Source organism: Euphorbia lathyris, chromosome 5 (assembly GCF_963576675.1).
Source record: "Euphorbia lathyris chromosome 5, ddEupLath1.1, whole genome shotgun sequence".
Lineage (NCBI taxonomy): Eukaryota > Viridiplantae > Streptophyta > Magnoliopsida > Malpighiales > Euphorbiaceae > Euphorbia > Euphorbia lathyris.
In genome coordinates, this window is record NC_088914.1 from 9,541,592 (window position 1) to 9,613,680 (window position 72,089).

Genomic DNA, 72,089 nt, shown 5'->3' on the forward strand with positions numbered 1-72,089 from the left:
GTAAAGTCGCCCGGTGTCACTGGCGGCAGTCGTTTTAGGGCTCCCCGCGAAGAACCCTCTGACATACTCCCCCTCGCCAAAAAAAACAACTAAACAAAAGAACTAAAGACAGGAGAAATAAGAGGTACGACTGACCTCGCAAAAGTTACGACAAGTGTCGTAGAGAATCTTCAGCAGAGCACCATCAATTAATAGACCCGGTGCCCAGCAAGCACGAGCAAACGACAGAACACCGACGAAAAGATCGACAGAAACAGCGGCTCCAAAGGGAAAACGAGACGGTTAAATCGCAAAAGGAGAAGAGAATTTGGCGAAATAAGACAGAAATAGAGCCTCCCCCTGCATTTTATATCAAACCAAAAGTGGAGGCGCCGGCAACGCACGACATTCAATGTCTTTTTTACGGCGCGTGCATGAGCATTTAATGAAGGGGCAATCAATTGCGCGCTAAAACCCACAAGCGCATGCAGCAATTTGAAGGGTCTCTATGAGGAAATCAGGCACCTTTCATACAGCTGTCAACCACTCGTTAAGAAGAGAATGATCCACTGAAATTCTAGTCTCCTCGCATGCAATACTCGGCTAACCTGGCCGGGGGGACTACTTGATTCGGAATATCACTTAGGCCCAAGAAGCCCAACGGTGCCCGACCAGCGAAAGGGCCAGGGTAACAGAAGGCCCACAGGCCCAAGACAATTCACTATAAATATACCAATGAAGGAAGGAAAGGGGATCGGGTAACTATTTTTCCTACCTCACTCTCATTTGATTGGAATACATTCTCGAACTACTAACTGTCTTGATCGTCGGAGTTTCCGCAGGGACCGTTCCCCGCGTAGAGACGACCCCCGAAGAAGCTAGACCTTCCCGACGAAGATCCAGATCACTGTTCCACATTCCCTGATTAAATCCTATATTGTTTGGGAGCACGCTCTTTCGAAGGAACAAAAATGATTTCAGGAGCTCTTCGGTGTTTTCCTATAAGTTTAGGACTTTTAGCATGAGGGACCCGAATTCTTTACAGACGGCAGACTTGTGATTAGGGATGGCAATGGGTAGTTTCAATCCCAAACTCTTACCCGTTTATTTTTTAACTACTCGTACTCGTCCCATTACCCTAACGGGTATACTTTTTGCATCTCATACCCGTCCCATTTAATTCGCGGGTACCCGTAGTTATCCTTACCCGTTAAGAATCAATAAATAAAACAAAAAATATTACAAATTTAACAAAGTATAAATTTAATAAATCATCCATCTAAAAATTGAACAAATTGAATCTTAATCAATAAGAATAAAATAGTTTAATCATATTACTCAATTTTTTAAGAACAAAACGATTGAGTTCAAATGTCACATTTTACACCTAAAAAACAATAATATTTTTTAATATATAAAAAAGTTATGGTGGGTACCGGGTACCCTGGGGATATTCCCATACCCGTCCCATCGAATACCCGTCCCATTACCCTAACGGGTAATAGTTTTGATCTCATACCCGTCTCATACATTTTTTATACATGGTACAAGTAGTCCCATTAGGGACGGGTAGTGCTGGGTACCAGCGGGTATAGTACTCGTTGCCATCCCTACTTGTGATATGTGAGCTTCTTTGCTTAACTGCTCCAACTTCATCCATTCTTCCGTTTCGGAAACCATCAGAATCTGAATAGCTTGAGCCTTCACTAACTGAAGGAGAGCGAATGAATTAATGCACATCAATTTCGTTTGTCTAGGGAGGAGGCTACTTAGAGAACATGGTTTGTTTTTCTATGGTGTTTTCAGGAGGATCTTAGACTGAATGTTCAACTTCCGGTGAAGAAGGTAACGAAATCACAAGTTGTTTTCGAGCATTTGATCTTCTTCAGTTAGGAGGGGAATGTCAGCAAATTCATTTAGATTGATGTTGGTTATTTTACTGGGATGACTTAATTAATAACTGGTCTCACTCTATCATACTGTTTTGATCATATGGTCATTAAGGTTCATGCGAATGTTACTCTATCTACGTAATAGATGATCTCGGTTTTTCAATAACTCGGATCTTAACAGTTATAACAACAGCTGTTGTTGAATTATCAATGTCAGTTAATTATGGCAGGTTGTACATATAGGGGCATCATTTTTAATTAGACTTTGTCTTTAGAATCATGGTTAAAAGAAGCATTTTAATCATCTAGGTTAATTATAGCTATGGCTCATGATTTTGCACTTATTTTTATTATAGTTTTGAATTTCAGAATCCAACATCATAAAGAGTACCTATTATTGGATTGTTTATATTGATCAACGTTAAAAAAAATTATTATATTAAAAAATTGCAAATTTCACGTGCAAAAATGTTGACTTTTGAAGTTCAAGGCTATAATAAAAAGTATGAAGTTCAGCTATGAGTATAATTAGGGCTGTAATTGAGCTGAGCGAACCGAGCTTTGGTCTGCTCAAACTCAGCTCGTTATAATGTTAAGGAGCTCGAGCCGAGTTTTGAGCTCAAATTTGTGTTTGAGCTTGGCTCGTTAGAAGCCCGTTTGTTCATGAGCCAGTTCGATTATCTTGTTTCACGAGCTTAGCTCGCGAGCTGCTCATTTATTTTATTCACGAACTTTACTCGTGAGCCGCTCATTAAACATGTTCATGAACAAGTTTGTTTAGCAAATGAAATAATACAATTTTACATGTATAAACATTAAATATTTCCTTTTAATCATTAAATAAAAAATAGTATGAGTAGAGGGAGATGAAAATGAAAAGAGGAATAGGAGGAGAAGTGAACCGTAAATCCTTTATTCATGAGTTTATTCACGAGCTTTTATCGAGTTTGATAACGAGCCTCTAAATCGTGATCGTGAATGACTAATTTATAAATTAGTCGAGTCGAGCCGACCACCGAACCGCTCATGAGCCGCTGGGTTACTGTCCTGAGTATAATTGACCCGAATTATATTGGAGACTTGTTATGCGGTTAGACGATGTCGTATTAGCGAAATAGAATTACTTGAAGCCGCCTAAATTCGACTCTCTCAAAAGTTTGAGAAGCAATTCTGAAGTCTTCCTCTGGTGATTGTTTCTTTAAGATGGCGAATCTTCCAATTGTCCAATTCGAAGAGAAAATCATAGAAACAGTTAATCAGAATCCGGTTGTGGTGATAATTGGAGAAACTGGTTCAGGAAAGAGTACGCAACTCTCTCAGATGCTCTACCGACGGGGCTACACTAAATCTGGAAACATTGGCGTCACTCAGCCCCGCCGTGTCGCTGCAGTTTCTGTTGCTAGGTATTCCAAAAAGAATTGACGTTTTTGTATTTATTACCAGTTCTTGTTATGTTTGCTGCTAAATGTAATGAGTTCTCTTGTCGAAAAATGTTAGTACTTAGTACATCACAGCTTTGATTTGATAGCTTTTTCACTTTAGGGTTTTACTTTTCTGTCGCTGATAAAGATTAAAGGAAACAGAGCTACAATAGAACTCTAGAGTGTAGATTGTAGATACCATCTTTACTATTGCTTCATTAATTAAAGCATAAGTGGAGAGAATAATGTTGAAAAATGCTAAGCAAAAGTTTCCAAATTGGTCATTTATTCCAACTCCCTCTTAAATCTAGGCTTCTTGAAGTTGTCATGAAATATGGTGGTGGTGTTGTTTTTGCATTTATTTTATTGTTTATTATGTATTCCTTAATTGCGCATGTATTAACTTCATTGCAATTCTTGAAGAATTGTATTGAATTTGAATCCTTGCCTTCTTTGGTAATGTTTGTAGACGAGTTGCCCAAGAGCTTGACGTTCGGCTTGGCGAGGAAGTGGGTTATGCCATCCGTTTTGAAGATAGAACTTCAGAACGAACACGGATCAAGTACAGCAATCGAAATGCTAACAATAAGTACTAATGCTAATTATGTCTAAAAGTCCATAGGCTTATAGTGTTTTCGTTGTCCAGATACCTCACTGATGGGGTCCTTCTTCGCGAAAGTCTATCAAACCCAGAGCTTAGTGAATATTCAGTAATTATATTGGATGAAGCCCACGAAAGGAGTCTGAACACGTAAGTTCTATGCTCTTCCATATCTAGCTCTATATAATTTAGCTTAAGAGTTTCGGAAACTTTCGATAAGTTTTCTTTGTGTGGATTGAGTTCTATGTATCCATCATTTCTGGAGATCTCTTTCTCAGGGACATTTTGCTTGGACTGATGAGACGATTGGTTAAATTGCGGGCTTCCAATTTGAAGATTCTCATCACATCAGCAACTCTAGATGGTGAAAAAGTTTCAGAATTCTTTTCAGGCTGCCCCATATTGAATGTCCCTGGAAAGTTATATCCAGTGGAAATATTATACAGCAAGGAGCCTCATAAATGCTACATTGAGTCTTCTTTAAAAGCAGCTTTAGGTATGATAGAGCTTTATTCCTCTGTGCGTGTTTCAGTATATAGATGACGTATACACTGCCTGACTGCCATATTTGAGATCCATAGGACACAGAAATTAGGGCGCGGATGTGCATTTTGAATGTAAATAGAAGAGTTAATGAGCATCAGTCTATGAAAAGTCACTTGTATTTTTTTAACAAAGCTGTGATGGGACACTGAAAACATGTCAATGCTGCTGCTCATCTGGTTATCAGTTTAAGGCCAAACAATCCCAATATCTCATGAATATAAAAATATGATAATTAATTTGTTGTTGTTGTTGGAAAATTCTACATAGAATAGCAGTGCCAGTGATGTCCTAAAGAAGTAATCACCTAAAGTCCACTTTCTTAATTCTTTTTTTTTTTTAATCGTTGAAGGAAAAAGTTACAATATTTTGAGATTTGAAGCATACTATTCAAAGTAATGACAGCATATAATTTGTTGTCTTAGAATTGGTTAAGAGGCTATAAGATTTTCCTTTGATAGATGCCCCATGTACAAACAAAAAAGAGAAAAGCTGAAAAATGATAAAATATAAGTTTAAGTCCTTTAGCTTTTGTGTTGTCTAGTCCATTAACTAAAGCAAAATGGTTTAGATATGTTCATATTGTTACTAAATTTTAGGAACTTTTGGTACACTCGAAGTTTATCAGTAATGGTTATTGGATATGATTTATTTGTTTATATTTTCCTTCTAGGATATGGATATTATCTCTATCATGTAGTGAACAACAGAACATATTGTATGTTTCTTCATTTTCTTGTGTATATATGTTATCACTCCCTTTCTTGCAATTATGCACCAGTTGAAGAAGGGAGAAAGATGTGTCCTTTCTTCATAGATACATTGATTGCTCGACTAATCAACTTGTTCTGGGTTTGTGTCTTCAACTTTTCGTACAGATATACATATTCACCAACCTGAAGGTGATGTTTTGATATTCATGACAGGACAGGTGAGGTTGTATGTATATACTTTACCTTGTCGCTACTGTTAGGTGCATCTTTTATTAGATAATTTAATTTGCTGTGTGTCTCATTTGATTCTGCAGGATGATATAGAGAAGTTGGTGTCAAAGCTGGAGGATAGAGTACAAAACCTAGAGGAAGGGTCCTGCTTGGACGCAATTATCCTTCCACTCCATGGTTCCTTGCCACCAGAAATGCAGGCATGTTTTTGTTTTTTTCTATGTGACAGTGTTATCTGACCTTATTTATTTAACTTTGTGCTTGCTGTTACGGCGTCCAAAAGGGACACCTTTCATTTTATGTTGATCTTTAAACAAGTCTTTCCTGAATTACTCATGCACTTGTTTGTTTTAACCTTTCCTGGTAATAGTTTACTGAATTGACATATCATAAGTATTTGTTTGGCATAAATGGGGCAGAGTTCTAACAATCGAAAGTGTACTCTAATTTGGAGGAACAGTTTTGATCAATTTGGTATATTTAACCTTGGACATGCCAATGTACAAATCAAATGCTTTCAATTAGATGGATGTTAGTCATTAATTTGGTAACTTTATGCTAAACCATATTTCCCTCAAAATAATTATCTATTAGAGATGTCTTTGGATATATTTAGCCTGATTGACCATGATAGAATTTTGCCGAACCATTTCTTCTCTGGTGGTTTTTCCTACTTGACAATTGCAGCTGTAGACTTGCTCTTAAAATACATGCTTTTCCAGCCATTTCTTTTCTCTATCAGGCTCATGTTTTGTCATTCTCATTTATATGCTGAGTTTGTATCTTGAGGGCTTCAACTTTTATTCGATATTTCTCAGTGACTACTTCAATGTTTCTAATGATACTACAGGTGCGTGTGTTTACTCCTCCACCTCCAAATTGTAGGCGATTTATTGTTGCAACAAACATTGCTGAAACTTCTTTGACTGTTGATGGTGTTGTGTAAGGAGACTTGATATTTGTATAAAAGATGACTCCTTTCTATTGTCCTTTATATGTAAAATTTGTTTATATTTTGCATAATACAGTGCCCATGTCCAGATCTTTTGCTCTTTTCATCTCAAAAAAGGGGGAAAAACTCTTTTTCTTTTAACCGCTGATTCTTGCCTTCTTTATTTGATTTAAATTTTTATATTGGTTGCAAATATTTGTGAATGACAGGTATGTTATTGATTCTGGTTATGTAAAGCAACGACAATATAACCCAGTAACTGGCTTGTATTCACTTGATGTTGTTCAAATTAGCAAGTAAGTAGTAATATATCCTACCAGATTATATTGTCACAACTTGTCGTACAAAAAGTTCTCAGTTTTTATTATTATTTTTTATTTTATTTTGGCAAGAAAGTCGTTTTCTTAGTTTATGTAATGGTTGACTACAGAGTGCAAGCCAAACAGCGTGCAGGACGAGCAGGAAGAACAAGGCCTGGAAAGTGCTATCGATTATACCCTTCCATGATTTATGAAGATGATTTCCTTGATGTAACTGTTCCTGAGATACAACGATCTTCACTTGCTGGAACTGTCCTATACTTGAAATCCTTGGATCTTCCAGACATTGACATTCTCAAGTTTAATTTTCTTGATCCCCCTTCATGTGAGCTCTTTTCTCTGTTTCTTTAGTGTTCATGTGCAGAATCTAATACTCTTGATTTCATTTATGCACTTGCACAATCATAAGTGCTCAATCAACCTAAAGAGAGCATGAATGAATTGATATCCTTTATTTTATTGCCACATCATATTGATGACTTGTCTAAAAGGGTAAGTGTTGGCTAATTATAATGGCTCCGTTGCAGATGAATCACTAGAAGATGCTCTAAAGCAACTATATCTCATTGATGCTATTGATGAAAATGGATCAGTCACTAGTGTTGGGCGTACAATGGCAGGTAATGAACTTTAGTTAGTTTGGCTAATTGATAATGTTAATTCTATATATGTCGAACATGTTAAGTTTGTCCTGCATGCTTTAGATAATTTCTCTTTACTACAAAAATTAGCCATAATGTACATAATTTGTATACTTTTATTTATTTATTCTATATATTTATTAACATTCTTTTCGACATCTTTATAACTATAAGAATAAAGTTTTCTGAATGAAAATTATATCTTAATAAGACATTAATAGTCTCGTGGGGATCCTTTTTTTGTACTAGTGCTGGGTTATTCATAAAAAAAAAAATTTACCCATTTTCAAATACTTGATAATGATATGTCCTCCAAATCAACCAAAAACTCAAAATTCCAACAATTAATGTTTTTGGACTTGTTTGTTTAAATCATCCCTCATATTTTTTTTTATTGGAGTTCAGTTTGGGGCGACACTTGGAGCTCTTCTAGCATATTGTTTTTCCGACTTGGCAAGTTATGGTGTACATAGAAGATTATCGAAGTATGAAAAGAAATTTCAAGTTCCCTCTCCTATATTTCATGCTAAAGCATCCAAATCTCTTGTTCAAAACTCAACTATACAAAAATTACAAGCAAGGCTCAATGTTCATTTACTCTTTATTGTTAGACATAGTTTGTGAATTCAAATGTGCCAACACTCTAGGTTTCATCCATGTCGAACCTAGATTCTGAAGCACAAAACTGCATATTCAATCACATTTTCAAGCCATGTTACCATTCATGATGTACTATAGACTAATTGTGGGTGTGATTTTTCTTGAGCTCCTAATCGAAAATGATGTTATTGACTTGCATCTGCACGTTTCTTCTTTTGGATAAAGATTTGCATCTGCATATTAATTTATAGTGAGGGTTTAAAATGTCCTTGTTGGTAATTATTAGTTTTTGTATGGTAGCAGTTCACATAATCAGGCAAAAATAGTACTACTTATTGTGTTTACTCTTGATTTTCTGTGATTATATGCAGAACTACCATTAGAGCCCTCACTTTCACGAACTCTAATGGAGGCAAATGAGAATGGTAGCTTGTCCAAGGCATTGACTGTGGCTGCTATGTTATCAGCAGAGACCACGTTGCTTCCTGGTCGGAGGTTAGTTCAAATGAAAATAATGATCAGTATTCCTTTATTTTGCGCTGTTAATTTTCTAGAAAGCGTGGCATGAAATGCAGTGTCTCATCTATGCACAAGCTGTGAAAGCTAAACCAATACAATAAATTAATCCAATTTTCAAGAAAGACAACACATGTTCACGCTTTTGTAGTTTCTTCATGTTTTTTCCGACCGGCCATTTGATTTTGTTTTAGTTAATTACAAACTTCATCACCCGCTTGAATATTTTCAGCATCCATTTTTTTCCCTTGTTCCGTCTTCAAAACTTTAAGCATTCTGGTTAGTACGCAGATTTCTTTTTTATATACATAAAGGATTTATACACATAGATGTGAATCCGTATCATGCATCCTTGGCATGGCATTAATTTGTAATTCTCTCTAATTGAAGCTTGCTTTCTCAAATTCCTAGGAAAATTTAAGAAATGAAGACCTTCCTCTTAACTTCCTTAGTTAACTAATCCCCTCAATATCATTTTTCTAACCTCTTAACCTTCATTCTACATGAATTATTAATGTGATAAATGTGCCTTCGCCTTATTGTGCCACAGCAGGAGTACTGACAAGAAGCGAAAACACGCCTCCCTTGAGCTTGACCTTCCTGATGGTTCCGGTTTGGGTGATCACATCCAGTTACTACAGATATATGAGCTCTGGGACCAAAATGACTATAATATTGAATGGTGCAAAGATTATGGTTTGCAGGTAACCTTTCAGTCCTGTCTTTTACGTTCAATTGTTAGTTTCGTTCCTGTTGAGACATGTGCTTAATTGAGTGTGTTGACTAGTGAGGTGTTTGTTAAATTTAACTTCTTTAGATCCGAGGAATGAAATTTGTCAAAGATGTCCGAAAGCAGCTGTGTCAAATAATGCAAAAAGTAGCTAAGGGTAAGTCTTTTACAGCTGTTTCTCATGTTTGGTGGTTTTTGGTTTTATTCATTAGACAATAACTACAATGCCCTAATCCCGACTAGTTATGTTGACCATGTAGATTCTGCGTTTCAAATCAGCTGGGTTGTATTGGGTACTGTTAGGATTTGTTTTCCTTGGATAATATTTAAAAATATATTTAATTTAGTAGTTTTTCTCCTATATTTAGTATATTCTGTCTTTTCAGTTGTTTCGATATTGTTCCTTACTGGTAGGGTTTCAAAGGGACGGGAATTCTTCATCCACGTCAGGGACGGAGAATCCCTGAAAATTTTCCTCACTCAGCGGGGATGGATAACTTTTATCCCTGAAATTGGGATGGGGATGGGAATGCCTGCCCTCGGGGATCCCCGAAATTATAAATGAAAAATAAAATCCCCGTGGGGATTTCCGCAAGGCAGGGAGGTAAAGAGATTTTTTCTGATTCATATACGGGGACAGCAGGGACAAGGATTCCCCGCAATATTTGGGGAAGGGGACGGGGAACCATTCCTCGTCCCCGCCCTGTTTACAACCCTATTTACAGGTACACTTTGTCATCATTTGCCTATATCATTTCTCTAATTAATCGTTTATATTCGGAAGCAGGATCACTTGATGTACAAGCAGGCGGAAGATCTAGAGGGGGAGAATACAATTATAGGAATTTGAGGAAAGCCTTGTGTGCAGGCTATGCAAATAAACTTGCAGAGAAGATGGTTCATCACAATGGCTATAGAATCATAGGTTTCAAGGATCAAGTTGTTAAGGTATTATTGGAAGTAATCTATGATCTTCTGATGTAATTTATGATAATTTCAAATCAACATTTTCTTGACCTATTGAAGTAGTCATAGAGATAAATTGTTAATTGTATTAGGTGCATCCATCTTCTGCTCTAAAATCCGATGATGACGGAATGTTCCCGAACTTTGTTGTGTATCATGAGCTCATTGCTACATCGCGTCCATTTATGTGCAATGTCTGTGCTGTAGAGAGTTCATGGGTTGCTCCTGTCTTGGATAAGCTTAAGAAACTTGATATCAACAAACTGAGGTAAATCACTCTTTGCTAAAGTACTTTAGCACGGACCAGTAAAACAGTACGCAGCTGATTGCTCTTTGCTCTGTGCAGTGGGGGTCTTCGTCAAAATGCCGGAGATGGAACTGACGGAAAGGTTCCAGACTTGCAACAGAAGGATAATGTCGCGAGCACTGGGGTTCCAGATGACCGTGAAAGTAGAATTCAGGCAGCCAGAGAACGTTTTCTTGCACGTAAAGGAAATAAGTAACAGATCATCTGAAGGATGAGTCAAATGCTGGATTCAATCCTCCTTGTATGAGGCTTTGCCAAGTCAGGATTGTTGGAAGGTTTCAGGTCAGTAAATCTCTCTCAAATGTACTTTAATATTTTCTCTCGGTAAAAGCTAAAATTTGGTCCTCATACTTGATGAAGTTTATAATTTTGGCCTGTGTACTTCTAATTTGGCACATTTGACTTTTATACTTCCATTGTTCTTAAAATTTGATCATCGACAGTATCAGCAGTAATGCACGGTTAAAGAGGGGTGCTTAAACTATGTCCTCTAATTGTGTAATGGTGCTTATCTGCTCTGCTAATCAAAGTACAGGCTGTGTGCCAAAATTTTGTGAGAAATCAAAGTACAGGGTGTCAAATGTGCCAAAATTGAAATAGAGGAGCAAAATAGATGGGTAAATTACACCCTTTTGGTCCCTTAACTTTGGCCTTACTTTCTTTATGGCCCTAAACTTCAAAACCGGACATAAAGGTCCATGAACTTAACATGAAAGCTCCTTATGAAAGTAAACAATCTCAAAATGATTGTTGATGAACCAAAATGGAAAAGTCTAGGAATTTAAAGTTGTCTAGAATCGCGTTTTCCATGAACTATATTTCCAATTTCCAAAATCACCAATTTCGGAGCTTTTTCTCTCTCCTAACCTAACAACACCCAAAAGACCTACCAAAAATTCAAAAATTAAAGTTGCTTAGAATGCCATTTTCACCAGCGCTACAATGGAGGGTTACTTGCTATTGTGATATTTTAGCAAAGGAAAATTTCAGGGATTTTTATGGCGGGTTTGAAGTTCATGAGCCATAAGAAGAGTAAACCAAAGTTCAGGGACCATGGATGTAATTTATCTATAAAAAAAGACAAATTGCACTAAATCTAGGAGCCAGATGTGCCAAAATTGAAGCACATCGACTAAAACGACAATTTCGACTTTTCCCTATTCTCTCCCATTCATACCCATTTATGATTTCTCACATCCATTTATGATTTCTCAGAAAATTGAGGGTTTTGCAGGCATATGATACCCAAGTGTATTGGCATTTTACACTGCTTACTTTGAACATGCCTTCCGGAAGCCTGTAAATGTGCCTGTGATTAGTTATTTTTGGACACGAATATGAAGAAATATTTAAGTTCAACGGTGAGGAGTCGAAAAGGAGCCCTTGTTTGTATTTGGTAACTGATTTTCTCGTGAAAAATAACCCGATGATTAGGGTTATCAAGTTTTGATACAACAATACGATTTACAGAGATAATCTACCATACAATCGTCATTTTTGTATCATATGTAATCATGTGGAATATATAGATCACATAGTATGATTATGACATAGTAACGTGTTTTGACACTACTTTTCGGATCATAGGATAGAGTTGGTTGAGGTTTGTTGTAAAGGTGCGTATTCCAATGTTAATGGATATGGAAATTTGTTGAGAATCACACCTTCAACTTCAATGATGCAAAAAGTTGAGGCAAAAGAAGCTTCCCTCTCCCTATCTACAAGTTCAACCCTGATATTTTCTTGGAAAAAGGAAAGTTCCATAGGATGAAAATGGAGATTGTAGTGATTTTTAGGAAGTTTGAGATTGTGAGGTTTTGATAGAAACAGGTGTGATAATTAATTGTCGAATGTTAGAATTTCAGGTATGACGAGCTCAAGAGCATATTAATGATTAATTTTGAATCCATCCATCCGATTTACTTTATTTAAAAAATAAAAAGCAAATTCTGTCTGTAAGTTCAATTTTTTTATTAGTTATTTCCAACCTTCACACTGAAAACAAGGCAAAATATATTTCTTTTCTGAATTACATAGTTGTTAATACTATAGGATATAAAATTCATTAAATTTTATTCCCTTTATTCCATAATAAATATTTTTTAAGCTTAAGACATTTTTTAATAGGATTTAAGTTTAAGACATGAGAATTAAGAGATGCAATTAATTTTAATTAAGGGTAAATTACAAAACTAGGCCAAATGGGAAGCCCATTTACATATTTAACTCATTTACTCAACCTACTACATATTTAGACTGTTTTTATGTGACTTTCTCATAATACCCTCAATATTTACGCGCGTCTGTCTTTCTCCCTTCTGACTTCGCAGAGGTTAGCATATATGCGAAGTCTGCGAAGCTAATATGCGAAGTCTGTGAAGCTAATCTGCGAAGCAAATGTTTGGTTTAGTTGATGAATTTAGTTTGCATATGCGAAGTCTGCGAAGCTAATGTTTGGTTTAGTTGATGATTTTAGTTAGCATATGCGAAGCTTGCGAAGCGAATGTCTGGTTTAGTTGAACAAAAAATGGCAAACAACAACGGATTCTAACATTAAAATCATAACATTATCAAAATTTACAACAAGATTGTGGAGAATATCGGAGATGAAAGCCAAAGAAAATGAAGAATATCGATCGGCGAACGGAGAAACTGAGAAAACCGATGGGAGATGAAAAACAGAGAACCAATAGAATCAGAAAATTGAGAGAACAACCACAACTTGAAGAGGAAGACCAGAAAACAAACAGTAAATCGCAATAGTAGAAAGAGAGCTATAATACCAGAAAAAAATTCAAGAACAGTCGGACCAGGAACCACTGAAGCAGATGAAGAATATATGGCAGTGATATAAAAGAAACGATCGCTGTCTTAGTCGAGAATGGAGAGAGAGGTGAGGAAAACGTGTTGAAGATCTTACAGGTTAGATCCCTGTGGAAGGAGGAGGATGAGCCATTTTGGGTGAAGCCACAAAAATCGTGAATTTGGAAGAGAAAGGGGAAGGAGAAGATGAAAGATTGGGGTATTATGGGAAAGTCACATAAAACAGTCTAGATATGTAGTAGGTTGAGTAAATGGGTTAAATATGTAAATGAGTCTTACATTTGACCTAGTTTTGTAATTTTCCCTTTAATTAAAAGATTTAGATCCAGTCTGGCAAATAGCTGTTAGTGTAAAATGACAAATAAGAACATTTATATTTTATGGCTATATTTTATTTGGGGTGAAAAGATAGTAACTAGGGGTAAAAATATCATTTAAAAGAGATTGAGCAATAAGCTAATTGAAAAAGTTTCTAAAACCAGGTTTTTTAAAATTAGATTTTTGGTTCTAATAAGCTCTTTCAAACATTTCTTCACCAAACATCATTATTAGAGTAAAAGGATTCAAAGCTCTAATTTTATCCCAAAAAGTTCTTTACTAAACATGATCTTAATTATTTTTATATTAATTGCATCCACTAATTAATTTCTTTATCTATTCTTAAAGTCAAAATGTAATTTAAATATGAATATATTGAGTGAAAGTCGACTAATGTGCCTGAATTGAATTAAAACGTTGTGTATTATGGAATGAAAACAATTCCCTGTGGAATGGAAGGAGTACATTATTTTAACACAACAATTTAAGTCAATAAAATTAATATTTTTTTTAACGAAATGATGATATGACAAGTGAGATTATATTATTGATTTTGTTATATAACCATAAATTATTTTGTTATTTTTAATAAATTGTTGTTGATTTGGACTTTAATTTTATATTAGTCTATGTATTTTAATTAGTTGACATATATATTTTAAGGAATAAAGGCTCTTTTAGTAGGAAAAGTCAATTTAGCAACCAATTTTTAAAGTTGGTGTGAATAGTCAAATTAACTCAATGAATATATTGCGGGTTTGTCAGTTTTTGGACCACGGGTGATCACCCCACCCAAGTTCTGTCTCGTCCCAATTTCTAAAAAAAAAAAAAAAAAAACTCAATGATCAAATAAGCCATGAAAATATAACATATTTTGATATCTGAACTTTATATCATTTTTACATTTTGATACTTGCTTAAAAACTATTATATTCTGCGTATCTGCATAACGATTTGGCGTCGATGCATTACTTTATACGCTATTGCAGACTATCGATGTACTAATACTATTTTTAGGGGTTCAGTGAGATTTTTTTCTCTTTTTTTTTGAGGAGTTTCTATGAGAATTAATTGTTCGTGGCCCATACTTCTATTTCGATGGATTTTTTAAGATTTTTTTGTTAGTGCGGCTTTGACTTTTATTTATTTTTCTCACATTTTATCACTTAATATAAATATTTAGTTAGCAAAAATTTGTAAAAAAAAAATAATTTAGTAGAATTAAAATTCTAAATTCAATTAATTCTTATCCAAAATTGGGTATACTATCATAAAATATATCTCAAATTTATTTATCATATGTTATCACTTAATATTATTATTTTATTAGTTAAAAATTGAAAAAAATATATATATTCTAAAGAAAGAAAAAAAATAAACTTCATACAACATTCATGATTTTTTTTTGAAAGAATTATGTATCGGTGCATAATATCAGTGCATTAACACTTTAAGGAATAATATTATCAAGGGACAATTACAAAACTAGCACCTTTTAAGGTGCTAGTTTTCTTTTATAACTCATTTTGAAAAACTCACCAAAACTAACACATTTCATTAACAAAATTCCAACCATGCCCTCATCTCTAAGACTCCGCTCCCCGTTCTTTAACATTCGAACTTCCATCTCTCTAACCTAACACCCCGCTATTCCTCTCTCTAACTTTCCGGCGATTCATTGCCCGATTCTGTACATTTCATCCGGCGAATCTCTGTTACTTCGAGTGGACATGGCGAGAACACGAAGCTCAGACAACGAATCGAATTCAGAAGGAAGGACAAAAAAGAGGGTAAATAACTTGACTTTACATTTGCGATTCTCTCTTGTATTGTATGTACATTTGCTGTGTTTGAGAAGGAATACTTCGTTTCGTTTCGTTTACTTCTTCTGGTGTTAGGGTTTATCTGGGTTCGTCTGGTGTTAGGAAGTCATTCGGTTTGGTTGAAATGCGTCAATATGTATGTTCTATCGGTAACCTAATTGTAGAGAATACATAGATATAGACAGCCTAATGGCCGATAGAACATCCATATCGACGATCTATTGCCGATAGAACATTCATATCGACGATCTAATGTCGATAGAACATTCATATCGACGACCTAATTGTTGATAACTCTCTTATTTTAGCATACGTTAGCTCATTCTAGCTCAACGTTATAATTAGCTTAATTGTATGTTCCCTGATGATATGTCTACAATAAATTTCAGCATGATCGTGTAGACAAGAGGAAGAGAGATGAGCATGGCTCTCCTTCGAAGAAGAAAGCAAAGAAGAAATCTGAATATAAATACAAAAAAACATTTGGAACGGAAAGCATCATCACAGTTAGGTGTAACCTAGACGCAGCAAAACATATAAAGGAGGTGTTAACACCAAACCAAGTAGATCTATTTAAGAAGAGTTGCTTCGGGCAGTATTTGGATATGACCAATACAGTATTTGCAGGAGTCCTCTGTCATACCCTTTTAACAAGGGAGATCATATGTGAAGACCTCAAACCCAGGGAGCTTTGTTTCAAAGTTAGAGGTGTTGAGTTAAGATTTGGGGATTGGGAGTTTGGACACCTAAGTGGGTTACGGTTTGGAGACATGGAAGCATTTATCGAAAGGTTTAGTGCGATAAATAAGCCATATAGATTTAGGAATAAGTTTTTTCCAGGTATCCCTACACCAACCTTTAAAGACGTGGACACAATTATGCTGCAAACTGTTTGGAAGAATGAATCTGATCAGGATGCAGTTTCATTTGCCATGTTGTACTTTGTCATTGGCTGTGTGTTGGATAACACTGCCAACAAACAAGCTCTTCCTTGGGTTTTGGAACTTGCTGAATTTCCAACATTGTTTAACGAGTTTCCATGGGGTGTTTTGGCCTGGGATGTGACCTACAGGTCTCTTGTTAATGGGATAATTGGTGGAAAAGACCGAATTGATCAGTTGTGTGCTTATAGGGATCGTTTCAGGACTAACCGTGTCTCATAAAACCTATATGGTTTTGTACACGTATTTTAGGTATGATGTGTGTATATTCTATATACTAGAAATGTTGGTAATAGGCATAAATAATGAATTGTAACTTTGTTGCAGGCTTGGTTGTTCGAAGTATGGGATGCCACCCACGCACATATCATGGTATACACATTTCAAACTATAAGATACGTCGATATATGTCGATACAACATAAATATCGACACCTATCGGCACATATCGCCACATAAGACTAACTCCTCCGTCGATATTGATCATATATCGACATATATCGACGGAAGATCAATAGACATTTTTCTAGAATAATCTGTTAATGAGCATTAAATGCAGGTAATGATCACTTTGACTTTCACTCTTCATCGAATATCACTATAAGATACGTCGATATATGTCGATACAACATAAATATCGACACCTATCGACACATAAGACTAACTCCTACGTCGATGTCTGACATATATCTACGATGCATTCTCGTGATATCTGTCGATATTAAACATATATCGACTGAAAGATCAATAGTCGTTTTTCTAGAATGATCTGTTAATGAGCATTAAATGCAGGTAATGATCACTTTGACTTTCACTCTTCTTCGAATATCACTCTATCAATTAAATATGATATAGTCTGTTGAGATTCCCCATGAACATTACGGTTCTTTCTCCTATAAATAGACGCTTTGTCTGTTCATAAACTATTCATTCTATTAAACTCTTAAACACTCTAGAAGCAGCAAAAATGGAAGCGCCACCACCACCACCTCCTCTTCATGAGTTCGAAGCGCTAATAGCTTCGTTCAGCGATTCGTTCCGTGCAGGGGACACGGACGAAATAATCTGATTCATGCAGGGCATGGCAAGAACCATGTCTTTCGCTACTGAAGCCATGACTGACCATCTGGAGTCAGTTAAGGAAAAAAACAGGCGGCTGAGGAGGACCATTAGGCGCCTCAAAAAGCAGTTGGAGAAGTCCAAGATGGACTTCGTTGACGCCCTTTTGGTCCTGAATATCTGAATGTTTAGTTTATGTAATTTTTGTTTTTTTAATGTTTATGTACTTTTGTTATTATGTGTTTTGTGTTTGTGTCTCTTTTGTTTATGTGTTTTGTGTTTTTCTGTTATGTTTTATTGTGTTTTTGTTCATTTTTTGATGTTTTATGTACTTTTTTTCTTTGTTAGAATATAAAAATATAAAAATATTGTTCTTATCTGTGTTTTGTGTTTGAATCTTATGATTTAGCATAGAAAATCTGTTTAACGTAGGTCGATATATGTCGATATTCATCAGCTATCGACGCAGATATGTATGTCGATATTCATAAGATATCGACGATATCGACCCTTTCTGGAAAAAATCGCAGAGTGATGTTCCAACCCAAATGCATCTTCCTACGACAATGTCACTGTTTTTAGGTTTCGCACGACCAGGAATAACATGAAAAGGCAACAGAAATAATATATACTGGGTTTTAGAGAAACAAAATGCTACATCTTATCCATGAATTGACGAAGCTTAAATAAAACCAAAAACAAATGAAAAACTTACAGGATTGTATAAAATCTTGAAGCACAAACTATGGGTTAGATTGATTGTTGTTCGTAGTCTGTAAATTGATTTGTTCTTTAGAGAGAGAGAGAGAATGGGGGAAAGACAACGTTATAATAAGGTTAGAGATGAGGGCAAGGTTGAAATTTTGTTAATAAAATGTGTTAGTTTTGGTGAGTTTTTCAAAAATGAGTTAGAAAAGAAAACTAACACCTTAAAATGTGCTAGTTTTGTAATTGTCCCTATTATTAACCACTTGAAATTATTAAGCACTAGAAAGAGTTATTTGTCATAATGTTTAGCAATTTTTGATAATATTATTAAGCACTTGAAATTAATATATTAATTGTATATTAATTCTTATTTTGTTAAATATTTAATTTAAAATCTTAAGTTAAAGATTACATTGATACTTTAAGAAATATTCCATGGAACATCTTTGACACATGGATTAATGTCACCATCCGAATCCGAAAGATTCACAAGAACCGTCCGATCTGAAAAAATGAATATTTTATAAAGATGTGAATGGCATCCTTCGACCATGTGAAGGAATCTCCATCATCCATCCCAACAACAATACGGATATGAAGAAGCAATCGTTAGATCAGTATAGATTGATGCGCAAAGGAAATAAGACAAAGAGCAGTGCGCGTCGTCTGACACTCCAAGGGTCCGAAGGTCGTAGGCCTAATGAAATCTAGACATCTAACAGAGCGTTTGCTACATGACATGGTGCACCACTTGACGACATCACAATTTGAGCCTGGCAGAGCCAACCGAGGGCTGACACGTGTTTGATGACTCACTAGGACGCATTACTAGAATGACAAAGATTACCCTTAGTAACCACTATAAATAGAAAAGGCATATGACCCAGAGAAGGTACGAGAACATATATTAAGTGATCATCGATGTTAAGAAGTGTAAAGTTGAGTAACTTTTATATTAAGTTTTGAAGTTTAGTGGTCATATTGTTAAAAAAAAAAGCAAGTTCAATGGACATGGGTGTAATTTACTCTATAGATTTCGCTCATTGTAATATCATGAAATCATTTCTCAAGAAAAAGACTCTGAAATCGATTTTGAGTGAAGTGTATTTCTTATTTTTGTGCTACAAATAATTTCAATCACTGTTTACTATTGTTTTATCACGATCCATGATATTGAAGATACAAATTAAGTTTTTCTGGTGTAATTCAAGTGTTAGTAGTATAATTTATAATATAAGAAAGGCTAATACATCCATGGTCCTCTAAGTTGTCCAAAAATTACAACTGACATCCGAATTTCAAAATATTACAACTAACCGCTCAACATGTTTAGTTGGAATAAATAACCCTTTAAATGTCACGTGACATCGCATGATTGGCAGCACGTGATAATAGGAGGTTAGTTGTAACGTTTTGAAGTTCAAATCACGCGTTATTATGTGGCATTTGAAGAGTTATTTATTTGTTCCAAATAAAGGAGGTTAGTTGTAACGTTTTGAAGTTCAAAGGTCGTATGTCGCTGCTGTTTTTGAATAACTTGAGAGACCACGGAAGTATTATGCCTAAAATAAACAAGGGTTAATTACATATAGATTCCCTATTGTTATGGGTATCTCTGGTATTTTTTTTTTCTTTTACAAACGCAATCTTATGGTTGCAAAATTTTGCATCTTTTTTACTTTGCAAAATAACGATCTCAAAATAAAAAATTCTAAAAATTAAAGTTATTTAGTATCATATTTACTATGGAAGCATATTCATAATTTTTCAAAATCATCGTTTCTAGAGTTTTATCTCTCCAAGCATTAACTTTCTCTTTCGTAAAAAAAACAACACATAGATGACCTCAAACCTAAAAAGTTGAAAAATTAAAGTTGTTTAAGATATCATTCAACTCTTGAAAATTGTCATTTCAAGATCATTATTGACCAAATTCTGACAAAATGAATCCAAATATAAAATTTTATAAACCACAGAGTTACGTTTGTAAACCACAAAATTGTGTTTGAAAAAAAAAAAACACTGCATATACCTATAGCAAATCGGCGAAATCACATGGCATGTATGTAATTGACCCAATAACAGTCCAAAGTTATTGGATCACTAAAACAGATTAGTTCACAAGTCAATTTCGATACAAAACATTTGAAAAACTAAACAGAGTTGACCTTAACCCAAAACAGAATCTTAAGATCTAAAAAAACTGTCTTAAAGTTAAATCTTAATTTCTTAATCCCCCACCAAATTTGACTGGCCCCATCATCCAACCCAACCTCTCCCCTCTACCAACCCATTTTCCTTCTCCTCCTGCTCTGTAAAATCCGTCACCAACTCTCTTCCCCTTTCCTTCAATATTTAAATAAAAAACTTCTTCACACATTTCTTCTTCCTCTGCATTTCCTAACTTACACAAATTGGGGGAAAACAATGGCTTCTTCAGCCGTAGCTCTCGACGATGTTCCTTCTGTTGATATTATGACCGAACTCCTCCGCCGCTTCAAGTGCTCCTCCAAGCCTGACAAGCGTCTCGTTCTAATTGGTCTCTCTTTCTCTCTCTGCTATGCTAATTTTGTTTCGCCTGATTTAGGGTTTTGGTGGGTAATTTTCTAGAATTTGGATGGGTTGTCATTGATATCTGATTTTAGGATATGGGTGTGAAGAATTTCATAATTTGGTCTGAAATGTGGGTTTTGGGATTGGGATTTATGTGGAATTTTGATGAATTGCAGGTCCGCCTGGATCAGGGAAGGGTACTCAATCCCCTATTATCAAAGAGGATTATTGTTTGTGTCATTTAGCTACTGGTGATATGCTTAGAGCTGCAGTTGCTGCTAAGACTCCTCTTGGGGTTAAGGCAAAAGAAGCTATGGAGAAGGTAAATGTTAATTCCTCCTTGGTTTTATATACGTTGAGGACATTTGATTCATATGATATGATGTATTACTTTGTGTTTTAGTACTTCTAATCTATGTTGCAGGAAAACTTTGATTTCAAAGTGTTTCATGTTTCGGGAAATGTTTTGAAAACCGAAACTTTTGGAAACTTGTACTAAACATTTCCGGTCACATTTTCGTAATTTGAGAAAATTAGAAGCTCTTTTCTTAGAATTTGGAAACTCGTTGATATCGGAATATACTTTATTTCTTGACAACGAACTTCTGATCACTAGAAGGAAGAAAACGGTTAGACAAGGGGCCGGAGACCGGCGAACCCTCTCCGATGCCTAAGTTAGTATTGAGAATACGTAACTTGAGAACAATTTAGTGAAGTAGTTGTTATAAGAATTGTGTAGGGGTCTTTATTTCCGTGCTATTTATAGACATTAGAGTTTGTACTGTTGTACACATGTCAATTCCTTATTGGTTTGGAACCTATCTTTCCGCAATATAGTAAGTTGAGCGTGATATTTGGAGTCCGAAGCTCCCTCCTTATGCCTAATTCCGGAAAGACCCTTTGTAGCTACTTGGGCTGGCCAGATATATGAAATATTGGACCTCGGCTTGTATGTCTAAGCCCATTTCACTATTTCGTACCATATCACTCGTTACTTAGAATTTGAAAGCTCGTTTCCTAGGATGTAATGTGTTTGCAGAAGTAGATCAATGTTCAATAAATCCCTAATATATTATAGATCATCTTCTATAAGCTTTCCAAATGAAAAAATCTCTACTATGCAACTTGTATGTAGTTTTTTAATGTATATATAAAAAATTGAATATATGTCTATATAAGTTTAAAATTTTATAGATATGCGCTGTTTCCTTATCCGTTTCCATTTCAATGTAAACATAGCTTCTAATTATTGATTTGAATGGTGAAATTGTGTTTACTTCATCAATATAGGGTGAACTTGTATCGGATGACTTGGTTGTTGGGATCATTGATGAAGCAATGAAGAAGCCATCATGCGAAAAAGGTTTCATTCTTGATGGTTTCCCAAGGACGGAAGTTCAAGCACAAAAGGTTTAATTCCTGTTTTCTTATCTCTTTCATTTTTTGGAATTTCGTGGCTGTCATTGGCATATCTGATTCACAGATTACGTTTTCCCGTTTGTAGCTTGATGAGATGCTGCAGAAGCAGGGAACTAAAATAGACAAGGTGCTCAACTTTGCCATTGATGACTCCATATTAGAGGAAAGGATTACTGGTCGTTGGATTCACCCTTCCAGTGGCCGGACTTACCACACTAAATTTGCTCCTGCCAAAGTTCCTGGCGTTGACGATGTAAGTTCGAGCCTGACGAGTAGTTTGTGTTGTGTTTCTCCAAGTTATGTTCTGAATTGATATCTAAGTTGCTCCTATGGTTATGTCTAAGGGTCTGTTTGGTTCAGTTCTTGTTGTTTAATGTTTGCAGTTGCCGTTAGCTGATTTTTCTTCTAAAACAGTTATCAACAATTATTTCTCAATTATAACCAGACACTTTGTATTTATTGTTCGGAGTAAAACAACAAAAAGAAGCTATAAAAAGGAGAACCAAACGGGCACTAAGTTCAACCCAAACCTTAATTTTAGATTTTTTTTGTCTATTCTCGAAGATTAAGATTCTTGAATTGATGATTTAATGTACATTTTTCAAGCATTTCCGTACCTTGTCAATATGGCATGTATCATTTCACTGCATAATTCTCCGACCTCTTAATAGGATTTTTAATCACTATGTTATTGGGCTTCTGGGACGGATCTAGGGGGTTTAGGGGGGCTTGAGCACCCACTGGTAGCCGGAAAACGTCAAAAATTTTATGGAAACTGTGAGCGGGACTTTAATTTTTTTGAGCAAAAACACTCAAAATATATCAATTTAGAACCCATAAATCACGATAAGGACCCCCTCGTAGTGAATCCTGGATCCGTCACTGTTGGGCTTTAGTTACACTGCTTGCATTTTTCTCGACTAAAGACCGTGAATTGCTTTAACTGTCACCATTCTTAAAGTATTTCCTTCCTATGTTATTTTCTGTGTAAAATAGGTCACTGGAGAGCCTCTGATTCAACGAAAAGACGACACTCCTGCAGTTTTGAAGTCTAGACTTGAAGCGTTTCACAAGCAAACTGAACCGGTATGTCTTTCTTCCTTCCGTTCTGTACTTGTACTTAAGTTCTTCTGTATTTACGTTTTCTCTTGAATATAATACCTAATTCACTCTGCAATTATTTTGAGCCACTTGCAACCAGCAAATAGTAGAAATTTACTTCTGAAATCTTAGGTTATTTTCATCATGCATTTGTTGTTTCCATCGTCATTGATCCCGTCAGCATTTACTCATTCACTAGGCTATCTCAACCAGTGCTAGATGCCAATTGTCACGGTCACAATTCCTTGATAATCATACCGTGCATCACTATCAATACAACTCCCTGAATGTGTTGCTAGTCAGCCTTCCCACAAAGCTAAGCAAACCGTCCATTTCAAATTTTCGGTATCGTATGGCTAAAATTGATCTTGCTTGGAAACGTTAGGGTTAAATTTGGATCATTTCGTACGTTAAGGCTAAATCTGCACTTTACTGGAAACATTAGGGTCAAATTTGTCCCTTATCCCCTCTATTTATAGGCCTCCCACCAACATAAGGGATGACTGAGATTAATTACATCAATGATGGAGGTTTCTCCTACAAATTGCCTAGAATTTTCAAGAGGCAGTCGGTAGGCATACTTGGGGTTCCTGTGGCACCTCTAGGCTTCTAGAAGCTTCTCAAGTTGACTAGCAGGCTCACGGGCTTAGCAACAGGCGTAAATCTCCTCAGTTCCTCGTAGCTTCTGGTAGGCGCTTCCATAGGGACGCTTTTGGATCCACCATCTAGGGCAGTTTGGAGCGCCTCTACTTAGTTTAAGAGCTACTATAGGGGGCAGGCGCAGCAGGCATGTTGCCCTTAGGCTATCTGAATTGGCCCGTTAGAGAAAAATTATGGCTGCTTGTGACACAATACATGCTTTGCTAGTTCCGGATTTAGTGTTTTCTGGTACCATTGCGAGCTGAGCAAATCTTTTTAGCCCTTCTCAAGATATGCTTCATCCTGTGTCTGGTAGGATTCATGAATTAGTATATTAGGGAAATACTTAAGCTTGCCGCACCTGTAATTACTTGAGTTTATCTACTGCAACACAATTAACAACAGAAACTACTTAGAAACACAACGCATTTTATCTTAATTTTTTCCCGTAATAATATTCACTAATTGCTGTAAAGATTTGCTTGTTCTACTGCAGGTTATTCATTATTATGCCAAGAAAGGTGTTCTCGCCGAGCTTCATGCAGAGAAACCCCCAAAAGATGTCACAGTCGAGGTTCAAAAAGCTCTCTCTTCTTAAGAGTATCACGGTCGTTTGGGATAGTAATGCCCGATCCGCGAACCAGTGTCTTCTCCTTTCATTACAGACACTGAGAATAGTTAGTTCATTGAGTCCTTGGAGTTGTGGTAAACAAATAATAAAAATATTTGTATGGATATGATGAGATTTTTGTAACAATATGTACTCAAAATTTAATTATGGTTCAATAATTCAGGCCATAAAGATGGCTTTTTTTGGGTTTGTTTTTCTTCTTCTATGGGTGCTGGTTCTGTTTAAACATAGGTGTCACGAACTTGTAAAAAAAAACCTTGATTGGCTTCCTGAACTATCAAAATGTCTGGATAGCCTTTTCAACTTTTATAAAATGTTTGGATACCCCTCCAACTTGCGTAAAATGCAATCAATTAATTACTCGATTACAAAAAAATATGATAGATGCATAAGGCGTGTTGCATGCGTCTTAAAATGTTATTAAATAATTTACATAATAAATTAAAATATATTAAAAAAAATTACGACTGTAAAACTTGCCTCTGATATTAGAACTTTATAACCTAACTGTAAAACTTGTCTCTCTGGTATTAGAACTTCATAACTCAATCTTGGTCTTCTTTTTTTTTTTTTTTTTTTTTGCAATTTGGTGATTAATTGATTATATTTTACATAATTGAAAGGGTTATCTGAACATTTTATGCAAATTGGAAGGACGTAAGAGATTTTGAAAATTTAGGAAGTTAATCACTTTTTAGGACAAGTCAAGTTCATGAGGCAAACATTAAATAATCATTAATGCTAATGTTTCATAAGCCTTAAATTATGTTTTTAGTGCACTTTTATGGTTAATAACAAAATTCCCGTCTACTTCTGTTTTACGGTAAAATTACATAACTTGAAAACATAAGCGAAACAATAACCCAATAATTAATTTACCAAGGTTTCTAAGTACATCCCTCCCGCGATCATGGAAATAATTTATACTACAGAACAGAAACCAGTTACATTCAAATCTGAGGTAGAATTTATTCTCCGGGAAGAAAAGAAAGCTTAGCAGGACAGAACAAACAAATTTAATTAACGCATACAAATTTGAACTAAAATTAGTGTGGACCATCCCCAGAAAGAAGAGGGCCCTCCAAAAATAGGCGTATGCCACTATTTGCGGCGAACACACGGTATTCTTTAGTAAAAGGCGAAAGAATAGTTCGCTTTGTGCTCACCGCGCGGCTGCGTGTTTTCTCAATATTTTCACTTGCTATTTTATACTCATGTGTGGGCTTGCTCACGTTTACTTTATTCGATGTGGGATACTAGAGCTTAAACACTCTTCCCACTATTTCTGTCTTTGTGCCTCTAGTTTGTTTCTTTTCTTTTTTCCTGATTCAGTCCGTTCCACCCAAGACATAAAATAATAAAATAATTATTTTTTGACATTTTGAGAAACATTGTGAGTATTAGTATTATTTTGGATTTATTTCATTTTAATATAATTCTAGAAAATTATCTATAAAAATCATTTTTGTGCACCTAATATTTTTTATGGTGTGAGAATTTTTCTCAAGCTTTTTATTTCATTCTTATAGCAGCAACCAATATTTGTAATTGTTATTTTTTTTCCTGAACTTAAGCTATTTTTACTATTCAATAACACTTGTTCATGGTTGAATCGGACTTAATCGGATTTTATACTAAATTATATTATCCAAACTAAGCTTGTAACATATTTATATAGTTGGATTGAGCAAAGATAAGAGAACTAATTCCGAAATAAGAGAACTAATTCCAAGTCTAGCACGTCCAACAAATATATTTGTATTAAAAAAATGGTTAATGTCAAAAAAAAACATGTGGTTTCACATTTTCGCAGATCAATACCTGTAGTTTTTTTGCTCCAAAACAAACCATGTAGTTTCTGCCATTAGCAAAAACGCGACAAATCTTTGAACGTCGTTAAAATGCAAGGGTATTTTCGACTCTTTTCGACTCTTTCTTCTTCTACTACTACTTTTTTTCTGGAATTTCAGATTCAGAATACTCTCATTCAATGTCCCATTCATCTCGCAAATGTATGTTCATTCAATATTCTCATTTTGCTTGTTTCTAATTCATTATCAAATCTCGGACTGCAGTCGTTCAATATTCCCATTCATCTCGCAAATGTAACCTCCCAGCATTTTAATTATAAATGTTGCACAATCTATCATATTTCTATTCATACTAGTAGCAACATAAATGGAAATGGTGCTTCTGGGAGCTCTAGTCAAGAGTTTGAGCGAATTGGCTAAGTTAGGGAATGCTTGATAATATTAGCTAGAAGGTTGACGACAAACAACGAAGAGATATTACAAACATGTGTTAAGGCAACTTAGGTCAAGGGAGACCAACAAGGAGCCATTTCACAATCCCAACAGAGTCATAAAACCTAATCTTGCCATAACTTAAGTAATAAAAATGAGCATGGAGAATGATGTGTTTGCCAAGGAAACAAAAAATAATAGGAACCTAAATATGACTACTTGGATAAGACATTCAACAAAGAAAAGAAACAAAATTTTAACACATCTAACAAATATATTTGTATTAAAAAATGGTTAATTTAAAAAAAAATACGTGGTTTCACATTTTCGTAGATCAGTATTTGTGGGTTTTTTTCTTCAAAACAAATCATGTGCTTTCTGTCGCACGGCAAATCTCTTGACACCATTAAACTGCAGAGTATTTTCACAAAAAAAAAATTATCACTTTTTTTTTTTTTGACTCTCTTCTTCTTGTTCTTTTTCTACTTTTCTTTTCTTTTTCTGTGGAATTCATTCAATCTCCCATTCATCTAGCAAATGTAAGTCCATTCAATATTCTCATTTTGCTTGTTTCTAGAAAATTTGTATTTAACTAACATAAAATAGTTTTTTTTTACCATTAATCATGATAACTATTCTAATACCATTTAATCCTCCTAGATATGATGAAAATTATATTTAGAGAGAGTTCCAGTAATTTAAAAAATTAAAAGCGGTAGTTTCATATTCCAATTGAACTCCATTTTACGGAACCATGATGAAAAATAAGTTCGGAACCATAATGAATAAATGCAAAGATTGTGGGATTAAATCTCTATTTGGGGCCAAAAGTAGAGATTATTATATGATTGGCTATAGTTGAAATTTATTTTCATTAAAGGGGCTGTTTTTTAACTATGGTTAGATATTGTATTTTTTTTTTATTTTTTACTCAATTAGTGGACATGAATGGATTCATGTCCACAAACGGGGCAGTGGCTTCACGCCACTGCCCCAATAAAGATTAAAAAAAAATTAAAAAAAATAAAATTTATAAAATAATGATGACTTGTGGAGAATTTCCGATTAACTTCCGTCTCTGTGGGGGCGTCGTTGGGTTCGACGGTGGAAGCTCCGATGCCAAAGTCAGTAAGGAAGAACAAGAGAGCAAACTGAATTGACAAAGGGTAAGTGAATGTGTGTACCTTGATAGCCTGAGACATAGGCTATATATAGTCATGAAGTTGTAACTTTCAGTAACTAGAAAGTCTCCATTAATGTCTCATTAATGGCGATTACTGGTTACCTTTAAGTTGGCGGTTAGCTAATTGATAGCTCATTAATGGTCTTTATTGCCGGATCGGCCCAGCCGTTCTAATGGCGGATTGAGTGTTTACGGAGATTCGCCTCACAGGTTCGCCCGCGGGTCTCTTTTGGTGAGTCCTTGGTGATCCGCCCGCCGGATCTCTTTGTTTCAATACGCCGTGGTATTCCCGTATCAGGTGACCAACACGTGGCGTTCTTAGGCGAATTTCTCTTTTGATCATTGGGATAATATCACAATGTTATCAGAAGCCCCCCCAAAGTTCCCTTAAAGTCCTTTAGGGCTTTTGAGCTTCTTTTCGCGCCGTCATGATTACCTGCATTAATGTTCACTCTGTTCGATGCCAATCGTGGGGTGACACGTGTGGCAGACGCACCGCCCGAGGAGAGAGAAGACGCCTTCTTCATTTTTCCTTTTCTCTTTCTTCCTCATTCGTTCTTCTTCTCCATTTTCCTTTGCGCCTTCTTCGTAGAGCTTCTTCGGAGTTTCAGAATCCTTTAAGCTTTTATTTTTCATGTAAGTCCATCTTTTCATTCTATATATTGTGTTTTTGAATGTTTAGAAGCTCTTCTTCATCCTCCGGGTCAACCTCTGAACTTTTTAATTTGACCTCTCCCTCTGAAATTGTAATTAGTTGGACCTCTTCTTCGTCGGAAAATTCTCTTTCCTCCGAAGGTACGGTTAACTCCGATTTAGCTGAGTTGCTCGACTCGGCGTGTAATCGCGGTCGGACTCGTTTAGGTAGTAGTAGTCAAAATCTTTCTGTTCCTATCACCGGTATTGCTCCGGCCATAGATTCTAGGCGATTTTCCAGGATGGCGGCCTCTTCTTCCGCTCCGCCCAGGAAAAAGGCACCTCGCACGGAGTCTACCTCCTCTCGCATGAGTGCCGCGGATCTAGCAGATCTGGCGAGTAGATTCCCATGGATAAATAACTACGAGACCCGACTGGCGGATGCTCATCAACGACCCGCCTGTCCGCCAAGCGGATTCTTGTCTGTGTACTATAGTCACGTAGAAAGAGGATTCCGACTGCCTCTTCCCAAGATGATGGCGGACATCCTTGCTTACTTTGACATTACCGCTAGCCAATTACATCCAAATGGCTGGTTAGATATTGCTTTAGATTGTTACCTTGCCTCGAACTTAGGGGTAATATACACTCCTTGTATTTTTCGAGCTTTTCATAAACCGTCGAAGCGAAAGTCTGAGTCTTTCCTCACCTTTGCAAAGTTTGGAGTGTATTCGCCATTTAGTGGCAAAATGTCCAACATCCATTGTTGGGACGAAAAATTCTTCTACGTAAAGATAAACGAGGGCGAATCTCTAGGCTTCCCAACATACTGGAATCCCAAACCTTTGCACATGGCGGGAGATATGCGTATATTGACGAATAGTGATGAGGTAGTGGCGGAGCTCATGAAGAGTGTCAAGGCGGATGCCTGGACATACGCTGACGCCTTAGACTTCATGATGAATGATATTCCCCTGATTCGCCGAGAAGGGGACAAGTTTATTTACTCGAAGATTGCCCAGTTTGATCAAGGTAACTTTGTGTTTTCTTTGAACCTTGATCGCTTTATTATTCTCTTTGGCAAGGGTTTATCTAAGGCCAATCACGCTCTTGCAGAGAAGCGCATGAAGTTGAAGGAAGATGAGGCTCGTAAGAAAGAGCAGGCGGCGGATCCCCAAAAGGGTGTAGGGAAACGCCTGGCGGATACAACGGCCGATCCGCCTCTAAAAAGGAGGAAGCCTGCAGCTTCTAGCGGTCAAAAATTTATGGCGGATGCCATGAAATCCGCCGCATCTTCGGTGGAGGGGGAACATGCAAGTTGTTCTTACTTTAATCTTTTTACCATACTTTAGATCTAAGTTTTGATCCTCTCATCTTCATGCAGACGGCGAAGCCGGACTTAGGCGGTTACTGGTTCGCCAAGTATGGTACCAGGGGATCCTTGAGAAATGAATCTGTTATTAATGATCTGGACGAGGCTCTAGGTCAGTTGGGCGAGATACAGAAGAACCAAAACCAGATCCCAGGATCAGCCCATGTTCAAATGGGAAAGATTGAGCTTCTAATGGTTAGTTCCTTCTGGCCTTTGGCTATAAGTGATCCCCTTTTGGTAGCTTTTTGAATGAACCGTTTCGTCTTAACAGATGTGTAGATACCCATTTTTGTCCGGGACAATTTTATGCTTTAACTGACAATATTTGAAATTTCAACAAATTTATATATTATATCAGAAATAAAGCATTTCGTTCTTACATATGGTTTATTCGAGAAATGAGGCTTTTGTACACCAATTGGTTATATCTCAATACAATTACCAAGTCGCATTCAAGATATAATTCTTTGGAATAAAAGTATCCTCCATCTTGCTATAAATTATATATGAGATGTAATGTGTTATTTGTGAATATAATTTTGAAATTGTTTTATTTCAAATTGTTAGTTAAACTCAATTTTTGTTTAAATAGTTAAGTAGATGTCTTGAATTTAATCCATTCATTTAAGTTGTGTTCATAAAATGGATATAGTTTTAAATGTGATTTTTTGATAAAGTTTTACCTAAATCATATTTAATGCACAATTTATTTTTGAAACCATTTAATGATGAATGGAGTAATATTCAAAATAAATAAATTCTAACTATAAAAAATAATGAAGCAAAATATAATAAGGTGCTCCTATTAAGAAGTAAGGTTTACAAAACTAATCTCAACATATACATATTGTTTTACAGGAATTCAAAAACAAGAAAAGACAAAGTTCTCCACTAATCTCAAGGTAGACAAATCCAAACAGCACTTCATCCTGAAAAGAGGCATCTTTGAAAGTAGAGGCAAGACAAATGCAGAAGTGGACAAATAAAACCCACCAATCAACAAAGGCTTTACATTTTGGCTGTGGAAAGATAATTCGTAACCTCTCTTTTTTTAGCTATAAAAGGGGGGCCGAATTTTTAGAAAAGGGAGGCCAATTTTTAAACAAAGAACTTTGGGCCAAATTTGAGAGAAAGAGCATATTTTGGGCAGAAATTAGGGAGGGATTGATCTCTGTAATATTTTTCATTGTAAGCTAAATCTTGTACTATCTACCAAATCTAATACAAATTCATCTTTTTCAGTATAATCTCCAAAGCTTTGAGCTAAGGATTTTTATTCCTAGTTTGTAAAAACAATGATTAAAAGTATTCATTTTGCTTTTGAAATGATCTGATTTTGCAAACCACTTATTAGTTTTCAGCTCCTTTAAATACATATATTTATTTAATGCACTTTTAGATTTATGCTACTAACTATTTACTAATCTTACTAATTTTAGTTAATACAACTTATATCTCTGCTTGTAAGTAACTGTTTATATTTATCATGTACTAACCACTAACATTTTCTTTCCTAAAGATTAAAGATACTAACATTCATCTGTTCTTCATATTTCAATCCAGAAATTCTTTTCAAGAAAAATGGCATGTTTTGATCCAAACCTTTTTAAAGACTACAGATTTCACCTAAGTTAAAATTTTAAATCTATAACCAAAAATTATGAAAATACAATAAACTAACATTGACATAGAATCATAATCAATCTAGATTAATCAGAGTTAACAAGTAGGATCTATATTTGCATCTTTTACCCATCTTTCCCTCACCATCACTAGATTCGAGTCACCAAACCGTATTGCCACTTCACCCACTTCATAGTCACCGGAGCTGCACAAAATAAAAAATAGAAAGTTTCAAACCAAAGATCTAAACCAAACAACAGCCCAAACTAAATATAAAATGTTTAAGAAACTTACGGTTTCAAGGTCCACAGTAGTGCGGAGCTGAGCAGCCGGAGGAAGTACCTACGGTAGGACAGCAAGCAGCAGGCCGAGACGAGTCGCAGGCGGTGAACGGTAGCCGGCCGGATGGCTGCTGCTCCTTTCTTTCACGGAACCAAAGACGGAGAAGGTGAACGGCGGAGCCACGATGAACAACGAAAAGAAACGAAATCAAAATAAAAACAAAAACCTTTTAATCAAGGATCCAAACCAAAAAATCTAAAAAGTAAAGCCTCACCTCAACGCCGGCGAGACGAGATGAAGTTAGACAACTCGAACAGCAGCAGCAACGGCAGACCAGAGAGCGGAGTGCGACTGCAGATGCGGAGGCAGACGCGGTGACCCCGTCTGAGGAGAAGGCTGAGCGGCGGACCGAGGCAGCAGGCGGAAAACAGACGGGGAGGAGCATCCAGAACGAACTATGGCACCAGGAACGGACGGCGCCGGCCAAAGGGGTAGCTGTTGCTGCAAACTCCTTTTTGAGAGAGAGAAGGAGAGTAGAAGGGAGGCCATGGAGGAGTTCGGCCGGACAGTGAAGTTATATCCCTGTGTTCCTTTTTCTGTTTGAAGGGAAAGGAAAGGAAAAGGGAGAAAGGATAAATGTGGAGGCTAGGTAAAGTTTGAGATGTCTCCATACCCAAGTTTAAAACTAGGGTTAATTCTCACCATTCAATTAATTTTGATCAATTTGATCGGATGGTCAATATTGGTTGCTGAATCAGAATTAGAGATAGGTCTGCACATTTAAATTTCATTGTTTCACCACAAATTTTAATTCATTTTTATAGCTAGTTAATTCTAATGAGTGATTGGTTAATTTTTTTTTTAAATTGAGTGATTGATTAATTAGCCCATTAGTTTAATTTTTAATTTCTATTAATTTCTTTTTAATTCAATTTGTTTTCCTTAATATAATTTAATTAACCAGTTCGTTTTTTCTAATCGCTCGATAACGATTATAAAATGATCAAATAATCTCGATCACTGAAACGGTTTTTAACCAATTCTCACTGGTTAACCAAAAATCAACGGTTAACCATAATTTTTACCCAACCCTAAATTTTTAAACAATATTAAAATACACATAATTTCAAAAATTCAAATGAAACGAATTCATATAAACGTTCAGAATTCATACATAAGTACCGAACTAAAAATAGGGTTTTTGTTTTTTATTTTAAACAAAAATAATAAGACAGCATCAATTATATTATAATATAACTTATGTATATATTTTGATTTTGAACAAAAAAAAAATGATGCGTTTATTTTTGTATTTTTTTTAAGTACAGAACTAATATAACATATAATATATATAATATATTTAAATTAATCTATGTTAGTATAGGTACAACAATTATATATTATAATATAATTTATATGATATATTAATTTTTTTAGATATATATTTATTAAACGGTTCGGTTAACCAGTAACCGCGGTTTTTGAACACCTTGAACCGAAACCGAACCGGTATTTGACTATTTTTTTAACCATTAAGAAAACCACTGGTTCGGTTAACCGCTTTTTTCGGTTCGGATTACCAGTTTTCGGTTCGGTTATTGGTTTGACCGGTTTATTTGCCCACCCCTACTTAAGGATGCCAAGATCCAAAAGCTAAAGGAGAAGATTGAAGCAGATGCTAAGGAGCATGAGGATGCTTTAGGAGATGCAGAGTACATGGCTGGGGAGCAAGCTTTCTATTATGGCGAGCTGATTCATGGCGTATTTCCAGCTGGCGTATCCCGAGATTGATTTTACAGATCCGCAGTTCGCCGTTTCGGAACCAGATGATGTTTTCAAATATAACAAAATCCCGGAGATCAAGGACTACCTGAGTGATCAGGTTCGAAAATGGATGAAGGGACCCGTCGAAGAAAGCAAGCCTTCCGCCAATGTCAAACTAGTGGATCTCGAGGAAGTACCTCCAAAGGCGGGTGAGGAGCCGATAACCGATGGCACCCTTCTTCCTGAGGGTACACTTTCTGTGGAAAAGGAAGTCTCCTTGGTGGGCGTATCTGGAGCTGTTGAGAAGGAAGCTTCTCAAGCAGGTGCCTCAGGCGAGAAGAATGCTAAGGAGAATGCTCCTGTTAATGTTTAGTTTTGTTGTTTGTAAAACTTAAGTACAATTGTTTAATCCTTACGGTTGCTATTTATTTTACCTTTACGTTTGCGTAAGTAAATATATAAGCTTTTAGGATTCATTCTAGAGTAGGTGGCCAGCCATACTCCATTGCGCGAACCTTTGTGAAGGTTTGAAGCTGTTTTATTCCTTCAGAGGAAGTAAAGCTGCCTTTAAGGATCAACTTGCTACCTATCTTTGAGGTGAAGCGATCCGCCTTTAGGACTTGTGAACCCTTCTTTGGGAGGGTGCAAGAGAGTGTAAAGACCTTGCGTCCAAGGAATGTTTTAACTCTATCTCGAATGGTGATCATCTAAAGATGGATCCGCCCATGAGATTGTTTTCCTATCTTTGAGGAGAAAAAGTAGCTATATGATAGCAGTACTTTTTAGTGTGGGAAGCGTTGGATGCCCCCCTTCTTTTTGAGACTGGAATATTTATATTGCTGCAAGAAAATACTTAAAAAGAATATGGACAATAGAACAATTGCTTTTTATTGATAGAAGATACGCTTTATTACAGCAAGCAGGTCTCATATGTGAGCCTCATTAAAACCTTTAATAAGAAAAACCTCATAGAAAAAAAGCTTATTAAAGGAAAAAGAGTACTCAAGACCTTGTTTACATTCTATTTTCTGGCGAAGTATTTGCGGAGATTTTGGAGATTCCAAGTGCGCGGCAATGTATTTCCTTCCATGTCTTGAATCTTAAATGTGGCGAACCCAATCTTGTCCACTATTCGATATGGACATGTCCAGGTGAGCCCTAGCTTGCCCTTCCCTTCTCTAGATTGGATTTTGTCGGCCTTGCGGAGCACGAGATCTCCCACATTTAGGTCTACAAGTTTGGCGTTTTTGTCGTGATAAGCTGCGATCCGCTGCTTGTACGCCGCCATACGTACATATGCCTTGTCTATTCTATCCTCCACTTGATCAAGATTTTCTTTCAGTCTCTGACTGTTTTCATCCTCACAGTAGAATGCAACTCTGTCACTTGGAACCAATATCTCGATTGGGATTACAGCTTCCACGCCATGAGAGAGGGCGAATGGGGTCTCGCCTATAGCCGTTTGTGGAGTAGTACGATACGCCCATAAGACGCTTGTTAACTGATCCGCCCATTTCTTATCATGCTCACCTAGTCTTTTCTTTATTCCCTTCACGATTGTCCGATTCGTGACTTCGGTCATACCGTTGGATTGTGGGTAATATATGGAGGCGAATCTGTTCAGAATGCCCAATTTTTCACAGAAAGCTTTGAACTCACTACAGTTGAATTACGTTCCATTATCAGTGATGATCGTGTGTGGAACTCCATATCTTCCCACAATATTATCTTTGACGAACTCCACCATTCGTTCAGCATTGATGGAAGAGACAGCTTCAGCCTCTACCCATTTAGTGAAATGATCTACTGCCACCACCACGTACTTCCTCTGTCTACGAGTAGGAGGAAATGGTCCAACAATGTCAATTCCTTAGACAGCAAAGGGTCGACCTTCGATGATGGGCCTCTGGAGATGTTTGGCGGTATGAGATTCATTTGCATGAATCTGACAACTATGGCAGGATTCCACCAGTTTCTGTGCATCAAGTTCCGCTGTGGGCCAATAAAATCTTGCTAGCCTAGACTTCTTCAAGATGGAAGCGGATGCCTCATGGGCTCCACATGTTCCCTCGTGCAGCTCCTTGAGAACCTGTTGTCCCTCTTCTGGCAAAATGCATTTTAACCAAGGGTGGCTAAAAGATTTTCTATAGAGGCAATCATTTATTATGGAGAAATATGCCGCTTTCCTGACTATCCGTCGTGCTTCCTCCTTGTCCGTAGGTAGTGCTCCATCTAACAGATACTGGCGGATGGCCGACCTCCAATCACCTTCTACTGTCGTGAGTAGGGTTACTTCCTCTGAGGCGTAGGCCGGAGCTGCTTTAACTTCGAATGGACATTATGGATCCGCCCAGTTCTCCTTGCTGGAAGCCATTTTAGCTAGATGATCCGCTTCAGTGTTTGATCCGCGAGGTACATAGATTAACTCCCATTTAGTTTCTTTGGCTTCAAGGTGATCCAGCAATTTTTTAACTTCAGCAACGTATTTGGCCAAAACGTCATCCTTTACCTCGTAATTTTTGATCACCTGGTTGACCATCAACTTGGAGTCACTATAGATCACGATCCGCTCGGGGGTGATTTCTTTCAGCAGACGCAGTCCCAATATTAAGGCCTCGTACTCCGCTGCATTGTTGGTTGCAATAAAATCGAATCTTGCTGCGTACCGTAGTTTTATATATTGGGGACTTGTGATTACGATGCCTATACCAGCTCCTTCTGCCGAGGAGGCTCCATCTGTATACATCGTCCATTCTTCGACTTGAGATTTAGGGAGATTCATCCCCTCTTCAGTGAATTCATTCACAAAGTCTGCCAAGACTTGACTTTTTAAGGCTGGTCTGCTCTCGTATCGTACATCAAATTCTCCAAGGCGGATTGCCCACTCCATCAATCTCCCTGAAGTTTATGGTTTTTGCAATACCTTCCTCATGGGTATATTTGTTCGGACTATGACAGTATGAGCCTGGAAGTAAGGCCTAAGGCGGATTGCTGTGGTGACAACGGCCAGAGCCATTTTATCGAGTTTGGAATATCTGGTTTCAGCATCCTTTAACACTTTGCTCACGTAATAGATTAGATACTGCTGGCCATCCTCTTCTCTTATCATGACCGTGCAGACAGCTTTATCTGTGACCGAGACATACATATAAAGATTCTCACCTTTTAAGGGCCGACTCATCAAGGGCGGTTCTGTAAGAAAACTTTTGATTCCCTCGAAGGCTTTTTCGCAATCCTCATTCCATTCAAACGCCTTTTGCTTCTTGATCACCTCATAGAAGGGCTGGCATCTACGGGCTGAACATGAGATAAACCTGCCCAAGGCTACGATCCGCCCATTAAGGCATTGCACTTCCCTGATATTTCGTGGCGCTTGCATCTCCAGGACGGCTTTGATCTTGTCAGGGTTTGGGCTCACTCCTTTCTGGCTAATCATGAATCCTAAGAACTTTCCATACGTCACACCAAAGGTACATTTTTCCGGGTTCAGTTTAATGTTGTGATGTCGGAGTACGCCCAGTACCTCCCTTACATCATCTGCATACTTTTCTACAGTGGTACTCTTGATGATCATGTCATCTACATAGATGGTGTAGTTATCACCTTTGCTTTCCGCGAATATTTTGTTCATCATCCGCTGATAGGTTGCACCTGCGTTCTTGAGCCCAAAGGGCATGACTTTGAAGCAATAAGTGGCTTGGGGAGTCACGAACGAGGTCTTGATTCTATCTGAAGGCTCCATTGGGATTTGGTGATAACTCAATTTTACGTCAGTGAAGGAGTACATAGCGTGTCCCGCAGTTCCATCTACGAGGATATCAATACACGGCAAAGGGTAGTTGTCTTTTGGATAAGCTTTGTTGAGATCTGTAAAGTCAATACACATGCGGTATGATCCGCCCGCTTTCTTGACTAGAACTACATTCGCCAGCCATTGTGTATAAAGTACCTCTTCAATGGCATCCGCTCGCTGGAGTTTGGTGATTTCTTCTTCTATCACTTTCTGCCTTTCAAGACCATGGTTTCTTCATTTTTGGGCTACTGGAACCGCGTCTTTGTCGATGTTGAGTTTGTGAGTGATCACATCTGGACTAATCCCGGGGAGGATCTCATCCTTCCATGCAAAGACGTCTTCCGCCTCATGGAGAACCTTGGTGATTGCTTCTTTAATTTCTCCCTTGAGCCCTTTAGCCATTCGTACCTGTTTTTCATCCGCCATGAGGTACATCTCTGTTTCGCCCAAGGCCATTGTGACGAGTTCTTCCTCCTCCTCGTCTTTAGACTGGGGGCGGATCATTAAAGATGTCGAATACGTCTCCTGAGCTACCTTTTGGCTTCCTCTGATCATTACACCTCCCTTGGTCGTGGGGATATAAAGAGTTAAGTGGCGTATGGAGATAAGGGCTGCTGCCTCGGAGATAAAGGGTCGCCCAAGGATAATATTGTAAGCTAACTGGCCGTCCAGGATGGAAAATTCCAGATCGCCTTTCCAGACTTGATCTTCATCTGTTAACTTGCAATCTAGTGTTACCTGGGCTTTTGTTTGGATGGTATGTCCTGTCACTCCCAGGATGTCCACCACGGTGGTTTCCACTTGGATTGGGTCAACCATAAGCTTGGCAAATGCTCCTCTTGTGATGACATTGCACGAACTCCCGGTATCGATCATCACTCTTTTCATCTCCCAGCCTTCCACCATCATAGTAATGACCAAGGCATCTGCATGAGGGGAGATATCTGGGCCAACATCTGCAAAAGGGCGATTAAGTGATGCTTTGTCAAGAGCAGTGGTTCTTGCCTTTTTCAGTACAGGTTGGTACCCAGGTCCGCCTGCTATGACATTGATGGTCCCCTTTCCTTTCTTCTTCGGATCATCTCTGGATCTATCACCATCTCCCTTCTTGCCATCATTTTGGATGAACCGGTCCAATTTGCCTCTCTCGATGAGACGTTCTATTTCTCTGGCTAACTCCCAACATGCGTCTGTGTCATGGCCATTTTTCCTGTGATATTTGCAATAATTTTTGGGATTTTTCCCAGTGTTAGTGTACTCCCCCCCTTTTGGTTCGGGGTATGAAATGCTCCGCTTGTTCTGGCTGTTCTCTATCCACATTAGCACTTCGCTTTTAGAGGCATTGAGAGGTGTGAAGGATGTGACAAATGCCGATTTGTTCTTAGAACCCCTTCGCCGGTTTCTAGAGGAGGAATCCTGGTGCTTGTCCTTCTCTCTATCTCGGTGGCGAGATTCGCCTTTGTCCTTTCTAGGCGGAGATAGTGATTCGCGGCGAATGTCGTCTACCTCCATAAAATCCTTGCACCTTTCGATTAATTCCGCCATATCACGGGGCTTTTTCCGAATTAAATCTTCTTGCAAGCTTTTACATGTGGTGTTCTTTGCTAGAGCTTCCGTCGCTATGGAGACATCCAGATCGACAATTCGTATGCACAATTTGTTGAAATTGTCTACATACTCTCGAAGGGGTTCGTTCGCCTTCTGCTTCAATTCGAAAAGCTTTCGTGATTTAACCACTGGAGGTATACATCCGGTGAATTTTGCACAAAACTGCCTACTTAATTGATCCCAGCTATCGATTGACCCGGGAGGTAAAGATTGGAACCAATCATAAGCGGGGCCGCCTAAAGTGGTGATAAACATCCGGCATAAGACTGCTTCACTAGCACGGTTAAGGCTGAGCAACATTCGATACTTTCTTGCATTAGCCTCCGGGTTGTCCGCACTCGTGTAAACGGGTATATTAGGTATTTTTTGATGCCTCTCCGTTTCCTCCGCTTCGATCCACGCTGTAAAGGGCGAATCACGATTGGCGAATGGATTATGTCGGGCATCCTCTTCATTAATGCGGAGCACCGCAGCTCGAACTCGATCATCAAAATTCTCCGGCCCTGCCTTGGGGCGTCCTCTTCGTGGCGATCGACTCGGAGGTCTCCTACGGGGAGATCTACTTGGAGAAGATGACGAGCTGGAACCAGATGACGGATCTGATGGCGAACTGTTGGTGTGCCCTAGTTCTTAGGCATTGGTTTATGTATATTGTATTATGCTTTTGATTATTCTTGCATAGATACACTATTTGTGTTACATTAATAAAGGCATTAATCTAGTTCATTTATATCTTGTGCTATAATATGAATAGAGAATCCATTGATTGATAATCGTAAAACCATATCCCAAGTTTATTCTATCATGGGAATGATTAGGACCACAGACTTGTATATTCGACGACTGTATGGTAGTAATTGATACTAGCCATAGTACTTGATAAGTCAGTTGTGAATATGGGTACATGTTGTATACATGTGACTGGATCGATCCGCCCGAGAAAACTACATGGTGGTTGTGTCATTGGTTTTCTTAAGTAGGTCTCTAACTGTCTTCAGACCAGATTTCATTATAATATCGATGTGGGATCTGGTTCACTTTGACATACGCCTAACAGGTCTGTAACAGGATGCCAAATACGGGTATGATTGGGTGAACAAGTGAACACATTAGTATTGATAGTGAAGTGATGGAATTACCACTCACATAACAGTGAGATGATATCACAGGCCACTTGATAAGTGAGATTGATAAGTGTGTGGCCACACCCTGATAAGTAGTTTACTTATCTGATTCATTAATCTACTTAAGATCAAGAAATATCATAAACATCAGAGAGGATGACAGCCGCCATGCCTCTAGTTTATAATATCGATATCAAATGGTAAAAGAAGTTAAGAGATAACTACAGGGTCTCTGCATCTTTAGACTGCTGAAACTCTGTCTTGGTTAGGGGCAGTAATGGTTTGCTAGAACCCACTTACTGTCTGTGGGCCGTGAGCCCACTGCTAGCTAAAGACAGTCCCATAGGATCGTGCACATCGAACATCTGAGTTAGAACTTATAGAACGGTACATTGGAGAGATGAAATTAATTAATTGATTGATAGTAAAATATCAAGGTAATTAGTTGGTGGTTAATTAATTGATTAATTGATACTTTGTATCAAGGTAATTGATTAATGGTCTTAAGTGTTGAGTATTTAATTGATTAATTAGTTTACGGGATGTAATTAATTAATGAAATTGCATTCGGTGAATAATTAATTAAACTAATACGTTAATTTATTAATTAGTGTTGTTTGTTTAATTGGAGTGATTAAATTTAATCTAATCATAATTAATTGAATAGAATAAATATTATTGGTATTTATTTATGTAATTAGATTAGGATTGGATTAATTTTATAATTAACCAATTAACCCTAAACCAATTAGGTTTAGGAATACACTATATATATATAAATTAAAACACTAAACCCTAAATAACCTACATCACATTTTCGGCCACCACCCACCTAATTTAATTAGGATTTCGGCAGAAACATATTTTGGGATTTTGAGAAAGTGGGACTTTGATTGGTTAATATCACAATCTCTCCCGCTGTTCTTCCGTTCTTCGGCTAGCACCGGTTCTGGCTCGATAGCTGTTCGTGCACTTGACTACGGAGATCTTACTACTTTGTGGATTCTTCAGCCGTCTCTAGAAGAGACAATCCGGGTAAGTTTTTATCCCTAAACGGATCAAAAGGTTTTATTCAATCAATGGTTAACGGACAAAGATCAAATTAAAGGGATTAAAAATAAATTTTAAACCGCAATTCCGCTGCGCTACAGTTGATTAACTGGCAATAATTCCTAACAGTGGTATCAGAGCCATGGTTTAGTCCGTTTTGATTGATTGAAAAATTAATATGATTTGGTTTTATTATTTTTCCAAATCAAGTTTTTGAAATTTCCTATTAATTCCTCGTGTAGAAATTGTTCTAGGAAGTTTTCAATTTTATTTCTATCTGTATTTTGTTGTGTTTGGTTCTGAAATTATTTTTTAGAATAATAAATTAAAAAAAATATATATATACAGCAGCAGTTTTATTTATATAGTATATAAAAAAAAATAGTTTCGGACACGGAATAGCAGTCGCGGGACTGCTGTCCGCGAACAGCAGTCCCGCGGCTGCTGTTGGGCGGACAGCAGCACTATTGTTGTCCGCTAGACAGTAGCCACGGGGCTGCTGTCCGCGGACAGCAGCCCCGTCGCTGTCTCGGGTCCTTTAAAAAATTCAGAATTTGTTAATTTTGGATTTAACGGGACTGATTTTAATCTTTAAAAATTTTTCACGGGTATTTTTTAATAAAATCAGGGCCCTAATACCGTTTAATTTATTAAACGTGTTTTGAATGAAATTAATTGGTATTAAAACGTTTTTTATTTGCATGCATATTTAATTTTAATCGAATTGATAATTTGTGTAAAATTGAATATGGTTAATTTGTGAAATTGACCCAATAGACCGTGACACCGGTTTAAATTGGGAGGGCTAAATTTTAGATATGTGACGATCCTAAAATTCAGTGGGAGCAAAATTGTAATTTTGCATACAAATGGATGTTAACCGTTTGGGTCTTTATGGGCCTTAGTCACATATAGTAAAATTGGTGATTTCACCCTAAGTAACTCGGCTTAACTTTATTAGATGATTTTGGAATGCCATGATCATGCATTATATTTATATGTCTTACCGTGCAGCAATGTGTTATAGAGTTCTATGGGCCCTAAATTAAAGTCGGTTTGTAATTAATTTATTTTGGGAAATATGGCCTGCGTGCCATTCTTTCATTAATGTAATTTTAGAATAGGTTCTATTCATAAAATTGTAATTGGTCGTGAAGAAGCCCAGATGGTCCAAGCCCATGGTGGGAGCCCAAGGAGACTTGAAGCAAGCCCGTGAAGATTAGATAGTTTATCTAGTTTCACTAGGATGTATTATAAGGCCCATAGAGTCTCTATGTTTATTTTATTATACAATTGCTTAGTATAACATGAAATATAAGTAGCAACGATCACCAGATCATCACCCGCGATAATTATATGTTAAAGCCGTATCACTTAATTAATCCGGATAATGAAATATTGAGTCGCTTAAAAGTGCTTTCCAGATTCACACCTCTTCCTCCCAAGTAGTGCTACAGTGTATGACGTGCCCTAGCAGGTATGCTGTAGTAATTAGTGGGCCGTCGAGGGTTAGGATACTTTGGTATGGCTAACGCGTGTATGGTGGTTGGACTCAACGTGGGTAGCATTAGCTCAGAGCGGGCCCTAAGCACAGATGGGCTAAGTGTCATAAAGCCCATCAAACCAAGAGTCCTTGTGGAGGATTGGATAGTTTATCCTACCAAATCGTCAATGGTCGACGGTGGAGCCCTAGCTCGGTCTATTATTGATGGATTGTGGATCTTGGTCAAGATAGCCAAATAAATATCACCAATAACGAATTAAAATGGATTATTAATTTGATCTTTCGCTTACGCCCTTTATTCTAACTCTAATGTAATTTTTCCACGTAGATTAAACTCCACATCAAAATTACACGAAAAAGAAAATTAAATGGTTGCAACAAGTAACAACTCACTCAGACCACTCCTGGAAAAGGAAAAACTTTCAGGGACTGATTTCCTTGACTGTCCTATGAACTCACAAAAGGTTTGTAGACACGAGTGGAAGGAATCTGTACTGATTGCTACCTTACCAGCCAACAAAGGGAACACACCTAAGGGAAAGGCCAAGTCCAAGTCCAAGGCGAACGCCCAAAAGGCCAAGTCAAAGACAAGGAAGGCGGCAGCTCCTAAAGGTAGGTTGGCCTTGGCAGATGATATCTGTCATGAGTGTAATGAGAAGGGACACTGGAAGAACACGTGTCCAAAGCTAAGGGAGAAACAGAAGGTTAAAGCTTCTGGTTCTGGCATTTATGTTGTTGAGATAAATCTGGCTATTTCTACATCTTGGGTTTTAGACACTGGATGTGGTACTCACATTTGTTCAAATGTGCAAGGACTTAGAAATAGGAGGTTGTTAGGATCTGGTGAAGTGGATCTTCGAGTCGGCAATGGTGCTCGTGTAGAGGCCTTGGAGATCGGAGATTACACTTTAGAGATGCCTACTGGTTTAGTTTTAGAACTTAGAGATTGTTGTTTTGTACCTGCAATGCGCAGGAATATTATCTCAGTTTCTATGTTGGATATTTCCGGTTTTAATTTTAATATTGGACGTGGTAGGATTTCTATACATCGTGGCAATATTGTTTATGGAACCGCATTTCTAGAAAATGGTTTGTATATCCTTGATCTAAAACATAGTGAATCAATCTATAACATAAATGCTAAGAGTATTAAGACTAATGAACTAAATCCTACATATATCTGGCACTGCCGCCTTGGCCACATAAATGAGAAACGCATAACTAGGCTTTACTCTAGTGGAGCGCTAGGGTCATTTGACATGCAGTCTTATGACACGTGTGAATCTTGTTTAAGAGGGAAGATGACAAAGGCGCCTTTCACCAAAACTGGTGTAAGGGCCACGGAGCTATTGGAACTGATACACTCAGATGTGTGCGGTCCAATGAGCACCAGTGCTAGATCTGGTTTTCTGTACTTTGTTACCTTCACAGATGACTATAGCCGGTATGGGTATGTGTATCTGATGAAACATAAATCTGAAACTCTTTTGAGATTTAAAGATTTTAAAAATGAAGTAGAAAATCAACTTGGCAAGAAAAAAAAAGCGCTCCGGTCTGATAGAGGGGGCGAATACTTGAGCCAAGAGTTTGTCTCATTCTTGAGAGAGTGTGGGATTGTATCCCAACTCACTCCTCCTGGTACACCCCAATGGAATGGAGTGTCAGAAAGGAGGAATAGGACCCTGCTCGACATGGTCCGCTCAATGATGAGTCAAGCTTCTCTCCCTATCTCCTTTTGGGGATTTGCTTTGGAAACTGCTGCTCATATAATTAACAATACACCGAGCAAGGAAGTTGAAGGAACACCATATGAATTATGGACAGGCCGAAAGCCTAACGTTTCCTTCATGAAGATTTGGGGTTGTGATGCACATGTCAAGAAATTGATGAGTGGCAAACTAGAGTCCAAATCTGTCAAATGCTAGTTCATGGGTTACCCTAAGGAAACTAAGGGTTATTACTTCTACAACCCAGCCGAGAATAAAACATTCGTGGCCAGGTTTGCAATCTTTTTGGAAAAGGAATTCCTTTCCAAAGTAGACAGTGGGAGCAATATTGATCTTGCTGAGATTCAAGACTCACCGACTCCTACAGCAGATGCTGAGGATGCTCAGGTAACTGATTTAGGTCCTCAAGAAATTGAGGAGGCTGAACCAGTTACACAGGAACCTAGAAGGTCTGATAGGACACGTCATCAACCCGAAAGGTACGGTTTTGTCATGACTGATGATGGGGACATAATGGTCGATGACCAGGATGAGCCCAAGACTTATCAAGAGGCTATTAAAAGCCCACAATCAGATCAATGGCGTAAAGCTATGGAGGCTGAAATGCAGTCTATGCGTGATAACCAGGTGTGGAACTTGGTGGATCCACCTCCGGGTGTTAAAACAATTGGCTGCAAGTGGTGTTTCAAATTAAAAGCCGATAACACCTTCAAGGGGCGACTGGTGGCAAAAGGTTATAGACAAATCCAAGGAATTGACTATGATGAAACCTTTTCACTAGTTGCTATGTTCAAATCCATTAGGATAGTACTGGCCATAGCTGCATGGTATAACTATGAGATATGGTAGATGGATGTTAAAACCGCTTTCCTGAATGGGAAGTTACTGGAGGATGTCTACATGACACAACCAGAGGGTTTTATCGATCCGAAGTATCCTAACCGAGTATGTAAGCTTCAAAGATCCATTTATGGATTGAAGCAAGCATCTAGGTCTTGGAATCAGAGATTCAATGAAGCCATAACTGAATATGGTTTCGTGCAGAATCCTGATGAACCTTGTGTGTATATGAAATTCAGTGGGAGCATATCCACTTTCCTGATATTGTATGTCGATGACATACTGCTCATTGGAGGCGATATACCAACACTGAAAGGAGTGAAACATTGGTTGAGTAAATGCTTCGCAATGAAAGACTTAGGAGAAGCCGAAACGATCTTAGGGATCAGGATCTACAGAGATAGATCCAACAGAGTTCTAGGCTTGAGTCAGGCAACGTACATAGACAAAGTTCTTAGAAGATTCAGCATGGACCAGGCTAAGAAAGGATTCATGCCTATGCGCCATGGGTTGAAACTTGGTAAGAAAGATTGTCCTCAGACAAAGCAAGACAGAGAGAACATGGAAAAGGTCCCATATGCGTCAGCTATAGGATCTATCATATACTCTATGTTATGTACAAGGCCAGATGTTGCATTTGCACTTAGCATGACTAGCCGGTACCAGTCAGATCCCGGCGAGGAGCACTGGAAGGCAGTTAAGGCTATCCTAAAGTACCTTAAGCGTACCAAGGATCTCTTTTTAGTTTTTGGTGGGCAAGAGGAGCTGGCAGTATCAGGTTACACTGATGCAAGTTTCGAGACTGATGAGGACCAGAAACAATCACAGTCTGGTTATGTTTTTCTCCTGAATGGCGGTGCCATTAGTTGGAGATCCTTAAAGCAGCCTACCATTGCCGATTCTACAACGGAAGTTGAGTACATAGCTGCATGCGACGCTGCAAAGGAAGCAGTTTGGATCAAGAAGTTCATAACTGACTTAGGTGTAGTTCCTACTATCCTAGGTGCAGTTGATGTTTTCTGTGATAACAACGGTGCCATAGCACAAGCACTCGAGCCCCGATCACACAAGAGATCCAAACATGTACTTAGAAAGTTTCACCTCATCCGGGAGATCCAGGCGAGAGGTGACATTACATTACAGAGAGTTGACACCGAGAACAATGTCGCAGATCCGTTTACCAAGGCACTTGCACAGCGCCTACATGATGGTCATACTAGATCTATAGGGATTAGGGCAATGCCTGCTTGGAACTAGTCCAAGTGGGAGACTGTTGGTGTGCCCTAGTTCTTAGGCATTGGTTTATGTATATTGTATTATGCTTTTGATTATTCTTGCATAGATACACTATTTGTGTTACATTAATAAAGGCATTAATCTAGTTCATTTATATCTTGTGCTATAATATGAATAGAGAATCCATTGATTGATAATCGTAAAACCACATCCCAAGTCTATTCTATCATGGGAATGATTAGGACCACAGACTTGTATATTCGACGACTGTATGGTAGTAATTGATACTAGCCATAGTACTTGATAAGTCAGTTGTGAATATGGGTACATGTTGTATACATGTGACTGGATCGATCCGCCCGAGAAAACTACATGGTGGTTGTGTCATTGGTTTTCTTAAGTAGGTCTCTAACTGTCTTCAGACCAGATTTCATTATAATATCGATGTGGGATCTGGTTCACTTTGACATACGCCTAACAGGTCTGTAACAGGATGCCAAATACGGGTATGATTGGGTGAACAAGTGAACACATTAGTATTGATAGTGAAGTGATGGAATTACCACTCACATAACAGTGAGATGATATCACAGGCCACTTGATAAGTGAGATTGATAAGTGTGTGGCCACACCCTGATAAGTAGTTTACTTATCTGATTCATTAATCTACTTAAGATCAAGAAATATCATAAACATCAGAGAGGATGACAGCCGCCATGCCTCTAGTTTATAATATCGATATCAAATGGTAAAAGAAGTTAAGAGATAACTACAGGGTCTCTGCATCTTTAGACTGCTGAAACTCTGTCTTGGTTAGGGGTAGTAATGGTTTGCTAGAACCCACTTACTGTCTGTGGGCCGTGAGCCCACTGCTAGCTAAAGACAGTCCCATAGGATCGTGCACATCGAACATCTGAGTTAGAACTTATAGAACGGTACATTGGAGAGATGAAATTAATTAATTGATTGATAGTAAAATATCAAGGTAATTAGTTGGTGGTTAATTAATTGATTAATTGATACTTTGTATCAAGGTAATTGATTAATGGTCTTAAGTGTTGAGTATTTAATTGATTAATTAGTTTACGGGATGTAATTAATTAATGAAATTGCATTCGGTGAATAATTAATTAAACTAATACGTTAATTTATTAATTAGTGTTGTTTGTTTAATTGGAGTGATTAAATTTAATCTAATCATAATTAATTGCATAGAATAAATATTATTGGTATTTATTTATGTAATTAGATTAGGATTGGATTAGTTTTGTAATTAACCAATTAACCCTAAACCAATTAGGTTTAGGAATACACTATATATATAAATTAAAACACTAAACCCTAAATAACCTACATCACATTTTCGGCAGAAACATATTTTGGGATTTTGAGAAAGTGGGACTTTGATTGGTTAATATCACAATCTCTCCCGCTGTTCTTCCGTTCTTCGGCTAGCACCGGTTCTGGCTCGATAGCTGTTCGTGCACTTGACTACGGAGATCTTACTACTTTGTGGATTCTTCAGCCGTCTCTAGAAGAGACAATCCGGGTAAGTTTTTATCCCTAAACGGATCAAAATGTTTTATTCAATCAATGGTTAACGGACAAAGATCAAATTAAAGGGATTAGAAATAAATTTTAAACCGCAATTCCGCTGCGCTACAGTTGATTAACTGGCAATAATTCCTAACACGAACGTCTGTCTCCACCACCGTGTCCGCCACCACCTTGTCCTCCACCTCCTTGCCCGTTACCACCTTGGCCACTACTGCCTCTATGATCTCCAGAAGGAAGGTGCCTATCTGAACGGGGCGTCTCTATTGGCCTCTTACTTTGTCTACGACTAGTAGATGGGGGTGATCTACCCATACGGGAGGATTTTGGTCTCCGGGGCGAAGGTGATTTCGACCGCCTACTTTTCTCTTTTCGGCGCTTTTTGTGCCTTCGGCCTTCTGATAGCGCGACGCCTAGTGGTAGAGTTTCTTACGACGACTTAAATGTGTATTCCGATGAATGTTCTGCTAATATGGATGTGATCTTTCTAATGCTCTAACTCTACTAGACGCAACGACTACTTAGGGGCAAGTGTACCCCGTCGTATCAAGTAATAATCCGGTTAAGACCGGGTATCGAATCCACGGGATTTATAATTACAAGTATTAGACGACTCGGTTTCGTATGTTATTTAAGCGGTAATTACTTTGGGGTTAAGTAAGATACAATTACACACTATTCCTCACTATTGGTGACACAGATTTATGTAGCTAAAACTCTATGAAGTGGGATGAATATGATAAGTTATAACCATGATAAATAATGACTCTAAATGTATACGGATAATAGTTTACTCTTGCAAAGACGACCAAATGTAGTAGAACCGACCCGTGAAGCACTTAGACTACGTGATTCCTAGTCAAGGCGTGTCTAATGCGGGGGAATTAGAAACTAGGGCCCGTAAGTTCTGTGGCTTGTCAATTCCTACGGTTTCCGGTTTATCACTTCCGGTAAGGCAACACCTATATAACTCCCTAAAGATAGCCCGAATGGCGGCGGTAATCGCGTTCTCCTACACAATAATCAATTATCAATATCAAAACAAGCAATAAACATTAACACATAAAGGGAAATAGAGATTATAAATCATAAATTATAAATATGGAAAGTGATTAGATGAAATACAACCAAGCCTAGTACATAAGAAGAGTACAAGCTAATTAGCAAGTAAAAAGGGAGAATCCGCCCTTGGAACTAGCTAACCGGACTCAAAGCCGTCTCTTAGGTCGTGGAGGTGGAACTCTCGAGCTTGGTGATGAATGGTGGAACGGAACTTCGATGGAACGCCGGAACAACCGAACAAGCTCTCGAGGGGGAGAGTTTAACTACAAAATCTGAATCTAAATTACAAGGAAAGAAAAGAGTATAGTGTAGCTCTCTAATATGTAATTGGTGTCTAGTAATGTTCAAGAGCTATCTATTTATAGACATCAAGCAAGGGCAATGTTGTAATTTCACACAGCACAAGTATGGAGCAACATTATTTGGTGCAGAAATCCCATGATACGCCCCGCGTAAATTGGTCTACGCCCCGCGTAAATGCCCATTCCGTCAGAAATCTCCTGCATGTGGACCAATTCGTTGTCTTGTTGTCTCAAGCACGCCCTGCGTAAAGGATTGTACGCCCCGCGTGTTTGAGTTTCTGAAGTTTTATTGCTTGAATTGGTGCTTTTACGCCGTGCGTAGCTGAAGTACGCCCCGCGTAAAAGAGTCTCTGATCTTTTTACGTTGAAGAACTGCCTTTTACGCCCCGCGTATATGGTGGTACGCCCCGCGTAAGGAGAGTTGACTCTAGGAGACAATGCAGTCTGACTTTCAGGATTAGGCCAATTATTGCCGACATGTGTCATACGCCCCGCGTATGCTGAGTCAGTTCCACATGGCTTCTGCGGATAAGGCAATCATTACCGACACCATGTTTCACGCCCCGCGTAGAGGATTATACGCCCCGCGTATGGAGTGGATTTTTGCTCCTTTCTCGTACCTGAAATACAAAACTTGAGAGCCGAGTTAGCTTGACATTTTTATTTCCTAAACTAATAAAAAACGAGGAAAATTAACTGATAGTATGAGATTTATTTTTATTTCTTTATTTTATCAAAACACTTTATTTTTGTAATTAAACTTATTTATTTTATCCAAAATAAAACCCGTAAATCACGCTAAAAGGTAGGGGTAAAATACCCCTATCAAACCTCCTCGGACTTTAAAGTTTTACTTGTCCTCAAGTAAAAGAAATCGAAAGACAAGGGATTGAGAAAACTAAGAAACAAACCGAAGGTTGGTTTTGCCAAGTGCGTGATTTCAAAGTTATGGTTTTGTGCAAAGGTTCCGGTAAGTACCTACGCAAACAATTGAGTACGAAACTTGTTTGAAACCTCCATGATCAAGATTTAGTAGGCAATATTAACGGGGGTTGATTATCTTTTGAGAACCCGATAGTACCTCACCAAGGGATTTCGCTCTTACGCTCAATTTTAGGTGGGTCGGTGTTTTATCACTCTTCTTTGCATTTTTATCCGGGTTTTTCCTCCTAAAATATGGTTAGGCAATATTAAAAATGAACCCGGAGGGGGGTTGTAATGTGGGTGGCTTCTTTAGTGGTTAGTTTAAAGAAACTCGAGTTTAAAAATACCGTTTTGTGATTGCACCGTATCATTGCTTATTTCGGCCTTGGCGAATTTTACAAGACGTACTTCAAAATTGCTCGGGTGGAGCTTTGAGAATGCCTTATTATTTATTGTATCCTTTGTTTTGATAGAGGCACAAAAACAATATTTTGAGAGCTAATGGTGCTCATTTGCTAAGGCCGTGACTTATTTCGGGTAATTCGGGTGCAACTTGATTATGTCGGTAATTGAACAAGAGGAAAAAGGGTTAAATGTTAAGAGGGTATTAACAAAAAAGTTGGTTAATAGGCTCGAGGGGGTTTCCTAATGTTTAATGAAAACGAGAAAAATAAATTAAGAAAAATTAGCCTAAGTGGGTTCGGTTTATCATCTATTGCCTTTTTACCACAATAAGTGTACTTAACCCGGTATTAGATGCAAATTCTATGCGTCGAGTGAAGTGAAAGCTCTCAAAAAATTGTGAAAGAATTAGAGTTCTCGTACGAACTCTTTTAGGCTCAAATATACCTCACAAAGATTCAGGTTCAAATTGTGTACTATCAAGTTTTCGCTAAATTCTCAACTATCCCGTTTTTATTGCCTTTTTAAAGTTTATTATGGAGGTAACATTTGGGTTAAGACTCAATGCCTTAGTTTAGTACTAATCCTAAGTTTTGCACAAATTCCCTAACTTTAAGATCAAGACTAAAATTTCTTAATCGAATCATTCCTTTATGTTTCGACACTTTTATTTTTGACGACAAATAACAGAACTTTAATTAATTTCCGAAGGAGGGATAACGTGTCGGGAAAATTTAAAAGAGTCAATAAATTAGTTTAATTATTTTGTTGTTATTAAATTTTTTTATTTTTGTTTTTGGTAGTGCAAAACAAACGTTAAGTGCGGGGTTGCACGTCCCTCCGCGTTATTTAAAATGACGCCTATTCCAAGGGCGTCGCAAGAAGAAACTAAAACAAAAACAAAAATAAAGCTAAGGAAGGGAAAGAAGAAGACCATTAGTGGTCAGGGGCCCTACGCGAGGCGTGCCCAGGGGGGCGCCCCGCGTAGGGTGGCATTTTTAATGTGAGTAAGAGACTCAAATACGCGGGGCGTAATAGGGAGGACGCCCCGCGTAAGATGGTGTTTTTATTATTTTTGGAGTCAGAGACTCAAATACGCGGGGCGTAATAGAGGACGCTCCGCGTGTTTGAGTTTCTGAATTTTTGGAACCACGGAAAGGAACTCATACTCGAGGCGTAAGAGGGGGTACGCCCTGCGTAGAAGGTGTCCCTTGTAGAATTTTGGATCAGAGGCACAAAGACGCGGGGCGTGCATAGGAAGACGCCTCGCGTATTGTGTCGAATTGGGATTTGGCTTTCCGTGGCTGGGAAGCGAAATGAAGAAAACAAGGAAAAATTGAACAGATATATACAGGGAGTTTGAGAGAGTCAAACCAATGCTACATTTAGAGTCGAAGTAGCTCGACTTTCTTATATGGCGGCTTATTGCAAGACGTCCGCGTTGGAGCTTGACGGGTCCGAACTCCTATTGTTGAGGAGCGTTATCACTTGTCCGGATTCCCTATTCTTACCCCGCGGATTTTGTTCAGTGTTTGCCGGGAGGGTTCCTAGTGGCCTTTCTTGTTGTTGACGGTTTAAGTGGGCCACCTGGAGGCTAAGATCCCTACAAAACACTTCGCTATCGGAAAGACGGGTTAATATGTCCTTCAACAAGGACGTGACCGATTGGTCGTGTACATTGTTGGAAGGTGGAGCGTTTCGATTATCGGGCGCGGCTTGTGATTGCCCGAGCCCGTTTTCCCGAAATTCTTGCTCAAAGCCGGATGTGGGCCTCAACACGTTATTATTATTGCCATATGATAAGTTCGGGTGTTGGTACCGAGGCCTCCATCCGCCGTTATTATTATTATTGTGGTGAGAATAGGAGTTCGGATGGGAGTTATACCTTTGGTTACCTCCTATATAACTTACGTTTTCGGCATCGCCGGCGAAGGGGCTACCGATTTGGCAATTAAACGCATCATGGTCTCCACCACAGTGAGTGCACATCAGGACCTGCACACCCTTATTGAGGCTTAATTGGGCGATCAACGAGTCAAGCTTCTTGTTCATTTCAGCTATGGAGCTTTTCGGAGCCTCTTTCTCCACAGCGAATGTCTGGTGTCGCGATGGGACGGCAAGCCGATCCTCTTGCCATTGCACACTTTTCCTTGCGAGCTCATGAATGAGCTCGTAGGCCTCACTAGCTGACTTCCGAAATAGATCCCCACCTGCAGCGGAATCAACAGTCGCACGGTTAGTGGGAGTTAACCCGTGGTAAAAAGTGCTTACCAAGTCGTGCTTTGGGATGTCATGGTGGGGGCAGTTTCGGAGCAACTTCCGGAACCTAGCCCAAGCTGTGTGAAGGGTCTCGCATTCCAATTGTCTGAAGGATGTGATATCGGTCCGTAACTTGACTGTTTTGGACTGCGGAAAATAGTAGGAAAGGAACTCCTTTTCGAGCTCTTCCCATGATGTGATGGATCCCGCCTCCAATGAGTGTAGCCATTCCAACGCCTGCCCTGTCAACGAAAAAGGGAACAATTTTAGTCTTACGGCCTCAACGGGAACACCATTTTACCGAGAGGTATCGACACACATAAGAAATTTATCCAAATGCTCGTTGGGGTTCTCATGGAGTTCCCCTCCAAATTGACCACATTGTTGTATCAATTGGATCATTCCGGTCTTGATCTCGTATGTGTTGGCTGGGATCGTGGGAGCGACAATGCCGTTACGATTTTGGGGACGATGCGGTGCAAGGATCTCCATCATCGAACGCGTATCATTGCCCCCGCGAACGTTGTTCACGTGTGGCCTTTGGTTTCCGTTGGGTTGGTTGACCTCGGCGTTGGGGTTTGCCATTCTTTCTCTTCGTAACCTACAAAGAGTACGTTCAATTTCGAGATCAATAGGTATGAGAGAATCACTTTTAGATCGGGTGTGCATAAAGTAAAAAGAAGTATAAAAGGTTATCAACAAGAAAGAATAATGTTAGTAAGAGTATATATAAACAATTTATACAAAAAGAATGCTTAAACTAACAATGAAACGTTTTTGTCTAATATTGTAGGAAATTATAAATCCCCAGCAACGGCGCCAAAAACTTGATAGCGCGACGCCTAGTGGTAGAGTTTCTTACGACGACTTAAATGTGTATTCCGATGAATGTGCTGCTAATATGGATGTGATCTTTCTAATGCTCTAACTCTACTAGACGCAACGACTACTTAGGGGCAAGTGTACCCCGTCGTATCAAGTAATAATCCGGTTAAGACTGGGTATCGAATCCACGGGATTTATAATTACAAGTATTAGACGACTCGATTTCGTATGTTATTTAAGCGGTAATTACTTTGGGGTTAAGTAAGATACAACTACACACTATTCCTCACTATTGGCGACACATATTTATGTAGCTAAAACTCTATGAAGTGGGATGAATATGATAAGTTATAACCATGATAAATAATGACTCTAAATGTATACGGATAATAGTTTACTCTTGCAAAGACGACCAAATGTAGTAGAACCGACCCGTGAAGCACTTAGACTACGTGATTCCTAGTCAAGGCGTGTCTAATGCGGGGGAATTAGAAACTAGGGCCCGTAAGTTCCGTGGCTTATCAATTCCTACGGTTTCCGGTTTATCACTTCCGGTAAGGCAACACCTATATAACTCCCTAAAGATAGCCCGAATGGCGGCGGTAATCGCGTTCTCCTACACAATAATCAATTATCAATATCAAAACAAGCAATAAACATTAACACATAAAGGGAAATAGAGATTATAAATTATAAATTATAAATATGGAAAGTGATTAGATGAAATACAACCAAGCCTAGTACATAGGAAGAGTACAAGCTAATTAGCAAGTAAAAAGGGAGAATCCGCCCTTGGAACTAGCTAACCGGACTCAAAGCCGTCTCCTAGGTCGTGGAGGTGGAACTCTCGAGCTTGGTGATGAATGGTGGAACGGAACTTCGATGGAACGCCGGAACAACCGAACAAGCTCTCGAGGGGGAGAGTTTAACTACAAAATCTGAATCTAAATTACAAGGAAAGAAAAGAGTATAGTGTAGCTCTCTAATATGTAATTGGTGTCTAGTAATGTTCAAGAGCTATCTATTTATAGACATCAAGCAAGGGCAATGTTGTAATTTCACACAGCACAAGTATGGAGCAACATTATTTGGTGCAGAAATCCCATGATACGCCCCGCGTAAATTGGTCTACGCCCCGCGTAAATGCCCATTCCGTCAGAAATCTCCTGCATGTGGACCAATTCGTTGTCTTGTTATCTCAAGCACGCCCTGCGTAAAGGATTGTACGCCCCGCGTGTTTGAGTTTCTGAAGTTTTATTGCTTGAATTGGTGCTTTTACGCCGTGCGTAGCTGAAGTACGCCCCGCGTAAAAGAGTCTCTGATCTTTTTACGTTGAAGAACTGCCTTTTACGCCCCGCGTATTTGGTGGTACGCCCCGCGTAAGGAGAGTTGACTCTGGGAGACAATGCAGTCTGACTTTCAGGATTAGGCCAATTATTGCCGACATGTGTCATACGCCCCGCGTAGAGTGGCATACGCCCCGCGTATGCTGAGTCAGTTCCACATGGCTTCTGCGGATAAGGCAATCATTACCGACACCATGTTTCACGCCCCGCGTAGAGGATTATACGCCCCGCGTATGGAGTGGATTTTTGCTCCTTTCTCGTACCTGAAATACAAAACTTGAGAGCCGAGTTAGCTTGACGTTTTTATTTCCTAAACTAATCAAAAACGAGGAAAATTAACTGATAGTACGAGATTTATTTTTATTTCTTTATTTTATCAAAACACTTTATTTTTGTAATTAAACTTATTTATTTTATCCAAAATCAACCCGTAAATCACGCTAAAAGATAGGGGTAAAATACCCCTATCACCTTCCGATCCGCCCTCAGGGAGATTCGACCGCGGGCGGCTTGGATTACCTGATCCGCCCAGGTTCATCCTTTGACTTCCACCTGCTTCATCAGAAAATAATTGCCGATTGAGTGGCGGGTTATTACCAGCTACGGTAGTAGTCACCATGGAATCCATGGGTTGAGTTTGGAAGAATGAAGAATCAAGGGCGCCAGATCCAACAATGGCTTGTTGTTGCCATTGAGATGACATAGGGTTGGTGCGCCAAAGCTCTGGTACTATCATGAACGACTTTAGGCGTCTCTCCATATCAGGACCAAACGCTCTTCCTATGGCTCCCGCACATGTTTCAACGAATGCATCTGGCGACAGACTCCTTCCGTCATGAGTTGCCGGAGTGCTCCCATCAACGCGTCCAGCGCTTGATTCAGGTTGGCTTCAGGGTGTTGCCAAGGGCGTTTCAACCCCTGTGGAGGGATTCTGTTCTCCATTTGCCATATCTTTTCTAATGTGAATGGAAACCCTTTATTTGATTAAGGATTCCACGTTCACCGCACCAATTGATGACTTGTGGAGAATTTCCGATTAACTTCCGTCTTTGTGGGGGCGTCGTTGGGTTCGACGGGGGGAAGCTCCGATGCCAAAGTCAGTAAGGAAGAACAAGAGAGCAAACTGATTGACAAAGGGTAAGTGAATGTGTGTACCTTGATAGCCTGAGACATAGGCTATATATAGTCATGAAGTTGTAACTTTCAGTAACTAGAAAGTCTCCATTAATGTCCCATTAATGGCGGTTACTGGTTACCTTTAAGTTGGCGGTTAGCTAATTGATAGCTCATTAATGGTCTTTATTGCCGGATCGGCCCAGCCGTTCTAATGGCGGATTGAGTGTTTACGGAGATTCGCCTCACAGGTTCGCCCGCGGCTCTCTTTTGGTGAGTCCTTGGTGATTCGCCCGCCGGATCTCTTTGTTTCAATACGCCGTGGTATTCCCGTATCAGGTGACCAACACGTGGCGTTCTTAGGCGAATTTCTCTTTTGATCCTTGGGATAATATCACAATGTTATCAAATAATTATAAAAAAATAAGATTATATATTATAATGATGTTATTGAATTTTTATTTTATAAAAGTTTAATCAAAATTTAAATTTAATATTGTTTGGAAACGTTAGAATTAAATTTACACAATTTCATATACGTTATGGTTAAATTTGTACAGAGTAAAACATTTTAGACATTTTCAAAGAAATTGTGATTAATTTATATGTAACAGGTTTAGTTTTTTTGAAACGGTCTAAAATATTTTACTATATTTTTTTTGAATCAAAATATTTTACTATATTATTAATATAGTTATGAAAAAAAAATTGTGAAACTGATTCAATTTATTGACAAACTGGTTTAGAATGTCTGACGTGGCTAAATAATAGTCAAACAAATTTTGTTCAAAATTTCGGTAGCGGATGGTTAAAATTGATCTTCCTTGAAAATGTTAGTGCTAAATTTGCACAATTTCATACATTAGGGCTAAATCTGCCCTTCGCTTGAGATGTTACGGTTAAATATTTAGGGCCTGTTTGGTTCAGCTGTTAGCTAATAGCTGTTTCGGTTGCTGTTAGTTGTTTGCAGCTACAGTAAGCTGTTAGCTGTTTGTTATTGGCTGTTTAATTACTAGTGTTTGGTAAAATTATATTGAACTGTTGTTGTTCGGATTTAAAATGTCTAAAATGGACATGTTTTAAATTAACCAACGATGAAATTATAAAAGGAAAAATGTGAAAAACTGCTCTTAACGTTTATAATTAGGAATAATTTTACTCTTAACGTCTAAAATGGTGCAATTTCACCCATAATGTTGGTAGCGAAAAGGTAACTTGAGGTTCATTCTGTTAGCAAACACAGATCAAATTAATTAACGGTGTTAAAAAAACTTAAAAAAAAATAGAATAAAAAAACTAACGACCTAGAGCCTCTAAACTACAAGAGCTGCTAATTGTATTTTACAAAAAGATTAAACCTCAGTCTTTTTTATATTTTACTCTAACAATAATATAGTTGCTAACTGTTTCGTCTTCTTTGTAAATTATCCTAAAAGTTTGATTTTTCTTTGTTCAGTTAAAAATTAATTTTAATTTATAAAAAAATTAAAGCGATATAGAACTTCTAAGTGTTCAGTGACCATACCGGAAAGAAATGAAGTTCAGTGGCTGTCACATCCGTGTCCCTAATTTTAGTTATTATACCATAATATTATGTTGTATTATATTTATTTATTGATTGAAGAGTTAATTGGATATTATGGATATAGTTTGGAGGCCAATTTCATGCTTTAAGTGTAAAATTAAAAGTTTAGGATAAATTTTAAAAGAAGCTAAAGTTTAGAGGGACCAAAATGGATATTTTTCTTCATTGGGAACATAAATCCCAAGATTCAAGGCTTGTAATTTCGTGGTTCAAGATGTATTCCCAACCCAAACAAAACTTCATTTTCTCATTTTTATACATTCAAACACTAAAATTACCCAATTTCATCAATTTTTTATCATTCTTTGATATCTGGAGTATGCACCGTTGGATCGAGCTCATTTTTTTACAGTAGGTTTTAGACATCCTAATACACATTGTGGTCGGTGTGATTTGGATTTGGAGACTTCTAGCTTGGGTTCGACCTAGACAGAATAGAGGGACAAATTTGGGGTTTAATGTGCTAATTTTCTCAATTAGTGCTAAAGTAAGTAATTATCAACTACCCTTTTAAGTTTTTATGTATATATAACTCTATATTTTCCAGAAAATTGAATTTTTGTGGTGATTTTTGACATGCATTTGATTAATTGGAGTTTCTATGAATTAGTTTTTAACATGAGCTTAAAGTTAAGTTCAAAGTAATTATATATGTATTTGCATGTCAATTTCAACCTATAATATATGTTTATGTATATATGATTTAAGTTTGGTTTTGATGAACTTAGTATATTTGATTAATATTTGTGTAAGATTTGATATTTTGAAGAGTTAAAATTCAAAGAAAAGTGTGTTGAAATTTTTTATTGATAATTGATTTATGAACAAGGGTACATTTATATATTAAGTGATTTTTTATAAATTTATTTCTCAAAGTAAATTTTAATTTTAATTAAAGATTGTTAAAGTTGCAATTTTGATGAATTTATGATTTATTGAAATAAAGTATATTTTTAAATTATTTATTGATGATTTTAGTATAATAATGATTATGATGGAATATTTTGGAAATTGATTGAGTAAAGGTGTTGATAAAATTTTATGATGTTTGTTTATGAGTTATATATATTTTGATATATATATATTTCTGATTTTAAATTATATTATGAAATTATAATAGTTTTAGTATCCATCAAGAGTAATCCGGATAGATGGTTTTTATTAAAGTCCGTATTTAGTGAGAAATACGGCCTGTGTACACAGTTGAAAGACCTATCGGGTATGGCAAAGAAGTGTTGAGTAAGACCATGCGGGCTAGGCAAATTATGAGATATCTCGATATATTGTGGGGATTGATACATACGGGGATTATCTCTCGGATGGATACAATTTATTGAGATACGATTTGCGATGAATTTATTGATATACAGTTTGTGAAGTGTTTATCGAGATACGATTTGTGAAGTATTATTGATATACGGTTTATGAAGTAACTATTGATTTACGGTTGATTTGAGTAAATGGTTAATTGCGAACTTATTTATTTTGTTTAGTTGAGATTTTAACCAAATAAATATATATATAGCTATTTTGAATACAAGTTTTGTATTAAGTACTTTAATACAGTTTTACAATGTGTGATATTTGAGAAATAATGCTTATAACAAGCTTATGATATTTTAAAGTGCATATTTGGTTAAAAGTACTATTTTGAGTATTTTATTATAGTTTAATCCATAAAGTGTTCATTTTTAAGAATATGAATTTTATATGATGCATTTTGAAAATTAAAGTATATATATATAGCTATTTTGAGTATAAGTACTTTATGTAGTTGATAATTACTTACTGAGATTTTTGTCTCACCCTTTTCAAATGTTTTAATGTTTTTAGGTGAACAAGTACAGGATAGAGAGAATGTTACCGACCGATTAGGCGAGAATAAGAAGTTGTTGCTTATTGCTAGAATTATAATTAGAACTTTAGTATTTAATTGTAATATGATGAAGTTGGTAAATATGTTGAGGTTTTAATGTAATAGGAATATGAATTTGTTTAGAATATATCTAAGAGGAAGTTTTAAAAAGTGTGATATTTATGACATTTGGATAATTTGGAGACTATTAGGTGTTGATTGTGATCTTTCTATTTCACGCCCGATGCCGATTGAGGTCGTTTACGGGTCGGGTGTGACAGTGGCTATAATATGAAAATGGATAAAATTTAGTGACCATTAATATAATTTACCCATGAAACAAGTAATATGAATTATATACGATAAAAATATAAAATTCACAACTATATATAATGAAAATAATTTTTAATATAAAATAAAAACTAAAAAAAATTATATATTATAATTTAATTATCTCCTTCCTTTTTAAAGGAACGGCGGTGCATCCGCCGTAATGGAGTAAAACAAAATATTTTTTTGTCCATTACGGTGGATAAAGCACCGTAATGGACTAACTTTTAACTAAGGTTTAAAAACAGCTCTTTCTAAAGAATTAATTTTTAACTATACTTAAACAAAGAATTATTTTTAAAATTAACACCATCTAAGAGTTTAACCCAAGATTGTGAGGGATCATAATTGACCATAGAGATAGAAAAAGTACATGCGTCTCGATTACACATGCAATTTTAGTGTTTGAATCTATCTTAGTAGATAGTGTATCATTTTTTTGTTGACACGTAAATTTTTAAGTTAGGTTAGGGTTGATATTTGTTAGCAACAATTTTTTTGTGGAAAATTACCAGCTAATTTCAACATTGGCTTTTGTGGATTTTGCAGACGTGCCAGAAAAGCAGGTTCTCAAAATTAAAAATTACTCCCTCCATTTTCAAATAAGTGTCGTTTTAGAATTTTTCATACAAATTAAGAAACACAATTAATATGCACTTAAATTAATAAATTTACATGGATTAACTAAATAAAAATTCTCTCTCCTATAATGGTTGGAGAAAAAACTTTGAAAGCTTAAAAAACACATAAATCAAGACAAAATTTAAATGCTTAGACCAAAAAACTATACTAAATTTTATTGAAAAACGAAAACGACACTTAAAAAAGAACAAAAACAATTATCTAAAACGACACTTATTTGAGAATGGAGGGAGTATTAATTAACCGACTTCAAACCAAACGATTGTGAAAGAGGATCAAGGGTTGAAAATTCATTTAAATGTTTTTAGTTCCACTACGAAAAGCTTCACTAGGTTTGCAATTGCTAATAAAAGTAAATCAATTCAAGGAATTACAATTTTTTATTTTTGTTTATGTTGAAACGTTTTGAGTACAAGAATAGAAATAGCAGAAAGCTTCTAGAAATTACGAAAGAAATTTCATAATTCGTAAAGAAATTGTATTTAACAAATTTAAAACTCGAGCAAATTGAATTGGAAACTTGCAAACAATGAAAAGAACTTGAATACACTTGTGCAAATTGATGTGATCTTGAATCGTAACAGACCGGAAGCTTGGTATGAATATGGAAAACTTTGAGAATATAGGAAGAAGAAAAAGATAGAGAAGAAAAGGAAGAAAAAAAAAGGAAAAACGTTTTTGGGTTTTGGGTTTTGTTACGTTGTTGTATTGTAAATCTTCGAGTAAAAAACTAAGTCTTTTTATAGATATTGCTGGCACAACTCGTTAGAAGTAGGGTCTTCCGAAATTTTGCTTGAAATTTTTATGGTATGTTCTCCTCCTCTTGAGGAACCAAGATTCAACCTTAGGACGTGGGTTGGAGTCAATTAGGGTTGTTGAAAAATTAATTTCCAAATAGACATGTTTTTTACAACCTTGTGCACATTTGTTAGAAAAATGTTTATATCTTCCTTAATACAACTCTGTTTTGGCTCCATAAGTAGTCTCTAAACTCATAACGAGCTAAGAAAGCAGGACTCCAACATAGCTCATCATTTCTCTTTCAATTTCCAGTTCGAAAAATCAAATCCCAAAAAACGTGATGCTCAAAAATAAGCACTAAATGACTTGCTCTTTCTTCCAACTCTCTTAAAAACTCTGTTTTTTATTCTCACTTATATTTTATAACTTGAGGGATCAATAAATAACAATTTTGTTAATCTCATTTTGAAATTTAAAAAATGTAATTTTTAAAATTATTCTCCATATTAATCCGGAAATGACACGAATATTTAAAAATTTTATTATGTTTTTAGATGTCACTTTCCTATATTGTTATGAACACATTAATCATAAAACACGATTCAGAACTTCTACAAAATTATTGTTATCACTTTTCTATATTGTTATGAACACATTAATCATTTGCAGACGCGACTCAAAACTTCTATATTGTTATTGAACACATTAACCATTTCATGTTGTTACGAACACATTAATCATTTGCAAATGACTCGAAACTTCTATATTGTTATTGGACACAACACATTAATCATTTACAAACACACATTACATAATACTCTAATATAATATTATTATTAATATATTAATCTAGAACTGACAACATATTAAAAATAAAGGGATAAGGTACAAAAATACCTCTAATATTTATAGTCATGAGCAACTTTACCCTTAACGTCTAAAATGGTACAATTTTACCTCTAACGAAGGCAGCCAAAAGCAATTTTACCCCTAACATTGTTAAGTTTTGTAAATTTTAGAAATAATTCATCAAACTGTCTTTTCGGTCATTAATCATCATATACACTTCACATGTGAATCATTTTGTCACTCACAGATCATAAACATATGACTAGACGTGAAAAAAATAAAAAAATATTCTATTTTACGAGTTAAATAAAAAATTCAAAATATTTTGTTGAATTAATAAATATTAACTTCCAATTCTATTATTAGAACACAATATATGAAATCTTTTTTTTAAAAAAACTGATATAAAATTGATACAGAATAAGGAACAGTTTGTATTTTAGAAATAAAATTGCTCACAGTTGCTCTCGCTCTTGGCTGCTAACGGAGTAAAATTAATAAATTTAAACATTAGAACCAAAAATAAATTATACAATATTTTCAAACATTAACCCCTATACTTTTAAATCAAATAGTTAGCTCAGAAGCTAACCCGAAATTAATACTAACCCAATAATTAATTTGATAACGTATATAATTTATCCCACTGAAAGTAAAGAAAACAAATTGCAGGCAGAACAGACAAAATTGAACTTCATTTAGTGTGGACCAACCCCAGAAAGAGGAATGCCCTCCAAAAACAGGCGTATGCCGCTATTTGCGGTACGCACACGGTATTCTTTAGTAAAAGGCGAAAGAATAGTTCGCTATGTGCTCACCGCGCGGCTGCATGGTTCATAACTTCATCCACTTCCTCTTTTATACTCACATGTTGGACTTCTGATGTTTATTTTATTCGATGTGGGATATCACCTACCACTATTTCTTTCTGCCTCTAGTTTTTTTTGCTGATTCAATCCAATCCCAAGTCTTTATTTGTTCACCTCTCTCGCATTCTCATAGAAATTAATTTGAAGTTCTTTTCTGAACTTCAACTATTTAACATCTAAATTAAACATAAAAATGATAAAAGTTGGTAATAATAATTAATTTCTTCCAAATTGAAATTTAGGTATCAACCCAACCTTAAATTAAAACATTTGATAGATTAGTTCAAATTTGACATACTTTTACGGAGTGTTTGTTAGAAGGGACATAAGAGGTGAGATAGAGATAAAAAAAACACGAGATAAGTTATCTCGTGTTTGTTTGGGAGATAGAAGAGTGAGATAGATGAGTGATAAACATATTATCCCTCAAATCCTAACCTATGAGGGGGGTTGTATAAGGAGGTGGGATAAGCTCATGAGATTTTAATAGGATAGAAAGTCTATCTTATCCCTCAAAATAAGGTTAAAATAGTAAAATGTATTATTTTATCTATATCCCTATCCCACATACCAACCATTGAATAATAATTCTCGTCTATCATATTTTTATCCTTATCCTAATAATTTATCTTTATCTCTATCTCAACCTTTATCTTTATCTCTATCCCAATAAAATACCAAACGCTCCGTTAGTGATCTGATTCGGATGATGATCGTCGGGTTGTTGATCAATGAAGAAGTGGGACGATGGGGTAGTGGGATTACTGTCGATGAATAGCGACTGCGGGGCAGCAACGTTGCTACTATAGGCGACATCAGTCCGATTTGCGGCGGCAGGACCCAAGGCAACGTTGAACGGAGAACCAAATATCCATCCGGACGAGGGCTGGAGTGAAGAAGTCGATTCAGTCACATACGTGAAGGAGGGAGGAAGGACAATAGTGTCGTTTACTTACTAGATTGATGGCAGACCGTGCACCCATGGAGGTCGGATTGTATGCGGAAGACGCGGGTACCATTAGAGGAAGGTCTAACGGAAGTAGGTCAGCCGACGAAGCAAAAGTGGTAGCAACCAATATCATATTGAACGTAAGAAGAAGATAGAAAAGATAATTAGGTTTAAAGAATTTCCCTCAATTAGGGTTTAACATTAAACGGATTATAATGAGTTGGAGTTTAACAAGATAATTAAAATAAATAACTTGAATTAACAGACCGGAAGCTTGGTGTAAATGTGGAAAACTTTGAGAATATAGGAAGAAAAAGACAGAAGAAAAGGAAGAAAAAAGGAGAAAAGTTTTTATTTTTTTGGTTTTGTTATGTTGTATTGTAAATCTTCGAGTAAAAAACTAAGTCTTTTTATAGATATTGGTAGCACAACTCCATTAAAAACAGGTCTCCCGAGATTTTGCTTGAAATTTTATGCCATGTTCTCCTCCTCTTGAGGAACCAAGATTCAACCTTAGAACTTGGGTTGGAGTCAGTTAAGGCGGTTGAAAAATTAATTTCTAAACAGAGACGTTTTTTTGCAACTTGTGCAGAGTTGTTAGAAAAATGTTTATATCTCCCTTAATACAACTCCGTTTCGGCTTCATAAGTAGTCTCTGAAATCGTAACGAGGTAAGAAACCAGGATTCCAACATAGCTCATCATGATTCTTTCAATTTCCAGTTCGAAAAATCAAATCCCCAAAAACGTGATGCTGAAAAATAAGCACTAAATGACTTGTTCTTCTTCCAACTCTTTAAAAACTCGGTTTTTTATTCTCACTTATATTTTACTTCATAATTTTGTTAATCTCATTATTGAAACTAAAAAAATATAATTTTTAAAATTATTCTCCATATTAACCCGGAAATGACACGAATATTTAAAAATTGTTATATTATCTTATGTTTTTACATGTCACTTTCCTATATTGTTATGCACGCATTAATCATTTGCAAACACGACTCAAAACATCTAAAAAATTATTGTTATCACTTTCCTATATATATTGTTATGAACACAGTAATCATTTGCAAACGTGACTCGAAACTTCTATATTGTTATTGAACACATTAACAATTTCTATATTATTATGAACACATTAATCATTTGCAAACCACTCGAAACTTCTATATTGTTATTGGACACAACACATTAATCATTTGCAATCATTTACAAACACACGTTAAGTAACCCTCCAATATAATATTATTATTGTTAATATATTAATCTAGAACTCACAAAAATAAAGGGATAAATTGCAAAAATATCTCTAATGTTTACAGCCATGACCAATTTTACCCCTAACGTTTAACATGATGCAATTTTATTTCTAACGTTGGTAGCCAACATCAATTTTACCCGTAACATTATTAAGTTTGGTCAATTTTAGAAATAATTCATCAAACTTTCTTTTCGGATATGAATCTTGTACTTCACATGTAAGTCATTTATCACTCATTAGTGACATATCATAAACATTACCAAATATGGTAAAAAAATTAAAAAATATACTGTCTATTTTACGAGTTGGATAAAAAAATTCAAAATATTTCGCTGAACTAATAATTATTAACCTCCAATTCTATTATTAAATCACAGAAAATATGAAAATTTTTTAAAAAAATATTAACCTCCAATTCTATTATTAAATCACATAAAATATGAAATCTTTTTTAAACGAACTGATATGTAATTGGTGCGGAATAAGGAACAAAACATATATGTTTTATAATAATACCTGAAATTGACCCAACTTGACAACGTTAGGGGTAAAATTGCACCATTTTAAACTTTAGGGGTAAAATTGCTCAGGACTGTAAACATTACAGGTATTTTTACAACTTATCCAAAAATAATAAATAAATATACAATATGCTCCTATATTTTCAAAGGGTTAAGATGCAAAAATACTCATAATGTTTTGGGTCAGGGGCAATTTTACCCTAACGTCTAAAATGATGCAATTTTATCCCCTAACGTTGGTAGCCAAGAGCAACTTTACTCCAAACGTCGATAATTTGGATCAATTTTACCTCTAACGTCTAAAATGGTATAATTTTACCCTCTAACATTGGTAGTCAAGAGCAATTTTACTCCTAACGTTGATAATTTGGATCAATTTTACCCCTATTATTGATAGGGGCGTTTCGTCCCTATCTTTTAGCGTGATTTACGGTTTAATTTTAGATGAAATAAATAAGTTTAATGGCAAAAATAGAATGTTTTAATAAAATAACGAAATAAAAATAAATTTCGTACTTTCGGTTAATTTTCCTTATTTTTGATTAAATTAGAAAATAAAACGTCAAGCTAACTCGGCTCTCGAGAATTGTATTTCAGGTACGAGCAAGGAGCAAAAATCCTCCGACATACACGGGACGTATCACCCTCCACGCGGGGCGTGGAACACATTGTCAGAAATAATTGCGCAATCCGCAGGCACCACGTGGAACTTACCCACTGCCACGCGGGGCGTCCTACCTTCCACGCGGGGCGTATGAGCAATGATAAGCAATAATGTCTCAATCATGAATGTCAGACTGCAAGATCTTCTAAGTCAACTGACAATACGCGGGGCGTACAACCATACACGCGGGGCGTGTATGGGAAGTTCTTCAGTCCAAAAAACTAGAGACTTACTTACGCGAGGCGTGCTTCAGCTACGCGTGGCGTAAAAGACCCAATTCAAGCAATAAAATCTCAGAAACTCAACCACGCGAGGCGCACCCCAGTCTACACGGGGCGTGGTTGAGACAATAAGATCTGGATTTGGTCCACATGCAGGAGATTTCTGACGGAATGGGCAAATACGCGGGGCGTACTCCACCATACGCGAGGCGTGTCATGGGAAATCTGCAGAAAATCATGTTCCTCCATGCTTGTATCTTGTGAAATTACAATTCTACCCCTAGCTTGATGTGTATAAATAGGAGTGACTAGCACTCATTTAGGAAGCTTTTGATAGATACAATTCTTGTTATAGATTAAGCTCTTGCTTTATAGTTTTAGATTTTATTTTACATAGCAAAACTCTATCACCTTGAGAGCTTGTTCGTTGATTCCGGCATTCCGTCAAAGTTCCGTTCCATCTCCATTCACCAAGCTCGAAAGTTCCACCTCCAAGTCCTAAGAGACGGCTTTGAGTCCGGTTAGCTAGTTCCGAGGGTGGATTCTTCCCTTTTCACTTGCTAATTAGCTTGTACTCTTCCTATGTACTAGGCTTGGTTGTATTCCATATTTACATTCTCTATATTTATAATTTATGATTCATAATCTCTTTTTCTATATATGTGTTGATGTTAGTTACTTGTTTTGATATTTGTAATTGATTATTGTGTAGGGGAACGCGATTTCCGACGCCATTCGGGCTATCTTTAGGGATTCATATGGGTGTTGCCTTACCGGAAGTGACGCTCCGGAAACCGTAGGAATTGACAAACCACGGAACTTACGGGCCCTAATTTCTGATCCCAATCATTAGACACGTCTTGACTAGGAACCACGTAGTCTAAGTACTTCACGGGTCGGTCACACTACACGTAGTCGTCATTGCAAGAGTAAATCATTAACCGTATATATATTGGGAGTCATTGTTTATCATATTTATAACTTATCACCATCTGTATCATTTCGTAGAGTTTTTGTTATATAAATTTGTCTCACTTGTAGCTAGGAGTAGTTTGTAGTTATTCTCCGAATCAACTCAAAGTATTCACCGCTTAGATAACGTATAAAACCGGTCGTTTAATACTTGTAGTTATAAATCCCGTGGATTCGATACCCGGTCTTAACCGGATTATTACTTGATATGACGGGGTACACTTGCCCTTAAGTAGTAGCGTCTAGTAGAGATAGAGCATTTAGGAAGATCACATCCATAGTCGTAACGCATTTATCATAATATATATTTCGTAAGCTCTACCTAGCCGTACGCTCACATCAAGTTTTTGGCGCCGTTGCCGGGGATTTATAATTTATTGCAATATTAGACAAAAACGTTTTATTGTTAGTCTAAGCATTATCTTTGTATAAATTGTTTATATATACTTTTTACTAACAACATTCTTTCTTGTTTATAATTCATTTCATTTATTTATTTTATGCACACCCGATCTCGGAGTGATACTAAATGTAACCCCCTCACTTGGATCACATGATATCTCACACAATAGCAGTTAATAAGTATTACTATAATAAGTGAAACAAATGAATAAATTCTAACTTGGTACTAATGATATATTTTGCTTTGTGCTCTTTACATTACTTTTGTATATACATATATGCGTAATATGTTTATTGAGTAGGCAGCTCACCCCTTGCCAACAGATTTTACAGGTTAGGTGGAGTTCTTCTTGCTTAAGGTTGCACCAGCAGTGTCAGTCCATTCTCATCTAGGCATTTTAGAGTCTTGTGATGTACTTTTGTTTTGTAAATCCTCTATGCAGGATAATGACTTAAATGTGTATTGTAAATTGTAAATGCTTTCTCTTGAGTTACAATCAACTCACGTACTCATATATCTCAACACATGTGCTTCCGGCTCACAATATTCGGATAGCACTCTCAACTTGGACCATTTCACATATCCATCTAAGCAAGCTCATATTCATTTCTTATCCAACCATTATCCAGTTCAAGTATGTGCACAATGCTCAACATGCCGTATTTACTCATAACACTACAACATACTCAATCATGTCACTTTCGTATCAACCACAATGTATCACAAACACTCAAACATTATCCACATCATTCACATCAGATTCAACAACATCTCACACTCAACAAGTTACAAGGCACAATACATCCATACACATATATAAGCAATATGCTTACCGTCGCACTTGGTTCGATCTATTCAACACGATCAGGTGTGCGTTCAATTGCACCTTGCCCTCCTAATGTCACATAACATTGATCCAATTAGCCTTAACATAAACTTAATGAAAATATAAACTAAGGAATGCTATATGATGTACAAGACACTAATGCCACAAAGTTCATGCAATCTAATCCTTTTGTCTTAGATCATCACATAACCTACTTGCACACATTCTGCCATAACTTTCTCTATATAAATCCAACTTCCCTGATTCTTGAACCTACTGAATCTACTTGCCCTCCTATATGCTGTTTTAGCTTGTTTTCTATGAGTTTGAGATTATGAAATACCTAGGTATGATCATAGGATTTGTTGTGGATGAGTTTTGGTGTTGTTTAAAGTGGTTATAGGTTGACAATGGAAGAAATTGGAAGAGTTTTCTTTGGAGGATGTTAGGGTATGAAAAGGGAAAGTTTTCTGAAGCTTTGGTCGAAATTATGGCTGGAAAGCATAAAGAATGAGTTGTGTACATCCATTTGAAATGAAGAGGTGCATTTTGTCTCAATCTTGGGTGACATCATGCTTAAGTGAGGTGCTTGTTCACAAAACTCATTTCCAGCCCTCCACAAGTCTAATTTAATCAATTAAGGACATGCTCATTCATTCATTTAAGCCCTAACTCAATTAATCAATCGTTACATCTTAATGACACACTAATCGTCTACTAATCGCATTATGCATATGAAACTTCCAATGCCAATGAGATGAATCTAAAATGTATGTACTCAATCATGAAAACATATATGAATGTGGGAAGATGTATATGTTAGGGTTTTAGGGATGTTACACTCTCGTTCCTATTGATCTTGAAATTGAACGTACTCTTTGTAGGATTCGGAGAGAGAAAATGGCAAACCTCAACAATGAAGCTAACCAACCTGAGGTCAATCAAAGGCCGCCGGTGCAACCCGTGAATAACAACCGCAATAGTGGAGGCAATGACATGCGTTCAATGATGGAGATTCTTGCTCCGCACCATCCTCAAAACTGCAACGGAATCATTGCCCCCACCATCCCGGCCAACACATATGAAATCAAGACTAGCATGATCCAACTCATCCAACAACTTGGTCAATTCGGAGGGGAACCCCATGAAAACCCTAACGAACACCTCAATAAATTTCTTATGTGTGCCGAAACTTCTCGGCAAAACGGTGTTCCGGTTGAGGCCGTCCGACTAAAGCTGTTTCCTTTCTCTTTGACAGGACAAGCGTTGGAGTGGTTGCACTCGTTGGAGGCGGGTTCGATTACATCATGGGTGGAACTTGAGAAGGAGTTCCTTTCTTACTACTTCCCGCCTTCCAAAACGGTTAAGTTGCGGAACGACATCACTACTTTTCGGTAGCTCGAACACGAAGCCCTTCATGCAGCTTGGGCAAGATTCGGAAAGTTGCTTCGAAGTTGCCCGCACCACGATATCCCCAAGCACGATTTGGTAAGTACTTTTTATCACGGATTAACACCTACTAATCGTGCAACCGTGGATTCCGCAGCAGGTGGGGACCTGTTTAGGAAGTCGGCCAGTGAAGCATATGAGCTCATCCACGAGCTCGCAAGGAAAAGCGTACATTGGCAAGAAGATCGGCTTGTCGGACCTTCGCGACATCAAACGTTCGCCGTGGAGAAAGAGGCTCCGAAAAGTTTCATGGTGGAAATGAATAAAAAACTTGACGCTTTGATAGCCCAGTTGAGCCTTAACAAAGTTGCACAGGTATTGATGTGCAATCATTATGGTGGAGATCATGACAGACTTAATTGCCAAGCTGGTAGCCCTTTCGCCGGCGACACCGAAAATGTAAGTTACATAGGAGGCAATCAAAGGTACAACCCTGACCCGAACTCCCACTCACACCACCATAATAATAATAACAGCAGATGGAGGCCTCGGTACCAACACCCTAACTTGTCGTATGGCAATAATAATAATGTATTGAGGCCCTCATCCGACTTTGATCAAGAATATCGGGAAAATGGGCTAGGGCAATCACAAACCATGCCCGGTAATCGGAACACTCCACCGCCCGATAATGTGCATGGCCAGTCAGTAACGTCCTTGTTAAAGGATATCTTAACCCGTCTTGCCGATAGTGAGGTGTTTTGCAGGGACCTTAGCCGCCAGGTAGCCCACTTGAATCGTCAGCAATAGGAGAGGCCATTAGGAACCCTCCCGGCAAACACCGAGCAAAACCCGCGGGGCAAAAATAGAGAGTCCGGACAGGCGATAACTCTCCTAAATAGTAGAAGTTCGGACCCGTCGAGTTCCAACTCGGACAACCTGCAGTAAGCCACCACATGAGAAAGTCGAGCTACTTCGACTCTAAACGTAGCATCGGTTTGAATTTCTCAAACCCCTTGTTTATATGTATCATAACCGTTTTTCACCTTATTTTTGTTTATTATTTATTTCTATATTTCTCTCTTTTATGTTGTTTTTAGTTTTCTCCTCTTAGTTTTTTTTATTTTTTATTTTCTCCCATCTCATAAATCAAAATAAAATCAAATCCCATTGTTAATCTAAAAAAACAAGCCACGCGGAGCGTACACACCAGTACGCCCCGCGTACCTGCGTGTCTGTCCCCATTTTCGTAATTAAAGACATGCTACGCGGGGCGTCTAACCTACCACGCCCCGCGTACCTTCAACCGCTGGGACTTCCATTAAATAAAAGCCACGTGTACAGACACGCGGGGCGCCCCCTAGGGCACGCCCCGCGTATCCTAAGGGAGTTGCGAATTGCAACTCCCCATGGCAGCCTTTTCTCATCCCACCTTTCCCATTACTCTCTCCTCTTCCCCAAAAATCTTTCCCACTTCTCCACTCCACCTCTTCTTCCCTCCAATCACATCCCACCTTTTCAAATTCAAAATTTCTTCAACCTCCCTCCATCATAAATTTTGCCTTAACCACCCTCTTAATGATAATTTAAAAACCATAAAAACATTAAAAAGTAATAAAAAACCATAAAAACATTAAATAATAATTAAAAACCACAAAAACTTCAGTTTATCCTTTTCTTCCACGCGGGGCGTACCCCCATGTACGCCCTGCGTCCTCGCCTTTCTCCCACCAATTTATGGCCAGGAGGTGCGATACGCGAGGCGTGCTTCCTTGCACGCCCCACGTGCCGTGCCGTTTTTTGTGTCAAATAAAG

The 72,089-nt window shown here is 37.3% G+C and overlaps 2 protein-coding genes, 1 long non-coding RNA gene and 2 other non-coding genes across 6 annotated transcripts; 2 read left to right on the plus strand and 3 right to left on the minus strand.

The window, feature by feature from the left end:
* The first annotated feature begins 3,007 nt into the window (after positions 1–3,007).
* LOC136229388 (probable pre-mRNA-splicing factor ATP-dependent RNA helicase DEAH4) lies at positions 3,008–12,310 on the plus strand. 2 transcript variants are annotated; one of them, XM_066018142.1, is made up of 17 exons: positions 3,008–3,274; positions 3,762–3,854; positions 3,939–4,043; positions 4,172–4,389; positions 5,315–5,367; positions 5,464–5,580; positions 6,231–6,322; positions 6,542–6,628; positions 6,763–6,977; positions 7,180–7,272; positions 8,265–8,388; positions 8,960–9,113; positions 9,227–9,296; positions 9,927–10,087; positions 10,198–10,373; positions 10,452–10,694; positions 11,647–12,310. In XM_066018142.1, the coding sequence occupies exons 1-16, from the start codon at positions 3,075–3,077 to the stop codon at positions 10,606–10,608; spliced, it is 2,115 nt and encodes a 704-aa protein (XP_065874214.1). In that variant the 5' UTR covers positions 3,008–3,074; the 3' UTR covers positions 10,609–10,694; positions 11,647–12,310. The 2 variants fall into 2 exon arrangements, with proteins under 2 accessions (XP_065874214.1, XP_065874215.1); XM_066018143.1 differs by having other exon boundaries at positions 8,963–9,113.
* An 8,015-nt stretch (positions 12,311–20,325) lies between these two features.
* Positions 20,326–24,615, plus strand: LOC136230387 (adenylate kinase 4-like). Its single transcript, XM_066019450.1, has 6 exons — positions 20,326–20,622; positions 20,813–20,958; positions 21,927–22,046; positions 22,141–22,308; positions 23,052–23,141; positions 24,292–24,615. The coding sequence occupies exons 1-6, from the start codon at positions 20,511–20,513 to the stop codon at positions 24,391–24,393; spliced, it is 738 nt and encodes a 245-aa protein (XP_065875522.1). The 5' UTR covers positions 20,326–20,510; the 3' UTR covers positions 24,394–24,615.
* Positions 24,616–25,484: 869 nt separating this feature from the next.
* On the minus strand, positions 25,485–25,601 carry LOC136231745 (U5 spliceosomal RNA). The gene has a single exon (XR_010690110.1). It is a non-coding gene; the product is annotated as a U5 spliceosomal RNA (small nuclear RNA).
* Positions 25,602–30,636: 5,035 nt separating this feature from the next.
* LOC136231355 (uncharacterized) lies at positions 30,637–32,621 on the minus strand. The gene is made up of 2 exons (XR_010689766.1): positions 31,775–32,621; positions 30,637–31,685 (listed from the first exon to the last, which is right to left on the minus strand). It is a non-coding gene; the product is annotated as an uncharacterized lncRNA (long non-coding RNA).
* Positions 32,622–62,907: 30,286 nt separating this feature from the next.
* Positions 62,908–63,024, minus strand: LOC136231393 (U5 spliceosomal RNA). The gene has a single exon (XR_010689787.1). It is a non-coding gene; the product is annotated as a U5 spliceosomal RNA (small nuclear RNA).
* Between the last annotated feature and the right edge of the window lie 9,065 nt (positions 63,025–72,089).

Excerpts from the sequence above, each read along its gene's own strand:
- LOC136229388 (XM_066018142.1), top strand. The coding sequence starts at position 3,075 with ATGGCGAATCTTCCAATTGTCCAATTCGAAGAGAAAATCATAGAAACA. Across the intron at positions 3,275-3,761 it reads GCTGCAGTTTCTGTTGCTAG|ACGAGTTGCCCAAGAGCTTG; the intron begins GTATTCCAAAAA and ends TAATGTTTGTAG. Across the intron at positions 7,273-8,264 it reads TGTTGGGCGTACAATGGCAG|AACTACCATTAGAGCCCTCA; the intron begins GTAATGAACTTT and ends GATTATATGCAG.
- LOC136230387 (XM_066019450.1), top strand. The coding sequence starts at position 20,511 with ATGGCTTCTTCAGCCGTAGCTCTCGACGATGTTCCTTCTGTTGATATT. Across the intron at positions 20,959-21,926 it reads CAAAAGAAGCTATGGAGAAG|GGTGAACTTGTATCGGATGA; the intron begins GTAAATGTTAAT and ends TCATCAATATAG. Across the intron at positions 22,309-23,051 it reads AAGTTCCTGGCGTTGACGAT|GTCACTGGAGAGCCTCTGAT; the intron begins GTAAGTTCGAGC and ends TGTGTAAAATAG.